The sequence below is a fragment of the Sipha flava genome, unplaced genomic scaffold (genome assembly GCF_003268045.1).
Source record: "Sipha flava isolate LNK unplaced genomic scaffold, YSA_version1 23_pilon_pilon, whole genome shotgun sequence".
Lineage (NCBI taxonomy): Eukaryota > Metazoa > Arthropoda > Insecta > Hemiptera > Aphididae > Sipha > Sipha flava.
This window is the reverse complement of record NW_020272884.1, coordinates 1-52,508: the sequence shown is the minus strand read 5'-3', so window position 1 is coordinate 52,508 and position 52,508 is coordinate 1. Positions and strand designations below refer to the sequence as shown.

Here is a 52,508-nt window from a genome sequence, read left to right as displayed (position 1 = left end):
CATTTTGTTTTGTTAATGTGGCAACTCTCATTCTCTGTGCTGTCCAGTGACCGACTGAAACCAGTTAAGTGTACGTCCGCCTATAAAGTGACTAAGTCGTTATCACTATACGATCTCCGAAGCAGAGTGTCGGATTATGATTCTAATTATATATTTATTGTTGTTGTGTTTATTAAATTGTTATTTGCTTAAATAATTGATCAGCGTATGTTGTTATTACTTTCGACTAGATTTTAACTCTAGAATAAGGACAATAATAAAAAAATAAAATTGAATGTATAATCCGATTATCAGTGAGTAATTATATGTTAAGTTTATTCATTTTTGGATTTTGTATTATTGCAATTACCAGTACTATATTATTAAGAATAAAAGGTTATATACAGTATTTTGTTTAAAGGATGACTATACATTTTAATCATACACTTTTTATTGACTAAAAGCCATGGAAAAACAAAATTATATTAAATTTGAATTTCTATAATCTAAATTAATGAAATTTTTAAAACTTAACAATAAATTAAGTAAATTTTCATGTATTGTAACCCAAAAATTTGTAGTAATCAAATATTTAGTAGCGGTATTTAGTGCGAAAGTACGATAGTTATCCGCAATAAGCGGAAGAAGTAAAATAGTATTTAAAACGTAATATATTTAGGTACCAGTAAAAATTTAAACACACAGACTGCTATAATTATATGATTTTAAACAAATCTTTTAAATCAAATTATAAATACAAATACTCTATCCATCAAATAAATAAAAATAAAATTTAATAACAATTAATCAATAGGTACTACAACAATTGGGTTTTTTCCGCAAATGTAGAAATTGAAAGTTATTAATTTTAAAATTATATTAAAATAAATTCTATTATAACAAAAAATGCTCAAAGGAAATTTAAGATCATCTAACAAACATACTTTGTATATATATACATTAGCGCAGTTCTTCCCAAACTTTTTTGACTCACGGCACCCTTTTTCATCTAAGGTTTTTTCAGGGCGCCCTTCACCAAGTCATAGCGTGATTAATCATAAGAAATAAGTTAAACCAGATAGTATTTCATGAGGGCATGGCGCCCCTGTACAGATATCGCGGCGCCCTAGTGCGCCGCGGCGCACACTTTGGGAACCGCTGCATTAGCGTAAAATGTATCACATATTAGGTGATTCACTCGTAATTATTTATATAAAAGTTAAATAATGAACTTAACTCCACCATCTAAGCCAGAACACTGACAGCAAAATCATAATAAATACCATAGTATAAAGAAAGAAAGTGTGGGAAGTTTTCTAAAAAAAAGTATTGTGCAATTAAATTTGGCATACTTCCAATATTTTAGTGTTAGAAAAACCGTCATGAAACATATCAAGTGACAACCAATTTAATTAACTAGAAAAAAAATAGTTATATGTATACATTTTTAACATTGATAATTAATCGATTGTCTTGGATGTTTATTATATTGCATAAAACTTTTTATGTTCAATAATATCATCTAAAATAGTAATAGTTTTTTTTTCTAAGTTTTTTCAAGTTTAAATGATTGTGAATATGCTCTTTTTTGATAACTCAAGTCTTTATACACTTCTATGTAATTTTATAAATTTGTAATGTCTAGTAAATCAAATAGTATTTGTATGCCCTAATATTAACCAAAGTTAAAAAAATAATTTTTGTAGGTAATAACTGCCACGAGTATTTATACCAAGTTCCATTAAATAATCAATATAACACGTATCCGACCTTTTTGTTAGTAGTTAACGTAAAGTATTACTCTATATTAGTTAGTATTTAAAACATTGAAAGATCGCGTTACGCTCCAAAATTGGTTTGGTTGTATTTTGCAAAATATGTAATTTGAAATCTTCTAAAAGTTAGTTTTTCCTTTTTTCTAATTGTGGGATGGTTGATTACTGTATAGCGCCATTCAATTTGTAATAAATATTTTTTTGATAAAGAGCGCCGCGCTTGCTTTTATTTATAATTAAAGATATAACTTTAATCATGCTTTTATTCTTCGACTGTTTGCAGTAGCTGATACCATCGGAACAGTGTTGAAAATATCTGCGTTGTCCGTCTAGCTTACCGTATGCACTGTACATATTATAATGATTATGTGTATTAAATTGAATATTCTAAAGGCAAATTTATACGTAGCGATAGGTGCAACCAGTGATGCATTTAAGAATTTTAGAATAGGGGCAGCAAATGTTACTTTACTTTGAAGTATACTCTTGATTGATGATTTTTTTAATTCTTAAGTATCGTTAGGTAAGTATATAAGTAAAGTGATATTCGATTTTTAAGTCTTAATATCCAAAAATAAAAATTTGATTACATAAAAATTTTCAAAAATAAGTTTTTAAAATTGAATATGTAAACCAAAAGAGCTTAACTTTCTTTTAAAATATTTTCAAATATAAAAAAAAATATCTTTGGTATAGGGTAATAGTTTCAATTTTCTAGTCACATTATTTTTGGAGATATGACTAAATAACTAAAATCTAAAAATTCAAAGTCTTGTTTACAGTGCATTTTTACCATTTTTTGGCTGTTTTTTCTTACACCTGGAAAAAACATTGAAATTATGGAAAAATTACCTATCTATCACCACGTGCCAATTTTGAATCCAGAATGTTGCTAGGTGAAACCTTTAGACCAGTATTTCTATCCGAAAAAGTGTTTACAAAAAAAAAAATCATAATTGTAATACCATAAGATCTTTCGCTTCAATCAGAATCTAAAATGAATCATTTAATGAAAAGTTTGTATATGCAGACGGGTAATACGTAATATATGTAATAAAAATATAAAATCAAAGTGAACAATTTAAATTTAGAAATATTAACTCAATATTTTAGTACCTAATTTTTTTAATTAACGGGTGACGAGTCTATTGAGGAACATGCAAAAGATAGAAAGACTTTCAGTTGAAAGAAAACTTGCCAGCAAAACGAAAATATTCCTTTGGCTGGCGATAACATCTACTGGCGCGCTAGCATCTCTCTGCCTTCTTCATCAACTGGCTGGTTGTGTTTACATGTTACAAGACGCTGGTGACTTTTAAGGGTACGCTAACTGGCAACTTGTGAATCAGCCACTGAGGCAAGGACGGAACTAGGGAAGGAAGACAGGAATTCATCCTCAGTCGTAAAATTTTAGAGAGTGTAGTTTTTGTATTATATAGTTTATTGTTGACTACTAGTTTGATATTTTTATTTTTGTTACTGATAATATGTTTAAAACTCAATAAGTACGATTGTATGGCAATTATTAGAAAATTATTGTAAGGAAGGGTATTTGATTTTTGGTAGATATATGATTTGGCTAAATCTTAATATTTTCTTGAGTGTAAAAATGCCTAGTTCCGTCTCTACTACGAGACAAAAGACTAAAAAAATCATCGTCACAGTTCTCTTCGAAAGCTAGAAAATATTGTAATATTATAACCTAATATGGAACATATTATTGGAAGTACATACATTTTTTTAGCGGGCGGCGGATAGCTCCACATAATAATTTGGATAGAAATTTAAAACTTTTATCCTATATTAAAGATATTTTTTTCATATTTTATCAAACTTTCAAAAAAACTTAAGCATTTTTGGTTTAAATATAGAATTTTGAATATATCTCATTTTTCGAAAGTTTTTATTTTTGGTTATTAAGACTTGAAAATCTTATATAATCTTATCTAATGATACTGAAAAAAATCAGGGTTTTATTTTGGCAGTTAAGTAAGTTAAATGATTTTTATAGAATTTATTTATTTATTTATTTTCAACTACTAATTATTTATAAAAAAAACTGGTCCATCCAATCATAATGACATTTTGTATACAGATAGAATCACATATTTTGAATATTTGGTAAAAAAATGTCTTCTTTGTTAAACAAGAAAATGTTGAACAGGTTGATAAAAAGAAAATAAGATAGAATTGGGCGATACTGTGCTCTCCCTCCATGACAGTTGGGCTGCTCCTAGTTTCCTAAGCAGGGACCAGCTTTCCCTGCTCGAATGCGAGAAGTCCATTTCATCCATTTTCTCGAACCATCTCTTTTTCGGTTCTTCATCTAGTAGGCAAATGAGACTATTTGCAGTGACTTCATTTTCATCTCTTTCATACTCCTGGAGTAATGATTCACAATGTTTCGTCCAGCAGGGTGTGTAACTGTGTTTATGTCCACTGGGTATCGATTTCTCGGCAGCTGTTTTGAGTAGTTTAATAAATCTAACGTAGTTTTCTGGTATATGTATATGTTTTCGTTAATGTATTTTATATACACAGGCCATTTAGCTTTATGCAAGTTCCATCTGAGTATAAAGGGTGTGTTTATGGTTGGTATTATAATTCCAACGTCCGCAACAACAGATAAGTGGTAGCTCTTTGGGAAGGGACTCTGAATTTCTCGACTAACACTTAAAGATAGACCATTTAAGTCCTCGGTCACAAAACAAAAGTCTGGAGATGTTTTTTTTATCACACTTGCCAGTTACAAATGTACCTCTCTGTTTGGCATCGCATATCAGTTTTTGACGGTTTATAGGCTTATAGCACAGTTTTATTAGCACAGTTGCTGACCAATTAAACGATGGGGGTTTGTAAACATTGAATTTAGTCAGGTTGTCGATTCGAATAGCGCATAACTGTATAAACATTGCCCTCCACTCGCTCCATGACCTTCTTTTGTTTGATATACGCTGCTAACTCATGTTTTTTATGCCCAATGTAATTTACCAAATTGAAACCAATAATCTTAAGGTAGCTTATTTCTCCTTCTAGGACATGAATTTCTTTGATATTCAGAACATCTACTTCAGAAAAAATTTTACTTAGAATGTCTGCCTTAGCTCGGGTTAAACCTTCGACATTTATTTGAACTATTTTGATGTTGTTCTTCGTAGTTCTAAGGTTTTTAGGATTACCATGTACTTGATTGTCGTCTTTCATTTTTTTTATTTTTGGATTTAAAAAGTGTCAAGTGTTGTGCACGTTTGTTAGAGGAATATCCCTGAAAAGGGCTGTTTCTACCAACTAGGCCGGGAGGTTTTACAATATTCGGTCGCCGGTTTGATGCTGTTTGGTTTTGTGTTATTTTCATATCAGAGAATATCATTTAGTGAAGAGATATCGGGAGGATCTAAAAATATCACTAATAACGGGGGGGCCCCGGGAAAGTACAGCATCTAGCTCATCATAGGCTGTATAATATTCAGCTAGGGAGGAGTAATGGCTCAGTGTATGAGATAGGTATGCTTAAAAACATGGGTCCTGGTTCAAACTCCAGTCATGTCATAGAGGGGGCCTTAGGGGGCCTGGCCCCCTAAGAAAAATCAGTGGCCCTAAACTGGCCTCCTTGATTTTGATTTTTAAATACTATGGTGTTTAGTTATTGCAAACCGGCTAAATCCTAAATGTATATTCCATATGGGTGATTGTAAACTCCGCTAGAATATCAGTTAAGATAAAAATATAATAAAAGGTCTAGTGTAAACTCCGCCTTTTTATTTTTCTTACCTATAATGGGTATATGTAAACTCCTTCAGTTTTTTTTTGTTTATCTGCTTAGTGCCTTCTCACATTAAATATGTTGACATCTATTGCGATGATGTAGGTCGAAATTGATAAAATTATTGTCATGGTTCGATTCATTTCAAGGTGGATATATATCCACATCAGTGGCGTATTTGAGGGGGGACGGAGGAAATCCCCCCTCCGAGAATTTTTAGACCAAGACAACTTTTATATAAGTAATGGGTATTTTATTAAGAAACAAAAATTTTGATTTATTTTATAGTATTACTACATTTGAAAACGTTTCAAATTTAACACTAATTGAAATAACGCAAAACGCTAAATTTTTCATAACGTTTTAATTGTCAATAACGGTAAACGAAAATTTTTTTAAACGTTTAAATTTGTATAACGTTTAAACGCTTAAATTGAATAAGGTTTAAATTATTTATAGCATTAAACGCTCAATTGCTTATAACATTTATATGTCCCATAACGATAAACAATATATCTATATACTATTTTAATTGAAGACCCAGTCCATACTTAGTGAAAAATTAAATAAAACACAAGTGAAACTTTCAAAACACAGTTAGGTGTTAAAAAAGAACTATACAAAAGACGATTCTAAGTGGATCCGGCATTAGATTAAAAAAAAAAAAAAACTACAAATATTAAGGATTCACCTGATATAAATATTACCAAAAATTTTAATGTAAATTTTGAACTTAAATCAAAGAAAAAATTTGAGTCACCCCCTCCATATAAGTAAGTCTAAATATGCCCTTGATCCACATTGATCCATTTATTGAGAATTTTATCTTCATATTATCTGAAATTAGTATTTTCAATGATAATATCGGCAGTAGGTAAGGTACACGTAAAGTATACTTTGACGAACATAATCATTCGTAGTCTGCGTATCTCCGTGTATATTTTATATTGAACGAAATATGTCGCAACAAAGTAATAATATAATATTAATTACTGGTCAACGAAGCAATTTATTGGTTTTATTTAACAACTACAAATATAACTAAAATATAAAATATGCGTCTGGTGAAATATAATGGAGGCATGATATTATATAATATTATAACAATAATATTCACTTATTATTACTTATTACGTATTACTTTTAATAATATATTATATTAATTTTATACTAATACTCGATTTTCTTCACTGGCGGAGTTTACAAGTATTCAATTTCACCTGATTTTTTTAGTGGCAGAGCAGTATAAAAAGGTACATGTGGCGGAGTTTACATGCGCCCATTTCATATAATTAACGATCGTATAACAAAAATTAAATTCTGAGATTCTATTTTATAAATATTCGTCATTTGACAATTTGAGATAAGATAATAGTAAGTGTATTAATAGATTAAAAACTAAGAATTCCAAATACGGATATCGAACACACATTTGATAAACACAACTACAGAAAGGGACCAAAAAATGTTGTAAAAACATATTTTTGCATTGAAATTTGAAAATTTACTTATTGCAATTGTTGACTGCGTTTTTTTTTTGTAAACATTTGTTCTATACTGTAACATTTGGATGATCTGTCAATCATTTTTTTTTTGTTTTCGTCACGTAAACGAGCAGCTACACCTTTTCTCTATTTTTTGTTTTGGAAATTCATGACAAAATTAAAATAATTAAATAAATAGTCGATAACTAAATGTAATGTCAACACTAAACGTCTTTACGTAAATTACATTAACATAATATGAAAACTTCAATTTATTAGAATCAATATAACCTTACATTTCATTTTTGAGCTATTTTAAGAATGTTTTTTCTGGTAATCAGTCGATAGACGTAGTTAGAAAATATTATTATTGTTATAACGTATAACCATCTGTAACTATTACCACACCACTCATTTAAATTGGGACTCAACAGTAGTGCGTGTTGTCCTCTATCCAACTGTGGTGGAGAATACTGTGATTTCCATCACCTACTCATTAACTGTCCATCTCTATCTATCCAAAGATCTCAACTAAAGATTCTCTTTTTCATCTCTGGTATTAATTTTTCCCTTATTGATGCTCTTTCAACCGACAATACCAATATAATTAAACATACGCTAAATTTTATCCTGCAATCAGGTCTCCGAATTTAAGAGTGTGAGCTTTACCAACCTTAATTTATTTCGAATTCATGAACATAATTGTCGAGATATCATAATGTAATGTTAAAATCTCATTAAAAAAATAAAAAAAAAAAAACCATTTGTAACAACATTTATTATATTTTTATATAAACCTATATTTATACTATATTTTATTATACTGCATTACGGCAACGATAAAAACAATCTGAAAAGTTGGAAATAGCTTTGATCAATGATCATGCATAGAAGCATAGTGCAAGCTATAATCTAATAAAAAACTAAAAATAATAAATATTATGTATTTACCTACATAATAATATTATATTTTATTTTCACAATATATTTTAATGTTTACGCATAAGGCCATAGGCCTGTGCGCCGTCGGTGCATTGTAAATTTTAATTCAGTCCAATTAGACACAGAAATAAATAGGGGAGCCAAAGTATAGCCTGCTCCCCCCCAAATGGCACCCCTGCTCTTAACAAGAATTCAAAAACAAATTGAGGAGAATCTACCAAAGAAACAGGCAGGTTTCAGATCAGAAAGAAGCTGTTGTGAGTAGGTTTTATTAATGGTCACGCATGTAGAAAACGGATTTCGGAAAAAAATTTCCTCGACCTATCGTGCGTATATGTCATGATCTGGAAACCATAGGCGTGTGCAGATCTCTTATTCAATATATGTATAAACATGAAGTTTAAAACAAATGTTTAAAACATGCTTCAAACATTTAAATTAATCAAACATGGTTTTGTTTAAAACAAATGATTTAAACAGCAAAAAAAAAAAATCATTCATTTAAAACATTTTTTTTTTTTGTTTAATAATTACTAGAATTATGTTTAAGATTGATATCATTCACTTTTGTAAAAATGATTTTATCTACTGCAGTTCGATTTTCATCACAGATTTTAAATAATATATGTCAATTCTCAAGGTAATACTGTATTGTATCTGCAAAAGTATTCCACCTTACATCTTGAGGAAGTACCCAAGCTTTCCCTCCTTCCATTTCATATCTTGCAGAAAAGAAATGTGAATTTCTAAAGTATTTAAATATTTGTTTTATATGACTTTTCAACCCGGGTATTTCTATATCGTGTGCTAGGAGATTTCATATATGAGCTGAGCACCCATAAGTTAAAATATCTTGACTTGATATATCCTCACATGTAGCTAACTCTTCTTTCATTTTGTTCATGTTTGCTGCATTATCTTTTACTACGCTACCAATAATACAACCAAAACTTTCACATTTTTTAATTGCTGTTTCTGTTAAAGATAATAAGTATTCACTTGTATGGCTGTTATCTTTAGTATCGATGGTTTCCAATAAAGACACAACATTATCAATCATATCAGTAACACACACACACACAAACAATTGATTCATTACGTATGTTAGACCAACCATCTAAGGCCATGCATACAGTTTTACTACTCAATTTCATTTGAGTTTCCGATGTAAATGAATCAAAAACATTATTTAATAATTCATCTGATACCTTACGTATATTTGGAGGTGCATAGCCAGGTCGGAGCATGGTAATCAATTTTAAAAATTCAGCATGTTCAACTGCCCGAAAAGATGTGTTGGCGGCAAAAATGAACCGTGCTACTTGTAAATCAAGTTTCCTTCGATCAGCCTCTGATGTACGTATCACAAACGTATTGATTGACGAACTTGACATACTCGTATTTGGTTGCATTTTAATGGCTTAATAGTTTCTATAGTATCTTCAATTGAATTATCTTTAATAGAAATATGAAATAGGTATTTAATATTAGTTCACACATATGATTATTTAATAAAATCGTTGATGCCTAGTTATTTTTTATGTTTTATATTTATATTATAATGAATAATTACCTGGTAATTCCATCGATTGATCAATTGAATTAGAATCTTCATTTTGGTTTGGGCCAGAACACGTTTCATAATAATAAGTCCTCATCCATGCTACTAATGCATTCATTTCTATTTTACATTGTTGACAAACCGCTCTTTTACTTTTCATGGTATTTTTAGTGAAAGGAACTTCAATAAAATATTTCCATATATCGTCCTTTTTTTGGCCAGTATTCATGATGATTAGTACTTATACGTTAATAATTATAACCAAATGTCCGTTATAACAGTTATAACTTATAAGTGTTAAACGTTAAACTCATAAGTCATAACTTATAATCATATCATATCATTTAACTCTTTGGAGCACAACATAAATGACACAAAAAAATCCCATACGGCACACAAAAAGATATTTTAGGTATAAACAGTTGGTTTTGTTAATAAAGAATTTTTATTAGTTATCTAACATAGAGTTACTTTGAAAAAAAAAATACATTTTGTACTTAAATATAAGTGGTGGGTTAAAAAATGTCCCGTGGTGCACTATCGGTAGTCACATTATTCACTGATCAATAAATTATGTACAGGAACGAATAATAATTTCTGAAACATAAAATCATTTTATTATTAATAGGTAAGTATTTAAATAATTTAAATAATTTTATGATTTACCTTCAACTACTGTGGTATTTTTTCTGTCCATTTGGTAAGATTTTTTATTCTGATCAAACTTGTCGACGCAATTCATGTTATTATTATTATCTTGTAGAACTTTAGGGCAATTAACCATAGTTGCAGAACCATCTTTGGATTTCCTTTGTACCTGAGTTACATTTTGTGGATCATGAAAATTAGATAATAAACTAACGATTCGTTTATCCTTCCATTTTACTATAGATATATTATCTTAATCAGTTATTTGCCAGTCATAATCACCAACTTTCATATTTTTATCTGGACATAATTTTGGTAAATATTTTCTTGTTAAATTTATTGTTCCACAAGCATTTATTCCTTTCGTTTTCAAATATGATAGAAGGGGCAAACTTGTAAAAAAATTATCAATATAAAGATGATGGTTTTTGTTCTGTAATGGAAATGATAAATCTTTCACAACACGACCTCCTAAATTTTTTTCCACATTGTCACCAACTTTACCTGAATATATTTCAAAGTTCCATAAGTATCCTTTTTTATCTGCTAGTGACCAAACCTAGTATCCCCTTTTAATAGGCTTTTTCGGCATATATTGTTTCAAAGTAGATCGTCCTTTAAATTTGATCATTGATTCGTCGACCACAATAATTTTGTTAGGATTATAATACTTTTGAAAATTATATTTTAAAATTGTTAAATATGGCCGAACTTTATAAAGTTTATCATAACCTATTTCACCTTTTTTAGGTATCATGTTGTTATCATTTAAATGTATAGTAGACAGCAACCAACCAAAACGATTATTCGTCATTAGTTGACTTATATAACTGTCGTGAAGGTCTGGTGCTGATGACCAATAATCTCTATAGCTAGGTAACATTTTTATACCCATCAGTATATTTATACCTAGAAATGTCATAATTTCTTGATTGGTAGTTTTTATATACAATTTTCCTGTCTTCATATATCTTTGCTGGGCATATAAATTTGTTTGTTCTACTATTAAATTAATGACTTCATCGGAAAATAAGAGTTTAAAAACTGAAAATGGTGTATGATCTTGTTCTTTGTCGATTAAATCACTAGGGCCAGTTGTTCCAATAAAATCGGATAGTGGGTTTATTGAAAATGTATTGTTTTTTGACCATGTCGGTGGTATGAAATTGAATTCGTCATTATTTTGGGTATTATTAGACACTTAAATTTGGGAAGAATTATCTTTATTTGAAATATTCGGTAAAAGTACCTCTGGTGTACTTAAAGTAATTGTTGAACTGGACGTGGGGCCGGAAGAAAATAATGAACGAGAAATATTTTTATTAAAACTTCTTATATTTTTATAAATTTTATATGGACTAGGTAATTTTAAAATTTCATTGTCATTTAAATTTAGTATGTCTACTAAATCTTCATCTGCATTACCTGTATCATCACTAGCTTCATTGTCTTCTACTACGATTATGGCCTTTTGTGGAGGTAAGTAATCCTGATCATCATCTGTGTCATCTACTGTCGTACAACTTTGATCGTCTGATGGCAAATCTTCGTAAAGACAGTCAACTATAGAATTTTCGTTTAATTGCAAAGAAATCATTTTAATAATTATTATGCCACAAGAAACACTACCGTCACGGTCGATTAGATTTTGTAAACTGTCAACTTTCAATGTATCAAATTTCTAAAATCCAAATAATGTTATTTTCATCGTCAGTTTGTCAAAAACCAATTTTATAGATTGTAAAAATTATTTAATTGATAAATTTAATTGTTTACAATTCATTTAGGGCTTGAAAATAATAAATAGTCAAATATACTTGATGATTATAGTATATCGATTATTTCCGTCACTACAAGCACGGTGGGTTATAATTTGTACACCGATTATTTTCAATATTAAGTCTGAACTGGTTTGTATATAATGATGTTTCCATCATCAATATAAATAATACTAGTTTTATAGCACGTAAAAATGAAAACCACTAAAATAAACCTATTTTTGTGTAATTCATGGTCAATTAAAATCTATAAATAAAATATATTTTATCATGAACACAATATTCAAAAAGAAAAAAAGTAAGGAAATTCTCAGTAAAATGTCTAGTATAAAATTATACACACTACTAACATGTATTTATAACATAACATTAACTTATTTCTTATTAAAATTGTTAAGAGAAGGTAGAAAATATTATTAAAATGGTGGGTTATTTTTCGTACCACCATGCAGCAACGGTTTCTAATTTGGTGGGTTATATTTTATCCCATTGTGCTTCAAAGAGTTAAATGTAATAAATATTACAATAAATAATAATTAATAATCATATAACGACACAACGTATATACAGTCGACTCTCGGTAACTCGAACCTTGATAACTCGAAATTCTCGATGTCTCGAATAATTAAAATTCCCCTCCAAATAACAATTACACTTAATGTTTAAATAATCTTGGTAACTCGAAAATTAATTTGACAAATTTTCGATATCTCGAATTTTCTTATCCAAATTTAGTACTAAAAGTAGTTTATCAAGGCGGGCATACATCAATTGCGCCGAAAATCGCAGGTAAAGAAAGAAAAATTATGGGATAGAAAAAAGGTATACATCAACTGTGCCGATTGATATTCCAATGTTATAAATTGTGTACGTCAATTGCGCCGATCGATATTTTAATGTCGAATTAATAAATGATGTACGTCAATTACGCTGATCGATTCTTAAATATATATAAACGTCTATAATACTATTTCTATTATAACTACATATCGGTTTTTACGTGTTTTAATCTAATATATTATCTATATCATAGGTAAGTTTGAATTATATTATTGTATTACATTTTCTAATTTTAAATTAATTTTTTTAGATTGAGATTAAGATTCAAGGCACTTCATCAGAAAGATAAATTTGTATGTAATATATATGTAAATTATTTTTATTTACTTTTAACTAATATAACTTTTTTAATACCAGCGCAATAGATGTATTCCTATTTAATATACCTTTTTTATACCGGCGCAATAGATGTATACCTTTTTAATATACCTTTTTTATACCGGCGCAATAGATGTATACCTTTTTAATATACCTTTTTTATACCGGTGCAATAGATGTATACTATACAGGTAGTGTCCCAAATTCGGCGCAATTGACGAAACCCCATCAAGGCGATTATTTTTCGCCTATCACTTGTTTTGTAAAACCCGACCATTATAATCAACTAAATGTTTGTAACTTAAACCTTGATAATTTCATACAATAGATTTCATTTTTAGTTCTTTGCCGTTTGTTGAGCGAGTGTAACAGTGTTAAATCAGTGGTTATTATGGCTCAAAAAAGAAAATTAACAACATTATCACTTGCAGAAAAAGTGAACTTACTTAGAATTATTGAAAAAGGTGAAAAGAAAAAACAAGAAATAGCAAAAGATTTTGGAATTCCAGCGAGTACATTATTTACAATAATAAAAAGTAAAGAGGTAATTTTGAAAAACTTTAATGAAACTCGACAACTCGAAAAAAAATGAAACTAGGAGAATACTCTGATATAGAATCCTGTTTATTAAAATGGTTTTAACAATGTCTTGACAAAAAAATTCCAATAAATGGACCCATTCTACGAGAAAAAGCTGAAGAATTTGGGTATAAGTTAGGGCATGTACATTTTAAAGCCAGCAGTGGATGGTTAACAAATTGGAAAAACAGAAATAATGTTGTTTTTAAACAAGTTTGTGGTGAAAGTGGCGCTGTAGATGTACAAAAATGTTCCGTATGGATAAATAATTTACCGAAACTCATCGAAAATTATTCTCCAGACGATATTTTTAATGTTGACGAAACAGTATTATTTTTCAAATGTTTACCTGAAAATACATTTATGTTTAAAGGCCAATCTTGTTCAGGTGGAAAACATAGTAAAGAAAGAGTAACACTTCTGTTAGGGGCGAATATGTCGGGCACTGAAAAATTAAGACCACTTTTGATTGGTAAGTCGAAAAAACCACGATGTTTTAAACAAGTAAAATCATTACCATTAGATTATCATGCGAACAAAAAATCCTGGATGACGTCTGAAATTTTTAATTTGTGGTTAATGAAATTAGATAAAAAAATGGTCACCGAGAAAAGAAAAATCTTACTTTTTATAGATAATTGTACTGCACACAATTTGACTTAAACTTTAAATGCTATTCAAGTGCAGTTTTTACCTCCTAATACTACGTCTGTATTACAACCATTAGACCAAGGCATAATAAATAATTTAAAATATTTTATCGAAAAGAAATGGTAAAAAAAATTATATCGGCTATAAATGGTAACAATCAAATCATAATAAACATATTGGATGCTATACGGCTATGCGATAAAGCATGGCGACACGTAAAAAAAGGAACGATTGTAAACTGTTTTACAAAATCAGGTTTTAAAACTTCAATTGAAAACAATGAAAACACTCCTTATGATCCTTCTGATGATAATAACGATGAATGGGATCAATTAACGGAGAAAATAAATATTGATGAAACCTTTACATCATACGTCAATGTCGATGAAAATTTGGATATTTGTGGAGAATGGATTGAGAACGATATTATCTCCGATATATTGGACGAAGATAACCAAGAAGAATTCGAAGACCAACAAGTACAATCCACCATTACAAATAAAGAAGCAACACTTGCATTAGAAACATTACGTAAATATATTGAAGGCAATGAAGGTATGGAAGATTTATTTAAGCCACTCGGTATTTTAGAAAATAGAATTGAGAACAATATAGTGTTAAATAAACAAAAACAATTAACTTTACACCAATTCTTTAAAAATAATAACATGTAAATTTTCTTTTTTATTTCGTTAAGGGGATTGGAAGCGGTGATTTAATAAGGGGCCGTGTATAGGCAATTCAATGTTTTATTCACGTTACGCAGTTTGTTTGTGTGCAAAGTAAATTACCATTAGTGTGCGTTGACACGGTCGGAATCTGTCGTACAGCCTCGTCATGTCTGTGGTGGGGAGCGAAGCATGGTCGACAACGCAAGCCACGTAGATATTATTATTATTATTATTATTATTATTATTATTTTATTATTATTATTATTAGGTATTATATTTTATATTATTACTCATTCCAACCGCGCACCAAAACCATTTGTCAATCATTACTTTTGATCCACAATATGACTTACGTGAAAAGCTTTGATATCTTGTTGAGTTATCTAATGTCAATATTTTTTTTTTTTTCAGTCGAAAGTGGAATACTCTTTATATAGATTACACTTGCTAATAAAAATTATATACTTAATCGTTATAAGTAATAAAGAAATTTATTTGTAAATTACTACAAGTTCACGTAATATACACGTTTTATATACACTTCGAATCAAGTACAAAATTATGAAGTCCAAGCTCAAATTGAATATGATGGAGAAATAATTTCTAATATCATGTGGTTGAGGTAAAATTCTGATAAAGGTATTTCCATTTTACCTTTCCAAAATAAATCATCTCGTTCAATTAAATCAACCAACATTCCTAAAAAAAATTAATTCAATGATTACGATGTCTATAGTACTTTTATCAATGTAAACATGTAAATAATTTAAGGTATGATTATGTATGTTTACCTTTAGGTGTCCATACTACAAAATAACAAAATTTCCTTTGCGTAATGTGTAGTTGACCCTGTACTTGAAAATAATAATCATGGCTATTCTTCAAAACTAATTTGTTGTCTTTTTGTTCTAAATATTTAATTTTCTTCTCCTTGTATGCATTTTCCGGCGTTAAATCTCTTATTGAAAAAGGACATTTAATTTCTATTATTGAATTATCTCCAATAAGTCCGTCAGGTGATGCCGCTAAATAAGGTAGTGTAGGATCAACAAATAATCCAGCAGTAATCACTTTGAATTTGTATAATGATTCGAATTGCTCTTTCGCGACAGGTTCAAATTGTATACCGTAACTTTATATATTGTAATATACAAATATATATTTAATTATTACATTTTTTTCAAAACAATAGTATAAATTATTAAATAAATTAAATACATATTATATAAAAATAAAAACATACTTTTTAAAAGTTTTTGATAACTCGAAATTTTTAGTAAGTCGAATTTTTTTTTTCCCCTTGAACTTCGAGTTACTGAGAGTCGACTGTAATATTTTTTCATTTCTCAGATATCACTATGATATCGTAGACCAATGAACAGTTTATGCATTTATTTTCGAAATTGATATACGCACGTGTTTAATGTTGTTGAGTGTGATAACAAAATTATTATTTGGAGGTTATGCGCCTTCAAAGATTAAAAAAATAATGTACAAGACATTGGTAAATCAGATTGAATCCGTTGATTGATGATATGATATGATGTAAAACAAGTTTTAATTAATATTAAACAATAAATTAAGAGATTAAAACAGTTTAAAAAATAAAAAATAAATATTTGATAATAAACATATTTAAAACATAAAGGTCATGTTTAAAACATAAAAAGCTGTTTGTTTGTTTTTTTTAAAAAAAAATAATTTTTTACCAACCCTGATCTGCATTGTTTATTCACACTTCAACATTTTTCAAAAGTAAAAATAGAAGAGGAATACAATTGAGAGTAGGCGTCCGCCGTCAAAAACCGGTTTTAGTATAGAATATAATCTGAGGACTGCGATAAGAAATTCAACTATTTTTATAATAATATTAATAATATATTTTAGAACATTTCGAATATTACAAATCAACCTAATTACATAATTCGAGTATTCCACTAGAATGGTCCATCATTTAAAATGTTTAATTTATAAGGCACCACTAATAGTGTACAAACTAGTGGGGGGAATTATCGTTCCTTTCGTGGAATCGTTCCAATCGGTACAGTTACAATAAGGTACCGATTCCAAAATACTCGTTACATCGTTACATCGTTACTATCGGTACATTCTTTCTTTAGTTACACTTGTACTCACATTCGTATAGTTCTTCGCGGAACGATAAAAATACATATATTCAAATGTTTACTCATTCTTGCAATGGATATTTAATATTTATGAACGAATATGCTTCGTAGCTCGTAGGCCTATTATACAACATTATTTTACTATATTCGGGAAAAATTAACTTAAAATAATTAAATTTGTATCAGAAACACTATGTTTTTGTAAACATTGTTTACAATACTATGAATCATTATATTAATATACATTTGAAATGCTTAATCAAAAATTATCATCGTTTTAATATTTTTCCAATCGCTACAATTATATTAAATAAACTATAGATTCAAAAAAAAAACAAACCACATAAATAATAAACATATTTATTTTCAGCAAAAAATAATTATAAAAATACAAAAAAAAAATCACTTCACTTTACCCCAGAAAAAAAAATAATAACAATAAAATAAATAAACTCAAACTTCTAAAATTAACTTAGTTACTTGCCTAAGCCTAAAATGGATAAAAATTAAAAATTAAATAATAGTATTTAATAATTACTGTTTAAAAATATCAACATTTCCGTGTTTTTTTGTTGATAATCTATTACGTCTTTCGGAAATGGTGTAGCCAGCTTTTGAAAAGGCCCTTTCACTCGGAACTGATGTTGATGGTACACACAAACGCAATAACATCAAATCAAATCAATTTGGATAGATTTTTTTTCTGTCATTCCACCATTTAAGAGGATCTAATTTTCGGTCCAGTATAGGTTCATTCAAATATCTATCCATCTCCACAATAGCCTCAGATGTTGGTGTGTTGACTGAAGTTGAAGTAGACACCTAAAAATCATAAACTAATTTTATAAATCACTTAAATATCAAAATATCAATGATGTATACATTATACATCATATCAATGTATAATGTATGTACCTGAGAGTCAAACTGTTGCCAAATTTCAGAAGTTTCGTTTCCACAATCGGTCGGTATGGTTTTCTTATTTTCTTCATTTTCTACTGGACTTTGATTTAAACGAATAATTGTTGCAACTTTTTATACTATCTTTTCGTATGTTTTTTGATATGTATACTGATTATTAAATGCTTTTTTTTTAAACCGTGGGTCTAAAATAGTTGCTTCTGTTAAAACAGGCTGGTTTTCGATATTTTCAAATTTAGCATTGGCTTTTATTACCATTTTAGAAAGCATCAAATGTATAGCATTTGGTAAATTTGGTTCTTTTTCTTTATTTTTTTATATGTAAATGTAATGCTTTTATTAAAATTAACACTTTTGAAATCGAAATGCCTTTTTCGCTACTTAGTTCGATAGTAACTTCTTTAAACGGTTTAAATATCGCACAGTAGTGTTTTATTAGTTCAAAGTCTGCGTGTACTAAATTATCCATATTACCTATTATTGCAATTGTACTCATAAGAGGTTCTTTATTATCGATACACCGTTGAAACATGTCATACGTGGAGTTCCATCGCGTACAAACGTCTTGAATTAACTTTAATTCCGGGTATCCCATTTGTTTTTGTGCATTTTTAAGTTTTGCTTTTGTACTTCGTTTAAAATATTCAACGATGTTTTTTACTTTTTTGTGAACTCTTTTTATTTCACCTAGTCCAGATTGTGCAATTAGATTTAATGTGTGCGCTAAACAGGGAATATGGCGCCAATTTTGATTCATGACGATTGCTGATGTTATATTCGCAGCATTGTCACTCACAGCAACTTTTACTTTTTCTGTTATATTCCAGTCTTTAAAACAATTATTTAAAAATAATGACAAATTTACAGCTGTATGGGATTCCACCACATTAAAACATCCAAGTAAAAATGTTTTTAAAACACATTCTTCTGGATCGATAAAATGTACAGTGACAGCAATAAAACTATCATTATTTATGGAAGTCCAGCCATCAGTTGTAAATGAAATATATTTGGCATTTAATAAATTATTTCTAACTTTTTCTCTTGTTTTCTCATACAACTGTGGTAAAATAGATTTCGAAACAGTTTTCCTCGATGTAACTGATACCTAGGATTTAATAAATATATGAATTTTTTAAATTCAACATTTTCAACTAAACTGAAAGGTTGGAATTCTTTTGAAATCATAACTCCTAGCTGTTCATCAATTGTTTTTTGTTTTGAAACAGAAAGTGGTTTATTGTTAATAAAATACGAATCTACACTTTTTTGTATGGAACGAGATTTATTTATGACATTAATTGCATTGATTGATGTAGAAGGTTGATTTTGATCATTATTTGTTTCGTGTGTATTTTGCTTACTTGGTTCATCAACATTTTGTTCAATCATTTCATTAATGCGCGGATGTTTTCTACTTTCATATTGAATTATGTGTTTTCGTTTTAAGTGTTTACTTAAGTTTGTAGTTGATCCGCCTTTATAAGACACCGAATTTGAACAATACGAACATTTAGCCATTCCACTATTAATAACCGAATAATGATTCCATACATTGCTTTTTTTTCTGTCCATTATTATAATATTTACGAAAATATGAATAAAAATTAATAGGTCTAAACAATCTAAACAGTAAACACGCACGTCTGACATATAGTGCCTACCACTGCACAGCAATACTGCATAATGCCTATGATTATTATACAGCTTACATAAAAATAATTCTACAACCGTGTATACAATAATCTAAAAATAATTTTACTTCAAATATAATTTAAACTTCTTGATAAAAATAAAAACACGATAAAATTATTATCGTACTCGTATGATTTTGCATTATATCTTTAATTATAGCATTCACTGTCCACCTCCACTACCACCCTCTCCCTACGATTATCAACAAATATCAACACAACTACACAACAACAGCAGCAGGTAAAGTAAATAGTAAACCGAGACGACATAGACGTATAATATATTATCGTGACAACTCGTTACTATTCAACCACCGTCGGTAATCGGTATTCGGTACCCGGACAGTGACGGTAGGGGACCATTTTGTAGTTTGAAACTTTGTACCGAATGTACCGATGGAACGAACGTGGAACGATATATGTACTCGTTCCTACTCGTTCCACCAATGTAATCGTTACATTGCACCGAATACAGTAGTAACTACCCACCACTAGTACAAACATGAATTATAGTAGTACAGGCATACAGCATACGAGCTTAAATAATTTTATGATATTTTTATGAATAATATACCATATTAATTTTATAGTGTGGTGGTTACAAACATGCGTATACGCATTAGTCGCCTTATAACAATATGCAATAATATACTGCTTATACTCTTTGTTATAATTCGGCACTTATTCTCGCCTATATTTTTATTTTATTTTTAAATCAATCAATTCCCAATATTATCCCAGAAATTTACCACGTCTTCATTGAATTTGAAATGCTACATAAATACATTGAATACTTTCAGATATTATTATTATAAACTTACCATAATGATAATAATATGTTATTTTCTTTGTAAAGGCTGTATGAATAATAATAAAGAAATGTTAACAATAAAAATGAAATAAAGTTGATATTTTAATAAAATACAAAACACAATAAATATTATTTAAAATACATAATTTATTTTTTTTCTTATCTTTACTTCTATTTTTAATATTTTTTGATATCCAATTAAAGTCTCTTGACAATCTGTAATTTATTAAATGAGTAATGAGAAAATCAAAATGTAATTTGCAAGAAGAATGAATAGGAAAAACTGAAGATAAATCATTTTTAATTTTAGAGAAAATAAATTTAGCAATATTTTTCTTATGAGGCATTTTCTTAACAATTTTTTTAAAAATTTTTGTGCTATGGATACAAATTTACAAAAATTTTCTGTTGGCCTTTTTAAGTTTAATATCGAAGAAATATCTGAAGAATAATTTTTACAAAATATTAAAAACTCCTGGTTATCAAAAGTAGCAACCTCGATATCTTTTAACATAATACCTTCACACACTTTACACTTAAATTTATCCATACACTTTTTCCCCAAATAACCAGCAAAATACGTATTAGAGCAGTCTTCTAATGTGACATTTAGAGGGTAATTTTCTTCAAATATAACTTCATTTGACGATAATGAAGAAAATTAAAGATTTGAACAATTTGAACTGCATCTATCATTGTCATCTTCTAAATCTAAATTAATGTTTTTTTCACACATTAAATTTGTATCATCATCGGGTTGGCAGTTAGACTGTTTAGGCAGTTTCATTAAATTCATTTTAGTATTCAATCGGAATGTAGTCCTGAATAATCTGGCTGTTGGGTTCCTTAAAATCATAATATATATCATATAATTATAATAATAATAAATTAATAAAAATAAAAATAAATACATTGTTATTTTAACTCCTAAACTATTATTATTAAGTATTATTTAAATATATTTTATAATTATTTGTTATTTTATAAAAAATAAAATTGTTTTGAGGTTACTTTGATAATATATAAATTACGGAGAATATATAATTAAAAATTTTTCTTACCGATTATAGCCACCTTTTTGACGGAAAACAGAAAAAGTATTTTCCATCACATCTGACTTAAATCGATTGGTCAGTAAATAATTGTATCTCATTTTACATTGTTGAGTATACAACATATTTATAGAATTTATTGTCCATATTAATCCATCAAAGCATGGTGGTCTGGTATCTTGTCGTTTTTTAGTATTTTTTTTTTCAAGCGTTTCAATTCAATTTCTTGCTTTAAGTAAGTATTGTAATTGTTGTAGACGTTCTTGAGAAATGGCACATTTATATGGATTTGAATTGAATAATGAATAACTGTTTAAAATATCCAATATGTTATTCAAGTCTTTGATTATTTCTATGGTATATGGTATAGTTGTTGATTTCAATTGTTTTGTTAAAATACACGATTGCATTGTAGTTGCCATTGAATTGCTAAATAATTGCATAGCAAGTTTGCAAGACATTAGTTGAAACGGCCCAGGATTTATATTACTGTTGGTAATTTTTAAAAGTGACCGACTTGTGCCACTATTTTTGTCTAATTCAGAAGTATCTCTTAAATCTTGAAAAGACGTTTCATTCCCTTTATATAAAAAATTATTTTTTATGAAATTGTTCCTGAAATTTTTATATAAATGAGGAACATCAAACACCGAAAATACTTTTCTTCCTTTTATTTCAATAAATGGCTTATCTTTAGTCATATATAGATCCTTTCGTAGAGCTGTAACATCATTTGTCCCTTGGTCGCAAATCATTGATAAAACTATAAATCCACAATCAAATAGTTTATTGATTGCTTCGATCAAAAGTTCACTTAAAATAATTTGGTTGACTGACGTTGTTGGTAAAAAATATGCAAAAGGCAGTTTCCATTTTGAATAAACACCTCTTATTAAAAACACCATTGCTTGTCCAGCCAATTTGTTTGAACGTCCTTTTGGGCCTAAGTCTTCGTACCCCTCAATAAGATTAAGAAACTTAGAATATTCTAAGTAATTTTTAATTTTCATCTCATCAAACACTAATGTACAAAATCGTTCTTGTTCAGTCATTGTATCAGCTTTCATTTTTATTTGTTTCAAAATTCCTATATTGAAACCAGTTTTGAATTTAAAATTCCCAATCCAACGACGTATAGTGGATATTCCAAGTAAAATAATTTGTTTAGAATTTTTTAAAAATTTATATGCAGATGGTGATTTGTAAAATAAGCTTAAAGCAAATTGTTTTTCATCAAAAGACCATGAGTTTCTTGATGTTTTAGATTGTAATATTTGCATCTTCACTAATGTCTTCGAATCATGTGATGGAAAATGTATTTTATTAAAAATATCTTTGTTCTTCATTTTGGACTTTAAAATCGACAAATTATTTCGTAATTTTGAAATTGAAGCACGTTTATAATTTAATAACTGACCTTGATTTTCAACTACTTTTTTTAATTGTAGTACTTTTTTATTAATACTATTATTATGTTTAATTATGTTATTATTTGGAAAAAGTACTTTAGGACTAATTGAAGGGTTCGTAAAATGTATTGTTGATTTTATTATTGATTTTGAGTTTGGAGTTAACTCTGGAGATGATGTTAATAAATAAGATGTTGAAGAAGAATTTTTCACGGATTTTTTTGGTGTTGGAAAATAAAAACCATCGCCATTTTTCAAATTAATGTTTTAATTTCTTATTGGAGTAGTTTCTGGAGAATTTATTTTGAATGTTTTTGATTGGAATGGTGTCGAAGGTTCGAGGCTTTTCGGAAAATGTTTTGAAGTATAGGTTTTGTTCGGGGTTAATACTTTTAATGTTGAACTTTCTGTTTCAAACATTTTTAGAATGGCCTTTTTTTTTTTCAAATTTCGTTTATTGAAAGTGAAATCAGAATTGGAAAAATGTAACATGCATAAATGTTTTTTATTTAATTCTTCATGGTTAAAATCTAAAAGCTTAATGTTCCCTAAAAGTATAAAAGTTAAACATAACAATATATTAAAAAATTAAATAGATTATATTCAATAATAAGTCAATAACGTTATAGTTTTAAAGTAATAAAAGTTCAGGGTGCAAATAGAGTCGGAATGTTGTATTAAATTTTTATGTTTTACTTATTAAAAAAGCCAGGAACTCGTTCTGCTGTACAGTATATAAGAGAAGTGAACTTCGGTCATAGAGTAGGTCATTATAATGGATGTGTTAAATTTAAACGGAATAATAGATCTTATTGTTTATGAATAACGATTCTGAACGGAGATGTTAGTCTAGAATAGGTATATTATGTTATATTTAATTTGAAATATTATGTCATTATAAGGTAAGTAACTGAAGTTGTGGTAGTGGTAGCTGTTATGTCTTCCAATCTTATAGATTCCATTTCTTCTTGTTGAATCCCTTCTTCTTGAGTTTGTTCGTTGTAAGATTTTCGTTCTTCTTTTTTTGAATTAAAATGGTGCGAAATAACAATAATCATGATTAAAATTATTATTATGTTCGTTGTATATAATAAATAATTATGTATAGTTAAATTATTTTTATATTGTGCACATGATCCTCATGTTCACTTTGCTGTTGTATGTCTTCCCGTGTCTTTGATATAAAGTCTAAGTCGCTCATATAGTTGTTGATTACATCTTTATCTTGTAAAGCTGAGTCCTTTAGTGATGAAGTGTCTTCAAATTGTTCCTTAATATTTGATCTTGGTACAAAATCTTCGTATCCATTGTGATCTTCGATTTTTCCAGGTATTAGTAAATCTCTGTTAGCGTATCCTTTACATGTTTCGTTAAGAGTTATTATACCAACTCCTTCTAAAATATGTGTACTTGATTCTTTATCATCTTCACAGTTGATAATTATATTTTCACTAGTGGTAGCATATAACCACTTATTCTGATATTTAAGTTTGTGAAAAATACTAGTTCTTAGTTGAAAATGTCGTATTTCGCAGTTGTTGGGTACTTCTCTTGGTTCTTGTAGTAATTGGACTTCGCAAATAGAACGTAGGTTTCTAGGATGTAATGTTTGGATTTCTGGACACAAAAGGAAATCTCTAGCATACTTACATTTAGCATAATGGAAATTATTATAAGTAGTATAATGTTCTTTAGTTTTGCTTATGGCTATAAAATTATAACTAGGTTTGACATACATACAATTCATATTTTTTTTACATATAGGTTTAGGTATTAAATGATATAATATAAAATTATCCTTATATACTAAAGGTATTGTTATTACAAATACCAAGTTATCGTTTGAATAATATACTACAATATCTGATAGTTTCAAAATGTCATATACCGTGTCCAAAGTAGGGATATAAGGTAGGTCCCTATCTTTTGGTAAAGATAATCTAATGTCTTGAAATTGGTCAAGTAATTCTTGTGGTCCTATCAAGTAAGGGTGAAGTTGACCTACTTTTGCATTTTCTAAAATAGTAAATAAGGTATCTATTTCGTTTAAATATTGAGTAATGATTAGACTCATGGATGTATAAAATTTAAAAAGAAAATTATATTGCTCTTGTTCGATGGTTCCTAAAGTTTTATTATCAGTATAATGGGTCACTGTTGTCGCAAAAGTCAACAGAGGTAAGGTAAGGAAAATTCTGAAAAAGATATACATATACATGTATATATATATATATATATATATTAAAAGAACTCTATGAGTTTTCTGTAAGTAATTTTTCTTAACAATTTGTCGAATAAACATTTCGATAAGGTTACATCTGAAACAGGGTCATTGTCAATTGTAAATAATAAATCGTCATAAATAGGTCACTGTTGTTTACATATATTTATTCGTGATACGGTTTCACATTGTTTATGTGTGTGCGATAATCGCGTCTGCCCTTCCGGATGCTTATGTTTTGGTTATCGTGTATCGCTACAACGTCATACGGTCCCGACCAGTTTAAACATAACGTATTCTTTTTGTTGTGCTCTTTTATTAAAACTCTATCCCCATGTTAACTCTATCCCATGCAATTGTATTTCCTGGGTATGTTTATCGTAGTATTTTCTATTTGACTCTTTTTTCTCTATCAAATTATTTCGTGCTATTTCGTGCGTTTCCTGCATAATTCGTTTTAAGTCGAAAACATAATCATCGTAATTATATTGTGGCTCGGTTTGTCGCGAGAAAACAGTTGGTTTAATTGATTTATGTCCGAAAACCAATTCATAGGGCGTAAAGTTTGTGGATGTATGCACGGTAGTATTGTAACAAAACATGGCGTAACTTAATAATTGATCCCATTCATTATCCTTATCCACGAAACTTCGTAAATATTCTTTTAGTGTTTTATGTGACCTTTCCAAAAACCCATTAGTTTGCGGATGCCAAGGTGTCGTCTTGGACTTATCTATATCTAGTAATTTGCACATATTTTTAAAAACGTCAGATAGGAAATTAGTACCACAGTCTGTTAAAATGGACGTGGGGATCCCATATATGCAGACAAAACGTTCGACGAAAGCTCGCGCTACTGTCTGCGCATCGGTTGCCCCTAATGCTACTGCTAATGAATAACGTGTTAATTCGTCTTGCATGGTTAAAATATACATGTTACCTATTGTAGTTTGTGGCAATGGTCCTACAATGTCTAAACAAATTCTTTCGAATGGTTTGGTAACGGTGGTAGTTATTAGCATTGGTTGTTTAACGTTTTTATGAGTTTTGGTTTTTTGGCATACTTCACAGTTCCTAATGTAACGTTTTACATCCTTTTTTAAGTTTTTCCAGTTGTATGTAAGTTTAAGGTTCTTTATAGTTCGAGATATCCCAGAATGACCCCCTAAAGGTGTATTATGGTATTCATAAATTATTTTCTTCTTGTCTTCGTTACTGAGACTACGTTCGTGATATATACAGATAGATATATCCATAGCTTTAAAAACGTATCGGAACATAGTGCGAATTCTTTCGTAACTGGTTAACGAATTTGTTCCTTCTATTCGAATGGTGGAAAAATTCGTGATATTGTTAGTTATACAGATGTCCCGTATGTCGATCAGAGTGTTAAATATTTGTTCTGGGGAGAAATTCGATAAATGTGTGTCTCTAAACGCCTATAATATTATTTTTCGTTTATCTTTGTTTATTATGATAAAAGGAGTTATATGCGTGAATGGCACTGACCCCGTTATTCCGTTATCCTGTATAATTTGCCTAATCGCGGGATGCGTAACAATTCCGTTCTTTGGAATTAGTAAAAATAAATTTTCATGGTCATTACTATTTTTTATGCTGTCGTCGATATCGATTATTTTCGAATTAAAAATAGGAGTTGTTTCCGCGGTTAGAAATTTATCAAATGTACAGTTATTAGTAATATCCTGAATCATGTGTATACGTGATAAACAGTCGGCATTGGAATGTTCTGAACCCTTCCGGTATATTATGTCGTAATCATATTCAGATAGTTGGAGACGCCAATGCATTAGTTGTGAACTCGCGTCTTTAATACCAAATAGATATGTTAACGGTCGATGATCCGTAGTTATAGTAAATTTCTGGCCATATAAATATGGTCTAAAATATTTAACTGCCCAGACAATGGCTAAAAGTTCTTTTTGTATTACACTATAATTGATCTCGGCGGTATTAAGAGTGCGACTCGCGTATGCTATAGGATGGTCGTCTTGTTCCAAGACAGCCCCAATTGCGAACTGACTTGCGTCGGTCATTAAATTAAAATTTCCCTTTTTCCAATCTGGATATTTGAGTAAAGGTGGGTTCATTAAACATTTCTTAAGCTCGACAAAAGTATCTTCACATTTGTCTGTCCAATTGAATTTAGTATCTTTTTTTAGTAGGAAAGTCAAAGGTTTGGCAATTTTCGCAAAATTATCCACAAATCGTCTATAATAATTCAACAACCCTAAGAAAGATTTTATGTCTTTCGCGTTTTTTGGTCGAGGATAATTTTTTATACATTGAATTTTGTTTGGGTCCGGCGAAACGCCTGATTCATTTATTACATGTCCTAAATACAATACTTCTTTACTTAAAAACGTGCATTTTTCAGGTTGTAATTTAAGAGTATGTAATCTTAATCTATCAAACACGTGTGTCAATTTTTCTTGATGGTCACGGAGACTAGCACTGTGAACAACTATGTCATCGAGATATGCAGTACACATTTCTTCTAATCCCATTAAAACTGATTTCATTGCCCGTGTAAAAGTGGCTGGAGCTGAACTCAGCCCAAAAGGCATACGCAAATATTCATAATGTCCGGATTTTGTCGAAAATGCGGTCTTATGAACATCGCTTTCGTCAATTTTAATTTGATGATAGCCTGATGCAAGATCGAGTGTCGAAAAATACTTTGATGACCCGAGTGATTCGAGTATCTCTACCAAATTTGGAAGACCGTAAGTCTCGTTTTCAGTTATTTCGTTTAATTTTCGGAAATCTACGCATACTCTCAGTTTAGGTTTCCCTTCCTGATTTACACTTTTCTTTTTCACTACTACGAGTGGAAAATTAAATGGTGACGTAGAGTTACGAATAATGTTATTGTCTTTCATGGCTTTGACCTGATTCTCTATTTCCGCTTGATAACTCCACGGAAGTCTATATGGACGAATATTTATTGGTTTGGTACACCGTGGTGTTTTGATACTATGAGTGACGATATCGGTTGCGGTTAAATATTCCCCGTTCATATAAAATAAATCAGCATAATCACTGACTAGCGCTATAATGCTCTCTTTTTCTTCGGAATTCAAATGATCGGTTTTAATTGTTTGTTTTAAATGGGTTATTTTATTATCTTTTACGCCCGTGTTGGCTATTCGTACATTATCGGTAAATGGTTCCCACTGAATATTACGCGTTGTTAAAGTGTCAATCACAAATGGTTGCTCGGAAATATTTATTATATTACTGATTATTCCGTTTTCGGTTACAGGACTTATACTATTCGCGATTATAACTTCGTTATTTACGTCCTGTTTAGAAATAGTTATCGCGTCGTGTGTGATATTTTCGTCATTTTTAATTACTAATACGCAGTTACTACGCGGTGGTATAATGATGGGTTTAGATTCTACAGGTTCTGGTATTAAAAACAGTTCTTGGTTCATGTCTAAGATTACCTTGTTTTCTTTAAGAAAGTTGCGACCTATAATACCCGCTCCTGGTATTGGAAATGAGTCTTCTACAAGGTCGAATTTAGTAATAAATTCGGCATTATTAATTTCGATTTTTATAACTACAGTACCCAATGTGCTAAATGGTGTTGAATTAATTCCTTTAATAAAACGTTTATCTTTCCCGTTTACTACGATGTGACCCTGTAATGGTGCCACTTTAATAATATTCATTTCCGCTCCGGAATCGATTAGAAATTTTTGCTTTTGTTCAAAACACGATGAATTTATTACGATATGTTCATCGGTCATGGGAGATATAACGCGTACATTTTTATATTCACTTATAGTTTTATTTTCGTCGGTATTTTTTTTATCGTTATCCCGTTTATTTTTATTTTCGTTAGCGATTCGCTTGCGACATTCGGAAATGTCGTGATTAGGTCGTTTGCAATATTTGCAAAATTTTACATTATTTCCGACATATTCGGTTTTTACTTCAGCGCGATTATTTGTTGGATTCCTAATTCCTGAACTTTGAGGTAAATTAGTGCGACATTCTCTCTCGTAATGTCCAAAACGATTACATTTATGGCATTTAATATTCACTTTATTATTTCTATGATTATAGTAATTATTAGTGCCCTTATGGAAATTATTCGAATTTTTATTTTTCCAATTTTCATTTTTATCACATACTTTCTCTTTCTCTATGGCTATACGTAAAGCTTGGACATATGACTGAATGTCTCTAGCTTCTAAAATTAGTCGTATTGATGGATTTATCCCCTCCATTAACACACCTAATGCATTGGACTGTACTGTTGAGGCAATGGTAATTGCTTCAGCAGGAGTCTTTCCAACGGATAAGGCAGTAGTTAACTGGTGATAAACTTCTTCAATGCGAGTAGAAAAAGAACTAATGCTTTCGTTGTGACGCTGTTTCATATTACTTAATTGATTTTAAAGATAATTAATAGAATGTTTGGTTTTATAAAGTGTTCTAAGATGGATTTTAAGTTGTTCCCAAGAATCAAAAGTATGATATTTAATGTGTCTATATGCCCCTCCAGTAATTTTAACAATTATTGCTCGTAATAGATTAGGCTTTATTGAGTCGGCTACGGAGTCTAATAAAAATTCACATTGATTTTCGAAAATCGATAAATCATCATCGGTCCCCCCACTAAAAGAAGGTACCTGTTTTATAGCAGAGTCATAGCTTAAAGTAGTGGGTGCCATGTCTAGTCGTAAGTTAGTTCGTAAGTTAATTGGATCGTATGCGACAATTTGCCAGTTATGTTGTGGACTATCAGACATGCATGTATATTATAAAAATGACAACTTACAGTGTGCTCATGTTGTCGTCGCTGAATGCTCTATTGAATGCTCCGATGGATGCTCTGATGATGGCTCCTGATGAGTGCTCTGATGAATGCTCCGATGGACGCTCTGACGATGGCTCCTGATGGACGCTCTGATAAATGCTCCGATGGACGCTCTGATGATGGCTCCTGATGGACGCTCTGATAAATGCTCTAATGGACGCTCTGATGATGGCTCCTGATGGACGCTCTGATAAATGCTCCGATGGATGCTCCGATGAAAACTCTGGTTTCAGAACGTGGTCTTGTTCGTGTATTTTTCGTCAGAAAAAATAGGTCTGAGGTAACTTGTTTGGATTAGTTTCGTAAAGAAACGTTGCCAAAACTGTTTTCGCCTGGCAGACCCCACACCTGACACCAAATTATGTAGTGGGCCGTTCTGCAAGAGGACCATGCAATACACCGTTGACGAATAAATACTTGAACGGTTCACGTCTGTGATGTAGAGTCGTTGGAAGGTGTTTAAATGACAAAACACGATGGTTTAAAGTTATACAGATATGTATAATAATGAATAAAATAAAATATATATAATATGTGGTTAATACAAATAAGATAGTATTTTATAATTGAAAGTGTGAGGACAGAGTAATTAAGCCTCTGCCCGAGAATAATAAAGATTGACTCTCAGAGCTGGCGGCGATGTGAGGCGCGCGGGCTTCACGACCAGATGAGCGTCGGTGCAGTAAGCGGAGTAATTAGTTAACACTAGTTTAATTCATTCTACTATTTTAAATGTATGGGTAAATGGATACCGTATTTATAGGCAGCCATTTAGGATAAGAGTAAGGTCGATGGGGATTCTGCCGGATGTGAACAAGGAAGCTTGTTTCTGTGATATTGAAAATAAGCTCTGTTCCGTGAAAACTGCATATCAATACGAGTAAGTATTGATATTGGTTTCCGTTTCGGTTTTGCCACATTAGTATCAATACATGATATAATGTTAGCGGATGTTAGCTACTCGGTGGTTTACTACACCCGCCATTTCACCACAAAACATCAATCGTTACAAAATAAACAAATTGATTATTTTCAAAGACTATTAGATTCAAAAAAACTACAATCAAAACAATTTGTAAGATCAGTGAAAATTTCGGATAAGGCACAGGAAGCTAGTTTTCGTATCGCCCAATTGATAGCTCAAAAAAAAAATCTCATTTAATTGCCGAGAGTCTTATTATGCCAGCTTGTCGTATCATGGTAAAGACTATGTTAGGAGTCGAAGCAGAAAAAGAAATAATTAAAATACCATTATCTGATAGTACAATTAGTCGTAGGATTATAAATATATCAGAGGATATTGAGGAGCAGGTTATTGAAGTTATAAAAAGTGGAGAATTATTTGCCTTGCAAGTTGATGAATCAACAGACATAAGTGGAAAAGCTCAATTAATGGTATTTATTAGATTTATTGTAAATTCAAAAATAGTTAGTGAGTTTTTTTGTTGTAAAGAATTATCTGGGACAACAACTGGTCGAGATGTTTTTGATGTCATAAATAAATATTTTAAAAATTATGGTATATCGTGGACTTCTTGTGTAAGTATTTGTACAGATGGGGCGCCATCAATGACAGGCTCTATTAAAGTATTTATTACAATTGCCAAAAATCAAAATCCAAATATAAACACAACACACTGTTTTTTACACAGGGAGGCATTAGTAGCAAAAAGTATTGTTAATGAATTAAAGATTGTACTTGATCAAGTCGTAAAAATGGTGAATTTTATTAAAAGTAGACCTCAAAAAATTCAATTATTTTCCCAGTTATGTGAATCAATGGAATCTGACCACTATACATTGATTATTCATACAGAAGTACGTTGGTTATCAAAAGGGCGAGTTTTATCACGTTTTTATGAACTTAGAGAAGAACTTTTAGTATATTTTACAATGGAGCAAATGGAATATTCCGATTATTTATCCGATGAATTTTGGTGTTCAAAATTAGCATATTTAGTTGATATTTTTGAATACCTGAATCAATTAAATTTAAGCATGCAAGGTGAAAATCAAAATTTATTAATATCTACAGACAAAATGGCTGCATTTAAAGGCAAATTATTGATTTAGAAAAGAAGGGTAAATGATAATAATTTGGATATGTTTCCTTTAACTGCTAATACTAAATTTACTGATAAAATAATACCAATTATCAATGACTCAATAACATTATTGGACCAAAAACTTGATCATTATTTTTCATCGCTGGATTTGAAATTATTTGACTGGGTGAGGAATCCATTTAATCCTAGTTTAGAAACCTCACATCTTTCATTAAAAGAGGAAGAAGAACTTGCAGAATTAAAAAACGATCGCACTCTTCAAATGAAATTTAATGAGCTCGAGCTAAGCCAATTTTGGATTTACACAAAAAAAGAATATCCGAACTTAACAAAATTGGCTCATTCCGTATTATTACCATTTTCGACATCATATTTGTGCGAGGTAGCTTTTTCTACTTTGAATGAAATTAAAAACAAAAAAAGGGAAAGATTAATTAATGTTGAAGAGGAGTTAAGAGTCGCCTTATCGAAGATTTCACCACGAATTGATACATTATGTAAGAAATATCGGTCACAAATTTCTCATTAAAATGCTGTTTTACCTATGTTATATTTTTCTTTGTTGTTTTATATATTATAAGTTTAAATATTATTAACTAATTATAAATATTTAATACTATCTATTATTCTTATTTTTTTTATTATGTGTCGCAAAGTATGAAAAATTTTAATAGTGTGTCGCCATTATACAAAGGTTGAGAAACACTGAGTTAGACTATAAAAATAATTATGCGAAAAATTTTTTAAAAAATATTATAAGCCTAATTTGATAATAATATTTAATAATTAATTTTAAATAAAAAATAAAATTTTTTTAAAAAATAAATAATAATGTTTTGTACCTAAAAGCTGTTCTACACAACTAATAAAAATAACACACTTTTTTGTAACTAATATTTATTCATAATATAATTCGTACCTGAATTCTAAATCCATTTATCACATAAAACCTGGTCTTTTGGAAATCGAAATAATGTTTTCGAGGGCTTTTTCCACATTCGTAATATGAATATTTGTTCCCACTTTTTTGCGACATAGTAAATGCTCACGCCTTATGGCTTACTCACAATGTCACAAACCATCGCCGGCGGAAGGGCAGGGCAGAAGGGGCAGCTGCACAGGGCCCCGCGCCTAAAATGGCATGTAATAATTTGTAATACTATAAATTTGTTTTTAATATTAAAAATACAAGTCCCATCTGTAGTGGTGCCTGGGTTTTTATTGAAGTGCATATAAAAAAAAAAAAAAAATGTAACCAATATATTATATTACGAATAATTTTATGAATATTTAATTATAATTTCGATAGAAATCAGAAATGCGATTGTTGTTTTAAATTTACGATAATGATTGATGAATATTATCAGCTTATATAATAATACGCGTGAGAGTAAAAATAAATTATAAGAATGACTAACAACGGCAACGGCGACGTCTAAAATAATTCGCTGAAAACAATGTAATTTATTATGTGTACATCAATTCCAATAATTCCATTATAACCCGGGTTGCGTGTTTTTCTTTCCGAAAATACGTATAGTTTATCGTATTATTATTCATTTATAGTTGAAGAATGATTGTGTACTCCTTATCTTGTATGTGATGGGTGTCCGCATGACCACAAAGACACAATCGGAGTGTACTTTCTGTTGTCATTTCATTTTTTTTTCATTTTAGAGTATTAGACAACTTATATTGGACTGTCTAGTTGTGCGATAACGAATCAATCCTCGACGTACTCTTGTTACGATTATATATGTATTTAACATTGTTTATCGGAAATCGCTCACAACTAGGTTTGTAAAATATATTATTTCTAAATAATTAAAAAAGAAAAAAACAATTTTGATGTTAAAATGTTGATTTTTTTTTTAATTTTTGTGTAGTTAACTTGTATTAATTGTACCTTAATATTTGATCTATACATATTTTATTTTAATACTAAAAATGTATCTGTGCATAAGTAAAAAAATATTTATAGTTTTAAAAAATAAATCCAAATTGAAAATTGTACGTTTAATATACTTTGTTTAATTGTGTACATAAAAAATAAAATATTTTTTAGGGGTTATGTAAAATAGAAAAAAAAATGTATTTTTCTTCTTTAATTTGTATAGGGCCCATGAAAAAAATCTGCCCTGGGCCCCGCAAAATCTCCCGCCGGCACTGTCACAAACACATATACAAAAAAAAAAATAACTAGGGAACGGATTTATATGTAAATACATATTTTTATTAAAACGAGATATTTAAAATTTGATAAGAAATGTTCATGATTTAAATCATTTATATTAATATGATGCTACTTTTATTTTACATATTTTTACATATTTTGGTATAATTCCATATTTTTACATATATCACTAATTTGTAAATATTTTTAACATATTTTGTTATTTCATCATTCATACGTCTTCTTCCTACAAAAATACAAGAAATTATTTCAAATTTAGATCCAGAACTTATATCGCTATTAGTAAAGCTCAAAATATTATGCAAAATGAAACATTGAAAACTAATTTAATTTTCATCTCAGTGAATTTTAGTTTTATTGCACATACATTTACAAAATAAGAAACAAAAATATGTCCTTGAATGAAAGTATGCAAATTGTCGAATCAACGATTGCAAAATGAAAACTCGTAAACGGACCAATAGGCGAAGTTGTAAAAAAGAAAATTCATGTTGTTACAGAGAAAAATTTCAGGCCATATTGATTATAAATCAATCAATGACATAGAGTGGCAGACATCCTTCTAAAATTTTGGAATTATCGCCTTCTAATATTATGCCCTTCAAATATGCTTAAATCAACCGATGTAGGTTAATGTGGAACGATCATTTAGCAGTTTTAAAAATATTTTCAGATCTAATAGGCGATATTTAATATTTAATAATTTAAAATTGTAATAATTCAATGCAACAAATCATTTTGATAATTTAATAATTATAATTTTTTTTTTTTTTATTAAATTTTTTCCCTACATATTTGGATGGTTTTAGCACATATTTTATAAATTATACTTACATAAATATGTACATATTTATATATTTTTATTACATATAAATCCGTTCCCTAGTAATAACTATTGGTTTACCTACAGATTTTGTCTACAAGAGTAGAAACATGTAACAACCATTCACTTCATAATCCGAACACAAACAAATGATTATAATATAAATTATAAACGCAATTTCTAAATAAATATAGTTTATAATCATAGTAAATAGTAAATACAATTTTCCATACTATTTATAACTATTTACTTAGTCGTTCGCCGGTATCACGGACCACGATCACTCCATTGGATTACGGTAAGGTCGCGGGACAATAGTCTTAAGTAAATAATATTCTCTTGTTGAATAGAATATAGAGAATACACGTTTAGATTATAATAATATAACAATATAATTTACCATAATTTTCAATTCATTATACGATTTGTATTAAATTAAAAATTGTATTTTTGGATAGGTACGAATATACGATATATTTTACGAAAATTAAATAATTTTTATACATATAGGTATTAACATATCTCATGTTAAAGCAATCATAATAAATATTGTGGTCTTCATTCAATTTCACAGAAATAATAATAAATAAAACAATAAATAATAAATATAAACAATAAAAGTAAAAAAATAATAAAAAATTGCCAGTTCGGGTAGGATTTAATCTGGAGATATTGAGGCTAAAAGTATCTTATTTGCAAGACTGAAATACGTAATAACGCGCTCTGTATTCTAGCTCCCATACTATCAGATTTCTGGCTCTCACACGACGATTTTAAGCGCTATCATATTTTAACATTACGTGAGCTATCTATGTATATTTAATCAATGACTGTAGTATATCAATTGTGTTTCAAAAATTAATGAAAATATCTGGGACTGAATATAAAAATATAATAAAAATGATACCTAATAGAAAAAAAATCACATAATATACATTTAAAAACGAAGTACAGTCGTTGCTAGATAAATTGAGACGACGGCGGCGGCGCGATAACGGAAAACCAGTGGTCCTCCGTATTTCAATATTATTACTGAAAATATATCAATAAACCAACTATTGTTACAAAAAATATTTTACGATATTAATTTAAAATCATATATTCCAATAATAATTTTTTATTTAAGAACAAAAAGTAGAAATTGTAAAATAATATAATAATAATACATAATATTAATAATATGATGAAATAATAACAACATCTATATGCATTATTATAAACAAATATTGTTGATACGACTGAAGTGCTTGCGCGGTCAAAACACACCGGGTTAGGTTAGTTGTTTTTAGCAGTGTAGGGCAACCAGAACGGGAGAGAGAACAGAAAATTCTGCAAACAATTTTTTGCACTAAGCCGGGTTCGAACTGGTAACTGCGCGCGTCGTAGCTAACTGTGAAACCTTTGCACCACACTATCAGCGACTAGTTTGGGCTACACTTAATGAAAAGCGCCGCCGCCGCCGTCTCAATTTATCTGGCAACGACTGTATGTATAGGGAACCGACCTGAGAGAGGACGACACAATACATAGTAGACGATAAAATACTTAAAGGTTCACAAAATTGGTGGTTGTAGTGATGTAGAAAGGGACTTGAATAACAAAACACTGTGTTTTAATATTTAACCAATAAATATAATAAAAATAAAATGTATAGTTAATAAAAATAAAATAGTAATTGAATAATTAAGGACATAGTACATAAGCTCTGTCCGAGAATAGTAAAAATTGAATCACAAAGCTGGTGGCGATGTGAGGCGCGCGTGCTTCACGACCAGATGAGCGTTGAGGCAATAAACGGAGTAAGTAAGTTAAACTTATTCTATTCTAAAAACATAGGCAAATGGATACTGTATTTAAAGGCAGTCATTTAGGATATTGTTGGTAGGGATTTTCAAGGACATGGAAGAGTTTGTGATTATTTGGGGACAAGAAAACTTGATTCTGTATTATCGAAATAAGCCCTTTTCGTAGTCGTGTATCAATACGAATAATCAGTGGCGTATTTACGGGGGGGGGAGGTTGCAAGGGTTTCCACCCCTCCCCCAAAAGCTAAGGTCTTTTTTTTTTTGCTCATTTTAAATCGTTGTAATAGAAAATTGTAATTTCACTCTATCCACGACTTTATTGAACTTATTCATTGTGTGATTGAATCATTAGATATTATAGGTGATTGAAATGAGTAGGAGATATCATCTAAAGCAGTTGGTCTAAGAAACGCGATTTTAAATTTCGAGTTTCTTATATCATTATTAGTGGTGTCTAATATATTTTCCTAGGACTACCATTGTCTAAAAATTTTCAAAACACCAATTTGGATTTAAGAAAAGCAGTTTGTTTGGCAGAAGATATATTACATAAATTGGATAATCTTTGAAATTCAGCTGAATATAGTTTTAATAATATTTTCCAAAACGCGTCTAGACTAGCAATAAATTTAGATGTTCCAATTAATCTACCAAGAATTACAAAAAACCAAAAAAACCGATTGAGTTACGTGACCTATTCGCCAGAATATTTTAGAATTTCTATTTTTAGACCTTTTTTTGATACCTACCTTTATATCAGAAATAAAGTTTCGATATATTAACCACAAAACAACACTCTCGGGATTTCAAACATTATTCTCCGAAATATCTACTTCAAATACCGAAGATTTCTATCAGTTAGCTAAACGTTATAAAATAGATATTTTAGATCATAATAAAACGTATTTCTTTCGGAGTTCAAACTTTGGATCCGAAATATAAACGCACTTCCCGTAAAACCTAAAAATGCTAGAGAAGCTCTTATGATATGTAATGACTTCTACCCAAACATATTTATGGTATTGCAATTTCATGGAGCCAATGAAAGCATAATTAGTGAAATAAATGAATGCAGAGAATGAACTTAAAAACATCAAAAACAATGGAACACGATTAGTCTCATATTGAGGCACAAATACAAACAATAGTTTATAGTATAATAGAAGAGAAAATTTAAGATAAGAGAGACCAAGGATATTCGAGGTTCATTTGTCAAGCAAATTATCTCCGATGCTGGACTGTCAAACTATATGGAATTAAAGAGATTAGCTGGAAATAGGAATGAGTGAAGAGCGCGTAACTGACTGCAAAATCAACCATAGGGTTGAATACAAGAAGAGAGATATGTATATATATATATATTAAAAATAATTAAATCTTATTATGGTGAGGGAGGCATGTCAGAATGAAATAGTATGAAAGAGGGCATTTACCTCAAAAGTTTGAGAACCCTTAACTTAAAATATGATTATGAAATTAAAAAATCATACAAATTGAAATTTTTAATTTAATAATTAAGCTTACATTTTCAAAATTATTGAATTTAATAATATTTAAAATAATTCATTCCAATTTTAACTGTGTACAATAACAAAATCCTTTTCTTGTTTGAGTATGATTTGGTTTGCTTTCAGATTGAAAGTATGAGCAATCTTGAGTTTTAATTTGTCATTATTGTTTTTATCATCTTCTCCATGAAGTAAAATTGTTCCAATTTCTGAACCATATTTTGCATTTATAAATCTAAAATACATATTAATGGTAATTAATAAATGATATTTTAAATTTTAATCCAAAGCACTAAAAATATATTACTTTAAAACAAATACATCAATTATAAATTCAAAATACAAAAATTGTAAATCAGTACTTTTAGAAAAATTTCTATAGAAAATACTTAAAAATAAAAATAATTTATATATATATATATATTAGTTTTTCTAAGTAAAATACTTTTTAATTTAATTGATATATAACCTCACTTTTCTAAATAAAATAAAAAATATATTTTAAAAAGTTGAAACACAACTAATATAGGCTATTTTTGTATGAATATATTAAATTTAATTATTCATGTTAATTAAAAAGTAAGAATAAATCACAATAAAAAATTAAAAAATATGGATATAAAGTAAAATTTGGTGTTATAAATAAATATTTAGTCTTATATAAATGTAAATTAAGTGTCAGGTACATAAATATTATTATTGCATTTTGTATGCATATTTTAAGATATACGATTAAATAATAATTTTTAACAAAATATGTTACTCCAAATTTAAAGTTAACTTAAAAAAACACCAATTAAGTTTCATTTCAATTATAGTAAGAACAATACAAAATTAAATGTTTAGGTTTATTAATCTCAACCGTCAAAAAATTGATGATAAAATACATTTTTCAGAAAAATATAGTGAAAATTTAACTTACTGAGAAATTGGTGAGGTTTTTTGTTGAATCTTACAACATTCCGGAGAATTATTGTTCTTTTGAACAATAATCGTACCATTATTAACTGTGTTTAATAAATTATCATCCAACATTTTTCCATCAACATTTTTTAATAAAATATCAATACCAAACAACCCAAAAGCATTTTTTATCTGTAACATTAAATATATATAATTAAAAAAGAAAAAATATTTAAATTATTGTTAAATCACTAATTTATAACGTATTTATAAAATTATTCTCTACGTTCTAATACTCTATTTTAAACTGAGAGCCCATGACACAGTGTTCGGCTCAAGGCTTGTTTAACTGACTAGCTAAACTAGCGGTTCTCAAGCGGCGTGCCGTGAAAAATTTCTGTTATTTAGAAATACTGATTGATAAAACCATTACAGTTAAATGTCAATTAATTGTGCAGATATATATGTAGGTAAACTGTATAGTGTACACCAGTGGTGGCCAAACTACGGCCCGCAGGCCAACTCCGGCCCGCCATCATTTAATATCTGGCCCGCGAAAGTCTTCTATACTACAGCACTTATTTGTATAATTGTAATATTTTGCATTTACGTAAAAAAAAATTTAGAATGCATTTTTTTATGGCCCGCGATAAAAAAAAAGTTGTTTTTTATGGCCCGAGGAAAAAAAAGTTTGGCCACCACTGGTGTACACTACACGGTTTTAACATTACTAGATTTAGGTAGCCAAAGTTTTTGTTGTTGTCCAGTGCATGAGTGTGCTGGGAAAACTTGTGATGTATAATAGTGTGCCATGAACAAAAAAAGGCTGAGAACCACTAAGCTAGACAAACCAAGATAGCAAAAGCCGAGTCTTCATGTTCCAGTTTCAAGCCATATATAGACGTCATAGTTAAACCAAGTCAAATCAGTCTCTTGCCGAGTATATTTAAAGTGAGCCATGAGTATCGAATGAAGCAATGGATAGGATTCTAGCTTTTGTGTAGTCATAATTTCATCATATAAAAGTTTAAATATCTTATATATTTTGTTTAGAATTAAAAGTTTAATAGAAAAAAACAACAAACGTGAAATAATTTAAAATTGTATTTACCTCCTTGGTCAAACCAATAACATTTAATACATTTTTACCAACAGGATTTTCAAGAAGAATTGTAGATGAATTTGAAGCACCATATCTAGCTTTTAATCCATGAAGTTCTACATTGACAAATCTAACAAAATAGAATTATTTGAATTCGTTATTCTATGAAAAACTGATTCGTTCAAGAAAAAATCAATATAAATTTACTTGCAAACTGGCATTGGCGTTTGATCATTATTTTCTTTGGTTAAAACAATTTTTAGATTAGATCCTTTAAGCTAAAAATAAAAAAAATAGTCATTATAATCAATTTATACAGTTATGAATATATTGCATATTCATAGTGATAACTTAAACTCACTTTTTTTTTTTTAAATACATAGAAACATAATAAAAATGTATATTTAATTTCTTATTAAGCATATAGAAAGTTAGGCTATAAAATAATTTCATAATTACTGTCTGAGTTTCTTCAATAATTATATTTCCTACTGCTTGCCCATCAATGAATGGTACTTTCAATACATTTATTATAAAGTCATTCCATTCTTTAGCAACTCGAGATAACTCTCCAGCAGGATTTACATTATAATAAACTGTTATTAAATCTGTTGGCACTAGATGAGCTTTTTTACGTAGTTTCTGAACTCTGTTAATTATTTCCCGAGCAGTACCTTCATCTAACATATTTTGGTCTGGTGAGACATTTAGTAGAACTAAAATCTGTAATCATTAAAATTAAATATACGTACAAGGAAGAATTGTTTTATACATTATAAACATTTATATTTAATTACATCATTATTTAATTGAGCTTCATATTTTTTAGCCATTTCTTCAGCTTCAGATCCAGTAAAGTCGTATAGTATTCTAAATTCTGATGCATCTAATTCATATTCCAAGACTTTAAGGGATGGTTTTTTTGCATCATCACTACCATTAGTCATGGTGGATACTTCGTTTTGCCATGATTGAAGTTGCTCATTAGTTAATTCCTAAACAAAATTTATGTAAAATATATTAACATGAGTATTTGGTATTCAGGATTAAATGAGATGTATTCGTCTTACACGTATAGCTGCTGTAACTCTTTTAAAATCAGACTTCAACCGGGAACCTAATGTTTTGTGATCTGGTTCAGCTCTAAGTTTAACATATCTACTTTTATTTTTAGTAAAATTAATAGTTTTCACATTTAATTCTTTTTCAATATAGTTACGGAATTCTTCCACATTTTCAATTATTTTAGGATCATCCGCAACAATCAATAAATCCGGAAGAGGATACTATTTACAATCACAAAATTTTTAAATAAGAATAATAAAATAAAATCATAATATTAAAAGATTACTTACTTTGACTGGAATTGTCTTACGATCTCTCATTACTCTGCCCATTTCTATTATATTTTGCATATTGGAAACACTTTGTTCAATATTTTTATCAATCAAATGATCTCTATATAAAATAAAACATAATAAATAAATATTATCATATAACATTGTTGTTAAATTTTCTATATTAATTATAAAAATAAAATAACTCACTGAACTATAGGCACCATATGAAAATGAACACTACGTTCTTCAAGATTTTCGATTTTTTTTAAATTTTGGTACATCAATTCACATATGAATGGTGTATATGGAGCCATTAAGCAAACCATGTTCATTAAAACATGATACAAAGTATCTAAAGACTGTTGCCAATCAGTTTGACCACATTCACCCTTGAGTCGTTGGCGATTTAAACGAACATACCAGTTAGTCAAAACATCAATGAATTTTACAAGTCTTGGAGCAACTGTATAAAGACGATAAGCAGCCATTTCTTGACGTACAAACGCAATTAATGATTGTGTCCAAGATGTTATCCAACGATCCATTTTATTTTCACTTGGTGCAGAATAGTAATTTTTATTTGGTTGATACATATTACCCTATAAATAAAAAAATAAAAATACTAAGATAAATATAAATTAAGTAAAATAGAAATTTTAAGTATATTCTTACATATGAATCTCTAATGTTTTGTAAGAAAAATCTATATGCATTATACCAAGGTAAAAATAAATCTTTCAAAATTTCTTTAACTCCTTCTTCTTTGAATCTCAAATTTTCTGCTCTTACTACTGGTGAATTTATAAGATACAAACGCAGTGCATCAGCTCCAAATTTGTTCACTACCTAAATTATAAAAACTTTTACATTAATTATATATAAAATTAAACACTACATCTTACATCATATTTACACATACATTATAAATGTTAAGTATTCTGCTCATTGGTAAATAATAAAGCTTTAACATTTTTATTAAATAAAATAACCTAAAATTAATTACCGTATCAAACATAAAAACTTAACTTTGAAGTTAAAACTTCAAAATATTACTTTTTTTTTTTTAAATAATAATGAAAAATGGAGTATTGTGGTCTAAATGTAGTTGCTAAACTAAGCTTGGTCACTGGTGGTTTTGGTTTCAGCGAAGGAAAACCATTTTAAAAGAATTAATAACACTGCCCTCTCATTCAATGTGTATCCAATGTTGTATTCCTTTCAAATAAAAAACCTAAAAACCTAACAACTACTGTAACAATCAAACATAGGGGCTAATATCATAAAAGTTGAAGTTCTACAAAAATCAAAATATTGAATAAATATAATATTCCAACCTATTACTTAATTATTAAATAATTAAATAACATACTTATAATAATTACATAATTATAATGAACATAAATAATTTAGAAAGTAAAAACATCTAAAAAAACTAATCAATTAATAAAACAATTTTACAATAAATAATAATTTATAAGCTTGAATCCTAAATTATCTTGAAAAAATTAAATATAATGAATAAATAAAAGTTAATTATTAACTATACCTCTAATGGATCGGGATAATTCTTTTTACGTTTTGACATTTTTTGACCATCAGAAGCTAACACTAACCCATTGGCTATAAGATTCTTAAATGGAGGTTTGTTAAATAAGGCAGTTGATATTACCAATAATGTGTAAAACCTAAAAGTTAAATGAAAAAAATTAAAATTCTCATATACACAATTTAAAATGTATTACTTTTTGACACATTTAATGCAAAATCATTAATTTGCACTTACCATCCTCTAGTTTGATCTATTCCTTCAGCAATGAAATCTGCTGGAAATTTTTCAAGAAATTCTTTTCTATTTTCAAATGGATAATGTTGTTGTGCATAAGGCATGGATCCAGATTCAAACCAACAGTCAAATACTTCAGTTATTCGACGTAATGGTGGGCAACCCGGTCTAACTGATGGAATTGTTAATTTATCAACTCTAAATGACAGAAAACATTATTAATAAACAGTATCATGGTTAACTAAAAATTAATGTTTAAATGGCATTTCATTCAAGAAAAACCTGAATCACTGATTTATTAATTACGTTTCTCGGTGAAGATCTGTTACAAGAACACCAGTCATCTTGTAAAGTTGATCAATACTACTTATGCAAACAATTTCTTTTCCATCTTCAGAAACCCAAAGTGGAATGGGAGTGCCCCAATAACGATTACGACTAATTGCCCAATCACGAGCATCTTTTAACCAATTTCCAAATCGTTTTTCCTTAACAAAATTGGGCACCCTAAAATATAAAATTTTAATAAATTCTATAACAAAATTAATCAACTATTAAGTATATATTACCAATAAGTAGATTTGTTAGAAGTTAAAAGATCTTGACTCATATGTTGCACCCTTATAAACCATGATGGTACAGCTTTATAAATGAGTGGAGTTTCAGATCGCCAACAAAATGGATAACTATGTTTAACTGAAGAAGCATTAACAAGTCTTCCAGCTTCTTTTATGTGTTTTATGATATTTTTATCAGCATCCTATCATAAAAAAAATAATTAAATTAATTCATTATTGAATTTTAAATAAGTTATAAAAAATAATATACTTACTTTGACATATTGACCTTGGAAATCACTCACAGGAAGAACAAATTTACCACTTTCATCAACAGGACAAACAATATCCTGATCTCTAGTGATTACTCCAGCAGCTAAACATACTCTATAATCATCTTCTCCAAAATATGGGGCCTGATGAACAATACCAGTACCAGATTCAGCAGAAACATATCCATCAGTTAAAACAACAAAGGCAGTTTTCTGACTCTATTATGATATTAAAATATAAATATAATAATTAAGGATTAAATATTTTCTATAACTTACTTGTATAAAGTAAGGAAAAAGAGGTTTGTATTTTAATCCTTTTAATTTTTCACCAGGAAACTTATCTAAAATAGTATAATCCTCTTTTTTTTTAAACAAAACATCTAATCGTGCTTCCATAAGGATAAGTATTTTATCATTTAAATCTCTTATTTTGACATAAATTAAAGTTGGATTTACACATAATGCTAGATTGCTAGGTAAAGTCCAAGGTGTAGTGGTCCATGCAATTAGAGAAACTGAAGGATCACTTTCAAGAGGAAAACTAACCGTAACTAAAAATTAAAAATATAAAACATATTTATTCAACTATAATTTAGTTTAATTTATAATGTATTCTCAACCTGCAGGATCGACAACTTCCTTGTAATTCTGACCAGATTCAAAGTTTGATAATGGCGTACTACAAGCTGTTGAAAATGGCATTACTTTTACACCACGATATACCAAACCTTTATTCCATAGCTCACTAAATATCCACCATACACTTTCCATAAACCATGGATATAATGTTTTGTAATCATTTTTAAAATCTAAACAAACAGGTAAATGTAATAAAAATATATTTTTACATTTAATAAATAATACCAATCCATCGTCCTAATCTAGTAATAATAGTCTCCCAATCATTTGCATAACGCATGACAATTTTTCTGCATTCTGCATTATATTTATCAATACCCATTTTAGCCACATCTTCTGGACCTTTTATATTTAAAAGTTTATCAATTTCGAATTCCTAAAAATATTCAAAATTATTTGATAAATATATTAAATACATAAGTGTGTAAAAAAAAAAATTATAACTGCTATTTAGGTATGTTTAAATGTTAAATAATAATTATTATTTTACTAATATCTAGAAAAACAAATTATATTTTCATAATTTAAAAATTTAAATATTTTAAAATACATAAAGTAAATTATAGTTAATTGTTATTCAGTTAACATAAAAAAAGTTTGTAATCATTTCTACATTACCACTGGTAAACCATGTGTATCCCAGCCAAATCTACGTTCAACATGATGACCAGTTTGATGAGCATAACGTGTAATTACATCTTTTATGGCACCAGCTAAAATATGACCATAATGAGGAAGTCCAGTAGCAAATGGTGGTCCATCATAAAAAGAAAATCTAAACAGAATTTTAAAAATGCATTAGTTTGTAAAATGTAGAAACATTTATCAAATAAATATGCATGAGTCAATCACCTAGGTTTTCCTTTGGATTGTCGAAGACATTCATGAAAAACATCGATTTCTTTCCAGAACTCTAGTATTTTCTCTTCTTCTTTTGGAAAATTTAAATACTCCACCGCAGGTTCTACCATTATTTTTAGAGTTAATTAAAATAGCTTTTATTAGTGTTTTTCAAAAGATCATACGAGAATATATATTTATTTTATATGATAAAATCGAAATCACCACAGTTTTGCAAATGCCAAATAAGTCACAATTTATAAACGAAAGTGTACAATAAATAGTAATTAGCCACACGAATGTTAATTCAACGAATACACGTTTTTTAATCAACAAAAAGGTATCAACTATCCACACGACGTCCTTAGTTTTGGTGATATGATAAAATTATTACAAATGATACGAATAGTCACAGGTTTAACGTGGTATATGAACCAGACTAAACAAAATATAGATATTACCAAGGGCTGGTAGAGTTCTGCCGATTTTGATAACAACGAGTTATCATCAAAATCGAATTTCGGGAGATCGGTTGTGCCAGCCTTAGAAAAATTAATTTCCCGTATTATAATAATAATTAAAAAGATTTTTTTTAACTGACGTAACCAACGTAAAATTACAAAAATCCTTATATTGAAAATAAAATACAAAAATATAAAATATAAAAATCTAACTATCGCTTATCAATTATAACTTCAGATTATCAATACTAACTTTGCGTGAATTTAAAACATGTTTAAATTATAATTTATTGCATAACATAATAACATTAACATAATAATTGTTTACGTTTTATACTTCGGATCATTAATATTAGTAGTAGCGTAATTATGAGAGAAGGCATAGGTAACATAACGCAATTTGTTTCTAAACCATAAATTGAGTTTTAAGACTTGCGTAGAAACAAACAATCAGGTAAACTAAAACTAGGTAAAACTTCTAACTTCTCGTCCGGTTCGTATTCGGTTTGTGTATTATTCTAGAAGACACCATACAAATAATTTAGTAATTTTGTTTCTACTGTTGAAAAATTGTATGCGTAGAGTTGAATACCTCCGGACACACGCTTTTTTTGGGCCACAGACAGATCTGATGACGGCAACTTGATGCGTTTAATAGACGCCTCTATAAATGAAGTCACTACTTTCGTCTCGTCCGTCAAACGTGGCTCATCACAGGTAGATTCGGGATTGATCAACTCAAGCGTGCCTAGGATCATTGACCATAAGCCCGGGGAGAATTTCACATTTTGCGCAGTCGAGTACTCCTGCAGCTTCTCCAACACGCCACTCTATGATTGTATCGTTAACGTATGAGAAATATAAACGTTTTCAACATATAATATTGGGCTAGTATATTTTTGTTTTGAATACAATTTAAAATTCATGATTTTACGGTCTGACGAATCTTACATGATTTACTGTACTCCCGGCGTGTTGCGGTATGACACATACGCATTCAACAGATAATTCTTTTGGACTACCTATTAGTCTCACCGAACACATTTCTAATATTGATGGTACCAAAATGTTCACTTTAAGAAGTTCGCAGATGAATCTGGAAGTAATACGACTACAATTTTTATAACTATTCGAGAAATTATCAGATGTAGTAAGTAGTTAGTTACCTGCAAATTGCCACTGAAAGTTGTTTATGAACTGTTTCATTTTTATCAGACTTCAATTGAAGTTTGTGTTTAGTTTCCTGTAACGATACATATACATTTTAATGAAACTAACCGCATAATATAATAAATCAAAGAGAAAATATTGTTGTTTATTGAATTTCTAATGGTATTCATACTTTATTTTTGCAAGATTCAATTTCTTTCCACTCATTGGCCACAATACGTTTTCGGTCGAACATAGACTCGAACGTGTCTTTGCACTTGTTTATCAAAAGTTTCGTAAACGAAGTGTTTAGTTTTTTGTAGTCTCCCGACTGAATTTCCTTGTTCTTCATTGCCAAACAAACATGTGTGTATTCTTGAGTCTATGACGGGTCATCTAAAGCCTAATTAAGTTTAAAGTTTCAGTTATAAGTTATTATTTATAAATAATAATTATTATTTATTATTTATTATTTATTATTATTATTAAGTTTTAGTTGTAATCTGACATTCGTTCGGACTGGTCGCTTACAGTTTTACTTTCCGCTCCGTTATTTTATAATTTATAATATGAATTGTTCAAAGTGTAACTCTGTGTTGGATGATACCGACTGTGTTAAATGTTCAATTTGCTCTAAACCTTTCCATATCGCTTGCTCGTCTATCTCTGGTTTAACCGGCAATAATCTTAAAACTCGTGCTTCGTGGCTGTGCACTATTTGTGAGTGTGCAAGACTTGGAGCCAGAAAATCTCCGACTACGCAACCAGTTTTAGACACTGATTATATATCTAAAATTAATGACATACTTTTGGCAGTAAAAGGTATTAAAAAATCAGTTTTTAAACATGAATTCTCGTTTTCATCACTGAATAAGAAGCTAGACAATGTTTCTGGTCATCTGCGGGACTTAGGTGCTCGTACTTCAGTGCTCGAAAATAGAGTCACCCTACTAGAAAATCAATTATCTAGTACTAACGCTTCTAACCCTCCCGCAGACGAGACTGTAATATCTGAAGTTATAGATCGACAGCAAGATCACGTAATTTAATTATTTTTAATGCTGTTGAAACTGACGGAAATAATGAAGATGACTGAAGGTCTAACCTGAAAGTCGGAACAGATAGCCTATCTTTGCGATAGGTAGTATAACCATTAAATTTAATTTTATCGCTAGCAATTAGATGCGTTTCACTCACACATGCAATATCAACATTATGAGCCGATAAGAAAGCTGCAAATGTGTTTCGATTTTTCTTGATCCATTAGCATTCCAATTTATGATAACTAGATTAAGATTATTTATTATGGTAGGTGACATTTATATTATTTAATAGAGCAGGTAGATTTTCGATGACTTTTTTGATAATTTGTGAGACGAGTGTGCTGATTAAGGGCATAAGTCACTTAATAAGTTCGTTGGTGATATTTGAGTTATTTAATTCTTCATTTTGTTTAAGATTGTTTTTTTTTATTTTTAGTTTTGTCAGTGTAGGTTGGAGTATTGCTTGTGTTGGGATTTGTTTGGTTTAAAACCTGGTTTTGGGGATTTTCGATAACCGTATTGGTTATGGGTTGGGTATTTTTGTTATCGTATACAGTAAGGCGTTATATAGAAGCAATCTACTAATAATAATTTATATTTATTACTGTTAATATACAAATAATAAAACTATACAATTTTTCATAAACCCTTCTCTAGAAATTACTCAGATAATATTCATCGGATACTTACGTACGATGCGTTAAGTTTTTTGAACAATATCTTACATCTGGTTATAAGTTAGATTAAAGTAATTTTTTTAAGTTTTTTGAATGTCTTATGCGAAGGGATTATATTGAAATCGTATTATAAAAACAATTGGAAAATTATACATCATAATAAAAGTCAATCAATCCAAATAAATTGTTGTTGGCTCCAGTTGAAGACGAACATACGAATATCATGTATTAATTAGAACGGTTTACCACGAAAGGGTATAATATTTGAACTCCTAATTCGTAATGAATTTTTTTGAAACGAATGATATATGCGAGTCATCGGAATTATTTAAAACGATTAAAAATCTGGAACCAGAAAAGCAGATTACTCTTATGGAAAGTAATTGTAGGTTTCAAAACTTACCATTCCAGTTTTGGCGTTATGATGTTCCGCGTCAGGCTGGCCTACCGAAGAAGCTAACCAATATGACCGGCGAACATTTTTTGAAAGTCATGTTCTTAATACATAACACTAATTTTTGTATAAATAAAATGACTGCTGTAATTTTTTTTTTTTTTATTATTTCAAATACCTACTTATAAAATGTATTTGAATAATTACTTTTTACAACACTGCATATAGATTAGGTACTTGATCAATAGAAAAGTTTTCTATTTTAGTATTGAAATCATCATAATTTTCCAAAGAAATATTCAATGTCTTCAATACTAATTTTATGATGTGCTATATTAATTAAATGTTTCAATATTCGTATACTAAACTAGTGGTCGCCTACCGGTGGTCCGTGGACACTGGTGGTCCGCGAGAAAATTTAGATTGTCCGCAAAAAAATTTAAAGTTACTTACAGAATCTTTTTTTTTGTTATTTCCCCAAAAAATAAAACTCTAGACATGGTATTATGTGGATAATAGATCCATTTGCAGCAAACAATTAAAATAACAAGTTAAATATGATCAAAAAAAATTACTCATCGATTTATTTAACGGTATTTATGTAAAAAGCTATTTTAAGCTAAAAGTAGTCCGTAGAATTTATAGTATGTATTTAGTGTCTTAAAGAAGTCCAAAAGGTTGGTGACCGCTGTACTAAACGATAAAAAAAAAAAAAATCAAATAAAAAAAAACAGTAAACGGGCTGTAACGATCAGGTCGACATATCTACACGTCTACTACATGGTAGTGCATTTCAGTGGCGCAACTAGGATTTATTCAAGGGGGGGTACAAAAATAATTATTCAACTACTGTTTTTCTGTCCTTTTCCTGAGTACATACATACATTTAATTTCTTAATAAACACAATTTGCCAGGTTTAAGACCAATAAAAAAAAAATACACAATTATATTATTTACATTTTTAAATTTATATTTACAATGTATGTCAATTAATTATTATTATTATTATGCCAATTAAATTATGGTATAGTCATAAGTCTTATTATTTAAAGTGTAAAATCCAAGCGCCGTCTTTCTTCAGTTAATATATTTATAACCTCCACTGTAACTGGGACTTCTCGATGAATATTAAGATTAGCCAACCCATTCAATCTATTTTCAGAAGGAGTGTTCCTTAAATAGTTTTTTATGTTCTTGAGTGATGAGAATATTCTTTTGCTTCACATGATGTAACAGGGAGAACAACAAGGATGTGCAATAGTGTATAAACATTTTTATAAAATTCAGGATTATTTTTAATACTTTTATTAATTATAAAATTTTAATACCTTTCAATAATTTAACTAATGTTCAAAACCGGAAATATCGAATGTTCTGACGGCAATAATAGAAAAATACTTACAGTCATTGATTTTTTTTAGCTATTTTTAGTATTATTATTTTAAAACAAGCATTGACTATCTGGTTCTGGATCTTCCAACTGATTTTCTGAGCGTTTTTTTTTCAATTTTCCCGAACTAAAAGATGAGTATCATCTCCCGAAACTTGAGTTGCATTAATATAAAATCGAAGTAAAGCACGAAAATTTCCATCGTTTTCATTTGGTTCAGTTAACTTTAATGGACCACAATCCTGGTGGCCCCTTAAGGTAAGTCCCTGACGAGCACAAAGTAAAACTGATTCAATTACAGGACTAATAATTTTCCTATTATTGTCTTTTTGTTTTTTTTGCTGCCTTATTAATTTGGTCATACACAAAAGACTCTTCCCCTGAAATTACCGCAGATAAATGTTGAAAATTTAAAACACAATTAGTGTTTCCAATTTTTTATTGGTTTAGTACAAAGCTGCCCAAGCGATTGGCTTCCTTTCTCACCTTGTTTGACGCAGAATAAAATACAATATTTGCAATAAATGCCATCATCTAAACTACCTACTATAAGTAATTCAGCTTTATTTATCAAACCACGAGAGTTGAAATTTATTTATTATTTATTTATAATTTATTTATTTATTTATTTATTTATTTATTTATTTATTTATTTATTTATTTATTACTATAAAGCGTAATAGGAAAATCATAATTTTTATCTGGTGTCCAAATCGTATTTAATGCTTCCGTTTTTTCGGTTTTCGTCAATTGTTTATCAATATATTGTTATATATCAAATATACTGTGATTTTTAGGCACCGGATTACTCAAAATTATATTTTGTTCATCTTTATCTGGTACGGCTGTAACTATTTTTGAATTTGAAACTAAAATATTACTGTCATTCGTTACATTAGAATTAACTTTACACCTCACTTTCGATACAAAAAAGTCGTTTATACTGCGTTTCATGGCTGAATATAATATTATTAACGTTTGCACGAATATGGAAAATTATATACACAAGTTTTAACACAACATTTATGGAAAAAATTTATAAATGTTGAATATTTATTATAGAAGTAACACGGATAATAAATATATATTGGTTCATGATTGCATGCAATGGCGTAGCCATCATAGAGCGAAGCGGGGCAGTGTCCTGGGCCCCGGAGCACTTAAACATTGCTGAAACTAAACTTCCCTAAAATAATTAACAATGTTGATCGTATTTAACATTCCTAATCGTACGTGGTGGTTCCAGTAACAATCAGTGTTGAAGCAGAATAATAATAATACACGCAATTTTTGTTTGTTTTTTTATAATAGGTACCTCCTAATAAACGTTTAATTATATATATTTAATTATATTTTATCCCATTCGTTTGATATATTTGTACCTAAAATCAAATTAAATCATTATGATTCGCGTAGTTAATATCGGTCCAATCCTATTTTGAGAAAGTTAATTAAACTAAAAAAACAGGCGCAAAAAAAA

At 29.2% G+C, this 52,508-nt stretch overlaps 4 protein-coding genes, 1 long non-coding RNA gene and 2 pseudogenes across 5 annotated transcripts; 3 read left to right on the top strand and 4 right to left on the bottom strand.

Annotated features, from left to right (window-relative positions):
* The first annotated feature begins 13,676 nt into the window (after positions 1 to 13,676).
* Positions 13,677 to 15,032, top strand: LOC112684037 (annotated as a pseudogene).
* Positions 15,033 to 15,484: 452 nt separating this feature from the next.
* LOC112684033 lies at positions 15,485 to 16,494 on the bottom strand. The gene is made up of 3 exons (XR_003148643.1): positions 16,233 to 16,494; positions 15,781 to 16,121; positions 15,485 to 15,688 (listed from the first exon to the last, which is right to left on the bottom strand). It is a non-coding gene; the product is annotated as an uncharacterized LOC112684033 (long non-coding RNA).
* Positions 16,495 to 17,542: 1,048 nt separating this feature from the next.
* LOC112684036 (zinc finger BED domain-containing protein 1-like) lies at positions 17,543 to 19,611 on the bottom strand. Its single transcript, XM_025555335.1, has 3 exons — positions 19,228 to 19,611; positions 18,031 to 19,144; positions 17,543 to 17,937 (listed from the first exon to the last, which is right to left on the bottom strand). The coding sequence occupies exons 1-2, from the start codon at positions 19,609 to 19,611 to the stop codon at positions 18,344 to 18,346; spliced, it is 1,185 nt and encodes a 394-aa protein (XP_025411120.1). The 3' UTR covers positions 17,543 to 17,937; positions 18,031 to 18,343.
* Positions 19,612 to 32,181: 12,570 nt separating this feature from the next.
* On the top strand, positions 32,182 to 32,673 carry LOC112684034 (protein FAM200A-like). Its single transcript, XM_025555334.1, has one exon. It carries the CDS (start codon positions 32,182 to 32,184, stop codon positions 32,671 to 32,673), a length of 492 nt encoding a protein of 163 aa, XP_025411119.1.
* A 4,098-nt stretch (positions 32,674 to 36,771) lies between these two features.
* On the bottom strand, positions 36,772 to 46,319 carry LOC112684021 (isoleucine--tRNA ligase, cytoplasmic). Its single transcript, XM_025555314.1, has 20 exons — positions 45,926 to 46,319; positions 45,692 to 45,848; positions 45,299 to 45,449; positions 45,055 to 45,243; positions 44,711 to 44,985; positions 44,435 to 44,650; positions 44,172 to 44,362; positions 43,909 to 44,109; positions 43,603 to 43,800; positions 43,366 to 43,504; positions 42,492 to 42,665; positions 42,027 to 42,418; positions 41,835 to 41,937; positions 41,550 to 41,765; positions 41,277 to 41,474; positions 40,939 to 41,202; positions 40,687 to 40,757; positions 40,489 to 40,609; positions 39,397 to 39,569; positions 36,772 to 38,709 (listed from the first exon to the last, which is right to left on the bottom strand). Exons 1-20 carry the CDS (start codon positions 46,042 to 46,044, stop codon positions 38,541 to 38,543), a joined length of 3,717 nt encoding a protein of 1,238 aa, XP_025411099.1. The 5' UTR covers positions 46,045 to 46,319; the 3' UTR covers positions 36,772 to 38,540.
* Positions 46,320 to 46,731: 412 nt separating this feature from the next.
* LOC112684053 lies at positions 46,732 to 47,940 on the bottom strand. The gene is made up of 5 exons (XM_025555350.1): positions 47,717 to 47,940; positions 47,541 to 47,617; positions 47,326 to 47,470; positions 46,967 to 47,204; positions 46,732 to 46,892 (listed from the first exon to the last, which is right to left on the bottom strand). The coding sequence occupies exons 1-5, from the start codon at positions 47,873 to 47,875 to the stop codon at positions 46,888 to 46,890; spliced, it is 624 nt and encodes a 207-aa protein (XP_025411135.1). The 5' UTR covers positions 47,876 to 47,940; the 3' UTR covers positions 46,732 to 46,887.
* A 152-nt stretch (positions 47,941 to 48,092) lies between these two features.
* Positions 48,093 to 48,619, top strand: LOC112684019 (annotated as a pseudogene).
* The last annotated feature ends 3,889 nt before the right edge of the window (positions 48,620 to 52,508 follow it).

What these genes read in the sequence shown, in the direction of transcription:
- LOC112684036 (XM_025555335.1), bottom strand. Translation starts at nt 19,611, where the DNA reads ATGGACAGAAAAAAAAGCAATGTATGGAATCATTATTCGGTTATTAAT. An exon ending in CAATTGATGAACAGCTAGGA is followed by an intron (nt 19,145 to 19,227) that starts GTTATGATTTCA and finishes ATTAAATCCTAG; the next exon opens with GTATCAGTTACATCGAGGAA.
- LOC112684034 (XM_025555334.1), top strand. Translation starts at nt 32,182, where the DNA reads ATGTTTCCTTTAACTGCTAATACTAAATTTACTGATAAAATAATACCA.
- LOC112684021 (XM_025555314.1), bottom strand. Translation starts at nt 46,044, where the DNA reads ATGGTAGAACCTGCGGTGGAGTATTTAAATTTTCCAAAAGAAGAAGAG. An exon ending in ATAGATCAAACTAGAGGATG is followed by an intron (nt 43,505 to 43,602) that starts GTAAGTGCAAAT and finishes TTTAACTTTTAG; the next exon opens with GTTTTACACATTATTGGTAA. An exon ending in TTATTGGTTTGACCAAGGAG is followed by an intron (nt 39,570 to 40,488) that starts GTAAATACAATT and finishes TTAATGTTACAG; the next exon opens with ATAAAAAATGCTTTTGGGTT.
- LOC112684053 (XM_025555350.1), bottom strand. Translation starts at nt 47,875, where the DNA reads ATGAAGAACAAGGAAATTCAGTCGGGAGACTACAAAAAACTAAACACT. An exon ending in CTTTCAGTGGCAATTTGCAG is followed by an intron (nt 47,471 to 47,540) that starts GTAACTAACTAC and finishes TATTACTTCCAG; the next exon opens with ATTCATCTGCGAACTTCTTA. An exon ending in CCGGGAGTACAGTAAATCAT is followed by an intron (nt 47,205 to 47,325) that starts GTAAGATTCGTC and finishes ATACAATCATAG; the next exon opens with AGTGGCGTGTTGGAGAAGCT.